A 72,089-nucleotide genomic window follows, 5' to 3' on the forward strand; every position below is an offset into this window, starting at 1 on the left:
AGATCCAGTTAGATAAGTCTCAGTTCTTGCAAAAGCATGTTAACTTCCTAGGACATGAACTTACCGACGAAGGCTTAAAACCTAATAAAGATAAAATTAAAGCGGTACTCAATTTCCCTTTACCTAAATCACAGAAGGAAATAAAAGCCTTCCTAGGTTTAGTCGGGTACTACCGAAAGTTCATACAGGACTTCGCTAGACTCACCAAACCAATGACCCTTTGTCTCAAGAAAAATAGTAGAGTCATTCACTCTCCTGAGTTCTTAGAAGCCTTCAATAAGTGCAAACAAATATTAACCAACGCACCAATATTGAAGTATCCCGATTTTGATGAGCCATTCATTCTCACTACTGATGCATCTGATGTAGCATTAGGTGCAGTGTTATCACAGGGTACAGTAGGATCAGACAAACCAGTGGCATTTGCATCCCGGACTCTATCCGATACAGAATCGCGATACTCTACAATAGAGAAGGAATTACTTGCCATAGTATGGGCAATTAAATACTTTAGGCCCTATCTCTACGGTCGTAAGTTTACAATCTACACAGACCATAGACCTCTTACGTGGCTAATGTCACTAAAAGACCCTAATTCTAAATTAACTAGATGGCGTTTAAAACTAGCGGAGTACGACTATAAAGTTGTCTATAAAAAGGGTCGCCAAAACACCAACGCAGACGCTCTTTCACGCGTAAAGATCTTCCACGGTAGTATGGATTCATTGGCGGTAAACTTTGATGATAATGATGACGACGAAATTATAAATAGAATATTTGATAATGCACGTAGGCAGGCTGAAAATCAATCAGAGACGCCCGATAATCAACCAGAGACAACACCTATGGAAAATGTACCCGAATCTCGGATAGGTACGGAGTCTGATAGTATGAGTATAGTATCAGTAGAACCAGAATTAGTATCCACAAGACATACCCAGCCTGACAACGAAAACAGAGGTATACCCATTATCTCAGATGCTATTGATAGGCAACTTAAACAGTTTCACATTAGGTCGACACCCGGATCCACATATAGAGTAGATAATAGGTCTACTAACTCAAAAGTAGTCGTAAAAGATGTCTTTATCCCAGTTAATAATACGGAGTCAGAAATAGTTAGATTTCTTAAAGAACATACCATAGCTGATCGTGTATTCCACTGTTACTTTCATAATGAAGAGTTATATCATGCATTTTCTAAAGTTTACACAACCATATTCAACGATAGAGGTCCCAAGTTATTTAAATGTACTACACGCGTTACTCTAGTAGAAAACAAATCGGAACAACAAGAATTAATCAAAAAATATCACGAGGGTAAAACGATTCACCGCGGTATTCAGGAAACATATAAGCAGTTACATAGAAATTATCACTGGCCTAATATGCTACTTACCATTCAAAGGTTTGTTAATCAATGCGACACTTGTTTAAGATCTAAATATGAACGCAACCCCTTAAAACCACCCTTATCTTTGACTGAAACACCAATGGAACATATATTTATGGATCTTTACTCAACAGGAGGTGCAACGTTCCTTACAATAATAGATAACTTCTCTAAATATGCTCAGGCAGTTCCATTAACAGCATGCAGTAGCGTTCACGTAGCGGAAGCATTGCTAAGCGTGTTCTCAGTGTTAGGTTTGCCCAATAAGATAACCACGGACTCAGACACTAAATTCGATAATGACGTTATTAAGGAGATATGCGCACTTCATAATATTAACATACATTTTACAACCCCGTACAACCCTAACTCTAACTCCCCCATCGAACGGTTACACTCTACTTTAGCTGAAATAATAAGGATACAAAGAATGACCAACAAAGATGACCCTATACAGATAATTATGAAGTACTCTATAATAGCCTATAATAACGCTATTCACTCAGCAACAGATTATACACCTCACGAATTATTATTCGGACACACAGCTTCTAGGAACCCTTTAGAATTATACTATCCTAAGGAGTTCTACCAAGATTATGTTATTAAGCATCGCGCCAACGCAGAGGCGGTTCAAGAGTGCATCGCTGCACACATGTCCAAGAACAGGAGCAAGTGATTGCCAAACGCAATCAAGAAGCAGAAGAGATAAAGTTCAAGGTAGGAGAAACTGTTTATAAGCAGGTAGCTAAGTCAGCACGCAGTGACAAGACGAAACCAGTCTTTAAAGGGCCCTACAAGATCATACATCTTCACCCAAATAATGTGGCTGAAATAATAGGTAACCATCCGAACTCTAAATCTATTAGAGTTCATTTCAAGCTGCTACGAAGACCTCATCTTGTTACAGGACCTTCATCGCAGGAGCCGTCGTGCTCGACGCAACAGCAACCGTAACCATCGACCACGTAGGTAATGATCACGGTATCCTCCTCCTTAAACAAGGTCAACTCCTTAAACAGGACAACTACTTTAGTCTCGCTTGCGTTTATAATATTAGCAATCTGCACTTAACAGCTATCCAGCTGATGTCTTTATATGCAAGCACTAAAGCAGCTGAGAATGTAGCATCTGGAGAGCTACATAAAACTTATAGGAATCAAATAGAATATAGTTTAGATATTATAGGTAAGAAAATTAAGTCCTTAACGCCCCAAGTTAGGAAGCGTCGGGGTCTTATAGATGGATTAGGTACTATAGTTAAGTCTATAACTGGAAATCTTGACCACGAAGATGCCACTAAGTTTGAAGAAGAAATAGCAAATATTAGAAACAGAGTTAGAACCGTTGAGGTTTCACAAAGAAAATCACTAGTATTGGCACATAACACAATCAATGAATTTAGTAAACAATTGACAAAATTGAATAATAACCAGAAAAACTTGGCTAGTTTGCTGCAAAATATTACCACTAACTCTAATGATTTATCGAATCATTTACATTTCCTAGATATTTACGTACAGATAGATTTTAGTTTACAGATAATAATAGATAAGTTAATGTTGTTAGAAGATGCTATGACATTTGCTCAGTTGGGCACCATGCATCCTAGTATTATAAGTTCGCAGAATTTAATTGAAGAGTTAAGAAACTTAGAAAATAGGTTTACTTTTAATCCAGTAGCTAGCATTAGTCTTAATAACATATACAAGATAGAAAAGTCGATTAAAGTTAAAGCTTACAGTACAGAACACTCAGTCAACTTTATTCTCGAAATTCCGTCAGTTATCCCAAAAACCTATGACCTTATTCATCTCTATTCTATCCCCAATAAAAATAACCTTACTATTATTCCTAAATCCAAATACCTTGCACTTGGTAACGATGAGTACGCTTACCTGGAAGAAGACTGCCAGCCATTGACCGACGACATCCAACTCTGCAAACTCCTGGACACCAGAAAAATCGAAGACACAGATGACTGCATACCAGCCCTCATCCAGCATCGCCGAGCAAATTGCACCCACGCTAAGATGAACTTAAGAAGAGGAAAAGTACAGAAGATCGGGGACAACAACTGGCTACTCGTCCTAAAAGAAGATGAAATAGTTAAAACCCAATGCAATACGAAGACAAACTACAAGAAGTTATCCGGAATCTATCTCGCCACCCTAACAGAAGACTGCCAGATGAACGTCTTGAACAAGACACTGCAATCTCACACCGACACAATCGTAATCAACGAAGTCATCCCATTACCGGAGCAGCATCAAGTCCCAGAACAACCAATACAGTTCGAACTTCATATAGAGGATATCTCCCTAGACAGCATCCATGAACTTATCAACAGAGCCGGCGACATCTCAATACCAGACAACTATAGTTGGCCAATCATAGCAGCCACGCCTAGCTGGAGCACACTCATCTTATATCTCTTATTGATCGCTGCAGCATCTTGGAAGCTGTATACCGGGAAAACTAAGAAGATCCCAGAGGACACCAAAGGCAGCGAGGACGCCGCCAGAAGCAAGAGTTGCTTCTATCTTATGGAGGGAGGAGTTAACTCATCGTAACAGTCGTTCGCGCTGAGTTAGCAGCACCGTCACCAGGCACTTTGTGCAAACATGCATTTTACCTGATACTATTGTTTTTATGAATATTATTGTTTTATTCATTGTATTAGTTCAGTTCGATTCTAGCCATCAGCCTATCTTGTATATTTTTCTATTAATTAAACTAATTGTAATAAATAAATATTTTTTTAATCAAAATCCCGACCGCCGAAACTTAACTACTGCCAGGGTTTTTTTGTCCTTAATTAATCTGTACAAAATGGCAGGAACCTGCCACAAATGGTCACCCTGGTGTAATGTAATTATATTGTTTGCGATAATTACGTAGATTAGTCGAATAGATTTTTGTAAGACTAGGGCTCAGTGAAGCTATTGTTGTAAATATAAAAAAAATACATATACCTATTAGAATCTGCCAAGGGAAGCCGATGGGAATCGTGTTGTATGGAGGCTACGCCACTGGTACCTACCTAATTACATGTTCTACTGTTTTACTGTTCTATGTACCGTCGCACTATAAACTATAATAAATTATTTTTAAATAAATATAAGAAATCTTACCTGCCAGGTTTTTTTCCTTACTGGTTTTTTCATTAAAATTGTTATAAAAAATTTGGCACAATTCATCCCAAGCATTTCTTTTTAACACTTTGTTTGAATATTCGGGCAGTAGTGAATTCCATGTAGCTGGACGATTGTTTATTTCTGTTATAAAGCGGTCGGTGTCGAAGGGTTCCATTTTAAACGAGATACACGCGCAGCACACAATAAACCATTATTGCAACTGAGGCGCGGGCGCAGTGGTGGACCCCCACCCCCTCTGCCCTACTCCGCTCCTTTGTACGCGCGTTTGTACCGCTTCAAATGCGCGTATACGCGCTTCATGCGCGCGTTTCTATTATCAATGCAAACGCAACAATTAGCGTTTACAGCGCCGAAGAAGCGCGTTCCTGAAACGCGCGTTATCAGCGCATTTAAAAAACGCCGTGTGCTATGGGCCTTAGGTGTACACATGCAAACGCGCGTTTCGGATGAAGCGCGCGTCGAACGCGCGCTTTGATATTTTCGTTCAAACGCGCGTTGGGAGGGCGTCAGCCGCGCGCTTCGAGATACATGAGCCGCCATTTTGTTGTACATTTGATCGCGCGCTTTCGTGTAGAGTGGACGCACGGGACGACGAAAATGGAGACCGAGCATCAAATGATTTCACAGACATTCTTAAATAATTAAAGTACTTAGGTCCATATTGTCTTAATTTTGGATATAATGTAACAAACGACCCATGCGTCAGTCTATCTCTCAGTATAGGGTGCACCCAATATTCTCTTTGTCTTTGTCGTCGTCTTTTATAGCGACGGTAGAGGAGCCACACACAAGCAATCTCTTCAAAGTATGTTCAAAAGTAAGTTCAAAAGTATGTTCGCCCTACTAACGCTCGTTGAACGCCGTGCTAAGCGCGGTGTGTGTACGCGACCAACGCGCGCTCAACGCAACGCCGAGCGCCCAGTATGTACTTGCCTTAAGGGTACAGAACTTTTATTAGATTTACTTTGTGATCCACAGCATTGATGAGCATCCTCCAGATTTATAAAAATGGTTAAATTTCCAATAAAACTCTTTAAAATCTGTGAAGTTACGTGCCTATAATCATTTTTAGTTTGTATTAAAACGTTTTCTTTTAAAAGTTTTCGTATAACTATTTCAGCAGGAAGGAAAAATTAAACCTCCTCTATCTCTTAAGCTAATCAACTTATGGAAGTCGTATTTTTCCAAAGATACCAAATGTGTCAAGCAATGTTCACATTTGATTTCTTTTCTGACGTACCGAATGACACATCCGGCAATATATCCGAATGTCTGGGACACGTACGATTTACTAGGCAAAATAAGCGGCATATTAGCTTAAAGATATTGATGCTAAAGTTTCATTATCAGAGTCACTCCAACTGCTTGAGTCTGTTTTAGAGTATATATCTGAAACACTGAGCTTGAAAGCTTTGCATCTTTTCAGATCCGAATAAGCAGTAGTGCCCACTAATAAGTTGTCACGATTATAGCCTTTAAAAAAGTGGAGCGACTGTATTTTATCAATTCCAGTGGTCATTTTATAATGAAATTGAGGAAATTCGAGTTTTATTTACCTAAAAGCTGCACACTCTGATAAGTTAAACTTCTTCCTATTTTTATAAATTTTTTTGTGGTCCTTTTAAATAACTTGCAAAATCGAAAAATAATTCAGAATGCATTTCTCTAACAGTGAATGGTTTCTTTTTACTACATGTAGAGACAAGTTGATACTAATCTCGCAGATACATCATCTATGGTTCGGTTCGGTTTCTATTTTCCCCTAATATGCTGCTTACAACCGTGTCTACCATAGTAAGGTGTCATAGATTCATCTATGCTGATCTTCTTCTCCATAGCATATTGCAGAAACTTCTTATTTAGCAAATTAAAAAGAGGGCGGACCTTAGCCATTTTATCATTAGGGCAAAGGTTGCTGTTATCAGCCACATGGAAGTGTCGAAGTATTTCTTCAAATCGGTTTATCTGCATAGATTTCTATAAATGTATGTGTATTTCTATAAATTAACAATCCTTCATAAATATCTCTATTTTCTTCTGTTAACTTCTTAAACGTTTTTTTGACTGTTGGATATGTCGTTCAGCCAGGCCATTACTTTAATGGTACTTTGGAGATGACAATTTATGATAAAAATACCAAGATTGTGCAAACTTTTTAAATTCTATGTGTAGTTTTAGTGTATTAAAAATTTCAACACTCTGCTCCCCTATGCAGTGTAGTAGCACAGCCACTTGGACGGACTCCTCATTTTTAACGATGCCGGCGGCCTGGCGATATATCTCGAAGACCTTCATCCACTTCTTATATGCTTCGGCGGTTAACGTAGTCAATGGCGAAGGGGGGGTTTTAATCCGAACACCGCCACACCGCCATCCGTCGACATCTTGCAATTTTCTTCTTTAAATAACTGCTTGCTGCTTTAATTTTACTGTTATTACCAGCACAGAATCCTTGTCGTTATTTTTTTTTTACTTCCGCAGCGACATGCTGTGTTATTGTGGACTTTAAATAAAACATTTATAAAGTAGCAGCCATTGTGTGTTTATTCTATCCAGAGAGAGGGAGAGTACATCTGTCAGTCACAGGTACACAACAGGTAACAGGTTTTATGCACAGATTATCTAATATATAACAACTATTTTGCCCTTCAACATTTCGTCAAACAGTTTATCGAATTCGCATTAGCTTGCTTGGGTTTTTATTCTCTTTAAAAATTCGTTGAATTTTTCATCTTCGTCTTGTTCAATTTTGAAAAATATGTGTCTTTCGAATGATACGTTTGTTCTGGGCGTGAAATATTTTCTCGAAACCTTTCTTTTATAATTTTTAGGTTATTTTTATTTTCATCGCTAAGGTTAAAGCTGTTGTAGATTTCGCCTCTGAGCCTATCACCGCCATGAATGTTGCTGCCTGGACCTGGGCTGGTTTTTTATCAAGTTGAATAGCAATAGCATACCACTCGAACTGTCGTAGCCATTTTTTTCAGATCTGAGGGCACGGCAGTGCCCCAGCCAAGACTCGAGCAAAGCGGGCACGGCCGTACCATCTTTTCTCGAAGCGTTTCGCGGCTATTTCAGCCCCCTGTATCTTCCATGTGAACAAAGCTAGGAGTTTAGGTTTTCGATGACCAAGAGTAAGTATTAGAACAAGCTCAGTCCCAAAATTACAAGAAATTTGAATAAATAGTTTACGAGTTATGAGCGATCAAAGTTACACCATTTTGTCACTGACTCACTCACTGACCGATCATCAAAAGTCTAAGGTACTTCTAGCAAACTTAGAACCTTCAAATTTGGCACCAAGATAGGTTATTAGCTACATATAAAGGGAAAATTATAAAAACCTTAAAACTTAATAAAAAAATAGGAAACAAATTTATATTTGCGGTTTTTCAAGAACATTGTGTATGAATTTTGACTGCATTGATAACTTTGTTATTTATTTATGTACAATATGTTACTATTTGTTTTATTGTTACGTAGTGTGTTATATTGTTATTATGTATTAAATATACATACATATGAATAAAAAAGCTAGGTTAAAATAAAATGAATAATGATAAAATCTTTCATATTAATGCAGTGCGATAAATACTGCATGCTCGTTCGATAGATGGCGTTGTCCTGGTCTAAATCGCGCTACGGTTTTTAGTTTAAAAAAAAACAATTTCATGTGATAGCGCCATCTCCCTCTGAAATAAATCTCTTTTATTCTAAAAGATATTCGATTAAAAAATTCGACAATTTCGAAATTGTTTAATTTATTTTAAAAAAATGTTGTTTACGTGCTAGTTTAGGTCTACATATTTAGTTTGTTATATATTTAGTTAGTTGCATGTAAGTTAATTTAATTTGTTATATACTTAGAGAAGAAGGAGACCTACAAAAAATAAATTAGATCCCACGAAAAACATTAAATGTAAAAAAAGCCAATCCTCTACGCAATTCCTCCACCGTAAAAAGTTTTGAGATCGCATAGAAGCCAAGTCCTGTTCAACTTTATTTGTAATAATAAATCAATATTTTGTGACTATATCAATAGTTTTGTTCACATTACAATAATATTGTCTTGGCCATGAGCACAAGTTAATAGTCGCTCCCTGAAATAATGTGTAAATACCATTGAGTTGATACATTCTATATGGACATGATTTTACGATTGGACTGATTGGAATTTGAGATCACCATGGACCAAACATGCGCCATAGTAAATGTGCAGTTCATGATTTTGGATGATACTGACTGTCGGTCATTTAGTAACAATTGAAAAAACTAAAAGTATTTAATTCTGTGATATTAAACTTCATGATTGACTTTCACCTCTCCAAGATATGCTGTATTATATTTGTAGTTTATTGTGCTCATGGCCAAGTCAATATTATTGTAAAGTGAACGAAACTATTGATATGGTCACAAAATATTGATTTATTATTACAAATAAAGTTGAACAGGACTTGGCTTCTATGCGATCTCAAAACTTTTTACGGTGGAGGAATTGCGTAGAGGATTGGCTTTTTTTACATTTAATGTTTTTGGTGGGATCGTGGATTTTTCGGAATCAATTTGTAGGTTAGCGGGCGGCTCTAATCGGCTGCCCCATGTCGCAAGCTATAGTCTTTTTGCCGTAAGAAGAGTTCCTTGACAGTTCTTGTTTGACAAATGTAGTGATGTGACCTAACAAAATTTAATCGTTTTTTTTGTAATATCGAATTAGTTGGCAAAGATAATGAAATCGGATTACCGATTTTAGATCCTGCAAATATTATAAATGTGAAAGTTGGTATGGGTGTGTGTGTAGATGTATGTAAATAAAACTAAGTCTGTTTAAAATAATAATTTATTTATCACTGTCAGAACTTGACTCTTGGTCTGAATTTGTGTCCATATCGGAATCGGAATCTTCTCCAACCACAATGATAAGTTGTTGGTCCGTAATTCGGTCAATCCGGATATATTTATTCCAGTCGTCTGTTATAATTTTTTGAGTTTTTTCTACTACTTTTTTCCAATTTTCTGCCGTTACATGTTGGGATGCCTCCTCCAGTAATTTAAGCATTTTGTTTGCCGTGAATGGTGGAGACATATTGTTTTTGGCTACATAACCTGCAAATAATAAAAGCATCTGATATATAGGTGGATTTTACACAAATTAATGTGTCTTCATTAGCCTAGGTAAAATGGTTAAACACCCATATTACTAAATCCCCAAGTTAACGCCGGCGGCGATCGCACACCTAATGCCTTTCTATTGTGTCTCTAATTACGATACTCGAAAGGTTAAAAAAATAAATATATCCCAAAAAATACACTTAGATTTCTAAAATAATTATGTTTTTATGTCAAAATGGAACAAATGGAACAGTAATTTTTGCGGTCTCTTTCTGTGCCATCGCTTAAATTCATTATAATCGCACTGTATTTAACGTTAATAAGAAGTACATACATACCTTTTATTTGAGCCCAAATCAATTCTATCGCTTTGTACTGACAATGATATGGCGGTAATCTTAGGACTCGATGCCCGCGTTCCTTTGCCATCTCATCAAGCTTGTAGGTGGGCGTCGGTGACTTGTGTAATTTTACCAATTGCACCAATTTCTCCTTCAACATCGACATATCGGCATCCACGTTATTTTTTTTCAACCATTCCACAAGGGTACCTTTATTATTTTGCGAGGTAGGCGGTTTATTAAGTTGCCGGGAATGGTATTTCGCATTATCCATTATTATTATGCTAGGTTCTGTTAAATTATTTAATAAATTATTTTCAAACCATTCTTCAAATTTATCGGCGTTCATTTCTTCATGGTAGTCGCCCGTTTTTTTGGATTTAAATGCTAGAAGGGCATTCGGTATAAACCCTTTTGCATTCCCAGCGTGACATATGATTAGCCTCTCGCCTTTTCCTTCCGGTACTTTTGTGGAGGAATGAGCGGTGTTGTCTGTCCACATTTTACCGACAGTCTGGTTAGCGTTCAACCAAGTCTCGTCGAGGAATACAACATTCTCCCAAATTTGGATCTGTTTCGCAGCCTCTAAAAATGTTATACGTGCAAGCACAATGTCTCCTCTCTCCATTATTATTTTTCTTTTATTTACTTTTTTCCACCCAAATCCCACTTTATGCAACACATGCCATAGTGATGTTATGCCTCCAGTAAACAGTTCAGCTTCTTTTAGCGATTTTGTTAATTTTAATAATGTACTCATTTCTCTCATAGTATCCATAAATATGATTTCGGATAGCATCTGTATCAAAACTGTCTATATCAGTTATTGAAGCTTTGCGCTTACGCTTCTTCGGAGTGGACATTTTCTTGTCTTCAGTACCAGTTTCACCAAATTTCTCCTTAGTGATACGGGTAATGGTAGCTTTTCCAATGTCCAAAGCTGCCGCAACTCGATCTATGACTCTCTCGATCGGTATTAACGGGCCCCCGTTTGTACGCTCTCGCTCGAAGTAGTCCCTCAAACGAATCACTAACTTCCGACTTTGGGAATTTAAAACAGTCTTTTTTGTTTTTTTTGGCATTGGTTTTCCAAACAACAAAAACAAAACGAAAAACTTAACAAAAACAGTAATAAAATTAATAACAAACAAACACGCAGAGCAGACGTAACGCAAATACAAACAGCATACAAGACGCACTCGTACTGACGCGACTCGTCCGCGATTACAAGATGGCCGCTCCGATTTGTGTCTACGAGTAGTGTCAATCCCTATTGGCAGAAGTTACGTTCCACGCATTAATTTTTTTGAAGATTTATACTTTGTTATTTTATTTACTTAATTTATTACCTTATATATATTTATTTACTTAAGTTATTTAAAACCACAATAATTTACTTAAGGCAATATTTTTTTTATCATATAATTTTACCCGGGTACCTCGTCACTCTAATAAAGGTGTTTTATTCGTCACTCACATAAGGGTTAATGTCCAATATCTTTTGAATCGGTGCTTTATATAATATTAAATCTAGATATCTTACAAATATGGCTGTAAAGCTATCGTATGACATAGAACTGGAATTTGGGCATTGCATGGCGTTGCTGACTTTTGTCTCCATACTAATATGGGCATGATCCTTTATATTAAAAAAAAAAAACAACTTAGAAAAATTTGGTCAGTGGTACAGTTTTGCTTATGTAAGTCGCTGTAGAACTTGTTGATGATAAATGCCGTTTGCGAACTAAGTCGTCTGCATCTATTCTGAATTTCAAAAGCAGCTAGAAAATTTCCTTCTGCAGAGGAGACGTCACTATGATCGGTGTTCGTGCTTTTAGTAGTGGTGTTGTTTCTTTTGTTAGTGGATAAATCTATCCTTAAAAAAGTCGTGGTGGCCTAGTGGGCGAAGAACCAACCTCTCGAGTATGAGGGTCTCGAGGATCAGGCAAGTACCAATGCAACTTTTCTAAGTTTGTATGTACTTTCTAAGTATATCTTAGACACCAATGACTGTGTTTCGGATGGCACGTTAAACTGTAGGTCCCGGCTGTCATTGAACATCCTTGGCAGTCGTTACGGGTAGTCAGAAGCCAGTAAGTCTGACACTAGTCTAACCAAGGGGTATCGGGTTGCCCGGGTAACTGTCGCCGGGCCTTAAGTAAGCCTTTAGTAGGTCGTTTGCAGAGCCTTCTGCTGTTGTAGAGAACCCTTCCGCAAGTCTAATGCCGTGCATGACATTGGGGAGGGGGGCGGGCGCACTCTGCCCGACGCGGCTCTGTATGCGAGCCCCCATGGGTCGTCGTTCCCTGACTCCGCAATGCCACGAAAGTATGCAACTTCGGCTTCCCTCATTGCAGTCTTGTATGAAGTCCTCACTGTACGCAGGGCTTCTAGTAGTTCTCCCTGATTGGGTTTCTTGCTCCTGCGGGCATGTTGCCAAGCTCTACGCGCATTGTAGACTGTGTGGCGTTTCTTGTCTAATTCTGGTGTCCACCATTCGTACCCGCCAGTATCCTTCTTCCCGCGTCTTCCCAAACAGGTTTCCGCGGCGTCCGCGACTATTTCGGTGTACTGCTTGCTGATTTCTTGTGCCGGCTTCCTTGTCTGGAGCCTACCCATCCTACTGTGGAGCACGTTGCGGAACCGATCATAGTCCACGCCTTTCTCGCGGAAGGATACTGACGTTGTCGTCGCTTCTGTCCTTGTCGTAGTCGTCGAAGCGGGCCCCGCGCATGTTCCCACCTCAAAGGTGATCAGCTGATGATCGCTAAGGCTGGTACCTTCATGAACTTTCCACCGTGACATTGGGACTCCTCTGTTGGTGAGGGTCAGGTCCACATTTGAGTAGCCGTTGGGTCCGTGGAATGTCGGCGGTTCGCCTTCCACATTGTGAATGACCAGTCCGCGTCCTAGGATCAATCCTTCCATTTGGCTCTTGCGATATTCGGTGTCTGGTCCTCGACCTACATATTGTCTACTTTCACAGTGCCACAGTGGAGAGTGTGCATTGCTGTCCATAGCCACGAGTATGCGTTGCCCTGCCAGTTGGTCCAATGAATCGATATGTCATGGCTGTACTGGCAGTAAACGGAGACCACGTAAATGTCTATCCTCGAAGTATGATCACTGATGTGTATGACCACCGCGCAGTTTTTGTTACTAAGGTGGTCCAAAAATGTAACCGCTATCCCAAGGTTCACCACCAATATGCCTTTTAGTCCGGCCCGCACTGAATTATATTGGTCCTAGTATCGCAATACTGCTCCTGGACCAGTGCTAGGTCTAATCCCAAGGTGCGCCCTATCACCGGCAATTCTAAAGTGGCCGCTTCAGAGCCTTGGATATTCAGCTGTCCCATTCTACGGGCATGCCGACGGACTGCCTCTCTGCGTGCATCCTAGCTGGGCACTCAGGTGCCGCTGTCTTGTGGACCTTAGCTTCAGGCCGCTTGAACCTCTTGCAGGTCGCGCAGCAGCTAGTCTCGGCCTTGCAGTCCTCCTTGCGATGCCCGGCCTCACCACACTTGCCGCACGTAGGGTCGGTGGCTCTGCAGTGCTTTTCAGGGTGCTCGTACTGCTGGCATTTCGAGCAGCAGGTGACCCTGACGAAGTCACGGACCTCGACAGCGTACCATCCTATATATACCCGTCCCAGGCTAACGAGTTTGTCGCGCAGCAGCGGCGAGCATTCTAAGACTACTATTGTAGTCTTGCCCCCCTGGCGTCCTTTTTTGAAGGCGAACTTAGCTTCCTTAAGTAGGCGATCCCTGGGCCATTTGCTGTCCTCAGCTAGGTTGACCCTATGCAGATCTTCGAGAACTGTTTCCACCTCTGGGATGCCGCTCAAATTTCGGACGGCCACAAGTGGCCTGCGTGCCTTGGGGTCAGCCGTTATCAAAGTTGCTGGAGCAGCTTCTTTTAATTTTATGGCTGCCTCTTTGGAGGTAGTCTCTACGAATACCCCTGCGTTCCCGACTCGGCGCACCGCCTGCACCTTAATGCCTTCTGGGCCTGGCTTTACCTTTTCCCGCAGTTCCTTGAGCATCTCCTCGGACGAGCTAATCTTGTCCGTGTTTGGGTAGAAAATTACCGCCGGACCCTTCTTTTCTAAAGCGACAAGTGGCCTGCCCTTTGGCATCTTTAGTACGGCCGCATCTTTGGTGCTGCCATGTCGCAGGACAGTGTCTGCGTTACTGGGCCGGCAGGAGGCATAGCCTCGTGGACTGCTGCTGGGCGCCGCACTGCACTCTCAGCGGAGGCCAGACGTACTGTCAGGTGCATGATGACCGCTTATAGCCGCTCGGTATAGGCGCCTATTGACGCGATGTCGTCTTTGTTTAACTTGCTGGACTTGCTCCAGACAGCCTCCATGATGCCTTGGGTACTGGAACTAGAGCAGTTGGTCTCATTTCAGAATTCTTTTGAAACCATTCAGATGGATAACTTACAACACCTCTTGGATCTCTATAATCTAAAGCAACTTCCCTCTTCGTTTCGATGTGAGTTGATGTAACCCTTCTACCTTCGTTTATCGTGAAAATTGGTATTAATTTTCTTTTAGGGGTGTTCTTTTATGTGTGGGCTTAAAATCTGGCCATTGTCTCTGTTGCCACGTAATGGTATATTTTGACGACCACACAATATTATAGTTTTTATAATTGGTCGTAAACGATCTCTGTTTTCTGCCTTTTAAGCCTTTCTTTGAGTAGAAATCTGGTTAGCAATATCGATCTCAGTTTTATGATAATACGCCAAAAAATTCTTCCCACTGTCACCGGCTACCGTATGGTAATTATTGCGTTGATGTTGCAGTAATAACCCGAGTTGATAAAGGCTTTCAATGGTTTTGTCACAAGGCGTCCAGGGTTCGATCTAACGAAGTTAGTAGCAGATTGAGTGATAAATAAGGCACAATATTCGCAATAGAGTCCCTGATCTCTATGTGACAGCACAAGCCAAAGGAATTTTTCAAGATGTGATTTTTGGACATATTTTCTGTACGTTATTCCGTGTTTTTGCAAAACTTGGAAAATCATAGTTAGGCGAAGGCACCCAATATTTTTCTAGTAGTGGAGCTTTGATTGCATCAGGTAATTCATGCATGTTTTTTTTTTGAAATATAGTTTCCAATATCTGAAGAAAAGTCAGAGTTCAAGGACAAGCCGCCACTAGTTATAGTTGATGATGATGATGCAGTTAAAGCTGTAGATGTATGCTGAGTAGAAGTAGAAGCAATATCTATATTATCATTTACTTGGGAGTCAATATCAATTTCACTACCAGTAGTCAATGCCCCCGCTCCAATCTCAACCCTGTTTTTTTTTAATATGTGTTAATCTTTCGTGTTGAAGCAGTATTATGACTCCGCTTAGAGCCACTTGTGGCATCACTATCACCTTTCTTCTTTACCCTCTACCTCATCTTCCTGTGAATCAAACAATGCAGGCAAAAGTCAAAACAACATGCAATGCACAAGCTTTTAGGTTAGGTAAAATTTAGGTTAGCTGTAGGCCTGTGACTTATGTAATAGGTGCCTACCTTAAAAAGCATCTATAGATATGTCATCGTATAAGCCCTTACGGCTTACTTTTAAGACGGCCCCTAAAATGGATGGCTGCACCCAGTTTAAAACACTAGTTACTCACTAGTAACACTACTATACTTATTAAGCAGAGTTGTTATTAAGTACCAAATAACGTTATGTGAAAATGCAAGAACAATGTCTAAGGTACGCAGTAGATGCCATCAACCACCCAGATATTAGGATCGATAATTTAGAGGTAAGAAGCAACTGTAACCCGGTTAACAAGCAAGCCGGACTCTATCAGTGGCTTGGACAGTGGACGTCATGCTAGAAGTTATTTAATAAACTGGTGTAGATAAAATAGATAGTTGATAACAAAAGTAAATCTTACAAACCTACTTAAAAACCTTCTAACAATACATATGTATTTCACCTGTGTATGTTTAATAGTAATATAAACATAATCAACATTACAAAATAGTGTGTAGGTATCAAAGTCATTTTAATAAAAATACTTAACTTTTCTGTAATAATTAATTAATAAAACAATATTTTAATTCAACATGTATTTTTATTCATTTGTATTTTATAAAGAACATGGATTTATTTCCAAATTCAGATTCCAAAACATTCTCCTCGCATAATGGAATGTATTTTTAGCTCACTACATCGGCAAATTTTTAATGCATCCTCGCAGAGGAAGTCCAGATCAATTGCAGCTGAAATTGATCTGGACTTCATCTTAAACGCTCCTTTATGTCCTTCCAGTGCTGCACTAGGAGCAAAAATTATATGCTGTTATATATAAAATAAATAGAACAACTATTTGCTTGATGTGGTTAAACTTTCAGTTGCAATTTCAAATGCCTTTATGATTGAATTTGAAGGATAGCCTAAAGTCATAGTATATGCCTGCTGTCAATACTAATTAGTACCTAATAAAAAACACAATGTAAAAGAGTACCTACTGTACCATGATTCAAAGCAACAATAAACACACTATATAGGTTCATAAATGATTACTTACCTTAAGTCAAACTTTGACTTAAGGTTTCTATTTTTTGTTTACGAAGGTATAGGTACTTAGTAGATCTCTTTAAGATAAAAATTATCTATTCAAAAATATTTGCTCAAATACAGAAATGACACAAAGTACTCGATAGTAAAGACCCAAGGCTAAGGTAAACTGTAATCACAAGAAAAGGACAGCTACCTACTCAAAGATTTACTTTCCGCGCTTTTCTCATTGCGAAGTCCTTGATTACATTGTCATACGATAGGAGCCGTGCTATGTCACGTTCAATCGACAAAATCGCTAGGCCAGACAATCTTTCTTGGCCCATCGTCGAGCGCAGGTACGTCTTTATTAATTTGAGCTTACTGAATGATCTCTCGCAGGAAGCTACAGTCACTGGCATCGTTAAAAATATCTTTATAGCGACTACTACACTGGGAAACATTTCCTTTAAATCCAGTTCCATTTCATTTAGATCTAATTTCTTTACACATATTGTTTGTGACATATCTTTGTCTAAGACCTTCTGCAACAATAGACAAAACGTTACTTTGTTCAAGGGCTTTCCCTCCTTATCCTGCCAGGCTTTAATAGTTTTTCGCCATTCAGACTTAAAAGGCCGAAACACACTAACATCGGCGGGCTGGAGGATGTGCGTAGTGTTTGGTGGTAAATCGTACAGAATTATTTAATTTGCGTCACAAAATTCACTTAAATCATAAGTGATATGTGATTTATGGCAGTCAACAAATAAAACGACGGGTTTTTTTTACTTTTTTTTCAAGCCATGCGTTGACACCGTTGGCAATATATTCGTAGAAAAGATCTCCTCTCATCCAGCCCGCCTACTTTACGATATTCCCAATATAATCGTCGGCAGTACACTAAGTGCAACGTCTTTAGGAGGTTTTTTAACATATGGAAAAACTACGATCGGTGCTACAAGTTCGTCAGCAGCTGTGATGACTATCATAACAGTGATAGTTTCCTTTTCACTGCCTCGTTTCACTTCATAGATGTTTTTCCAGCCTTTTGGTCCTACGACCTTACCTGCTTTCGGACAAATTTGAAAACTAGTCTTATCACCATTGAGAGAATGATGTTTGGTTCTTACTCACACATAATTGGCAATCTCCGTACATGCAATTTTTCTGGTTTAGAGCTCAAGAAATATCTCTCAGAAGTTCTTCAATTTTATTTGTTTTTAAAAGTCCAAGTTTGTAAAGCTTTGTTAATTTATAAAACATATTTGCATGGCGTGTACAGGCACACGTTTCTCTTTTATGTAATTTTGGAGGCAACACGTAAAACGGACGATGTCTAACTAAGGTTGAATATGATGCTTTGCCTCCTTCTTTTTTTAATTAATATGGAGTCAGTAAAAAAAAATAAAAAAAAAATCTTTAGTTTTGCATTCTTTCTTGGCTGCTGTAGCACGACTTATATCATCACGAATATAAAAATTGTGAATTTGTTGAATAAGTAACTTTTTTTTTATTGAAAAAGACATTTCGACGGGCCCCAAGAACAAAGTCCTATCTTCAATATTGTCTAGTTGCAGTGCGAACCAATAAAGTTACGTGAATGAATAAGTTGCAAAAAAAATAAATATTGTAGAAAATTATGGTGAAAGGTATTTGTTTATTTAATTTACTTGTTTTTGCTTGCTAATGTTTTATTTTAAATATGTATTTTATTTAAAATTTCGTTCTTATGTAAAGATGTGAGTTTGTTTTTTGGAATAAAGTAAGACTTAACCACACATGCGACTTTGTTTTATGAAATCTGTATAAAAATAAAAAGTTGTATGTGTACTTGAGATGGTGTACATTGGTATTTGTCTACAGAATAATGTCTTATGTTGGAAATGTCCAAACCTATGTTATCTCTAAATGTAGGTAGTAAGAAAGAAAACTATTTTATATTTGATATGATACGGTATTTATTACTCAAATCGAATCACAGTTTTGCTTGGAAATATGTTTTCCAGATATGTATTTAAAAATATGTTGTTTAAACTCAAATGCAAAAGAAAATTAACAAAATTCTAAACAATTCAAAATAGTAGGTACTCATAATCAATAATAAATTTTTGACATAATCTTAATCTAGATAAATGTCATTATCATTCCCCTGCCCTTATCCCAATTTCTTATTTGGGGTCGGCGCAGCATGCCTTCCTCTTCCATACTTCTCTGTCTGACATCATCTCGCTAATGACATTCTTTCTAGCCATATCGTCTTTCACACAGTCCATCCATCGCTTCTTTGGTCGTCCTCTTCCTTTATATCCATCCACATAATCTAGATAAATGTATCAAAAATTAATAACATTCAGTAGAAATCTGACAATTACCTTAATATCTAAAACTAAAACAAGTAATTAATGCCTGTAAATCACTTAAAAAAAAGAAACTAACAGCCTTCAAAAAACATCTCCAACAAACAGTTAAAAAAATACTTTGCAAAAGGTCAAAGACTCTTGTAGCAAACTAAATGTTCCTTTACGGTTAAACATTAAACCGTATTACATTATAAAACTATCACAACATATAACAAAATTGTTCTCTATTTCTGTATTTTATTCAATGCTTAGTAATCAGTGTAATCACAAAATCGGGTATCTTTATTTCACTTCTACTAATATAAGTAATCAACATCTGGATATTATTAATTTAATATAGTTTTAATCAGTCTTATTAAATTTAACCAGACTCTGTCTCTCGAATAAAAGAAAATATAAAATAAAAGTATTATTCATCACTTTCATCACTTAAGTCGTCATTTGCATTGTTAGATTTGTAGGGTAAAGATCTAAAAAATATTGCATTAGTGGCATTTATAACACCTGTTCTGCACATGCTCTCCAAATCATTTTATTTATCTTTTGTTAACTTAAGTGGTGAAGAATAAGCACGCTCTAAGACAGGCAATACAGATGAGTTTCTAGTATCGTTTCGTAAAACTAAGCATTCATAAGATTCTGCATTTAAATCATACTTGATGTACAATTTATTTGGTTCAGCTTTGTCAACGAAAACTTCTTTAACTTTAGTCCACAATATTTTTTGTTTTCTTAAATTTTTTTCCATAGTTTGTCATTTACGTGGGTCTTAAAGTTAAAGAAGTTTTCCTGTATCATATTTTTAACTAAATATGGTTCTCCTTCTGTTTTTGCCCATCGCACAAGCAGGCGCCATTCATCAGGTGTATATATCGTTTTGGAATGAGACGAACGCTCTATGACGGCGTGAACACTATCTCCCTCGTTTTGGGTATGTCCCTTCTCTAGAAAACGATGTGTAATAGAAACCTTGTATTTTTTTGCTGCAAATAAATATACAGAAAACACAAATCTATTCCGATTTTGGCCCGCACAATTATCGGACCAGAAACGAAATTCTTTTGTGCCTTCTGTACAATTATCTTTTATGAAATCTAATAAACAGCTTCCCACTTCATTAGCTCCTCGTTTAGCTACTGTTTCATCCCACATATAGCACACTGCTTTCTTTTGTCCCATATTAAAAACTGTAAAGTTAAAGGCAGATAATTTTCTTTTGTAATAAAATATACTTATTTGGCCGTGGGGACAAGTCAATACTTTCTGGAAATCAAAAACTGCTGTCACAATGGACCCTTCAGATTCTATAGCATCATGTTTGTCTTTTTGTTTCATGGTACGTGCCGTTTTCTTTGCGTCCATATGTACTTTATGGTTTTGTATTTCTTCATTTGTAGGTGTCCGATTATTTGTAAAAGCATGACAAACTTCACACTGGTCCTTTTTCGGTATATGAAAACCAAGATTAAAATTTTTATTCACTATTTCCCTATACTGGCGTACAGTCGTTGCTTTTGATCCGTATATGTTTTGATCGAACCATTCGTTATACAGTTTAAACATTCGAATTTAAAAAAATTTAATTCTTAAGACACAAAATAATTAACTTATTTTTTTTTTCTAATTTATGTATATTGTATCTTATTTATTATTATTTGTTTTTATCTTAATTGTATTTCTAATTAATTTTAATAAATTATAAATTTAATTCATAAGAAACTAAAAATATAAGTTTGTTTGTTCTAATTTATGCATAGGTACTGTGTTTAATTTTTTGTATTGTTTTGATTTCATTGTATGTTCTAACTTGATTTAATTTGTAAATTTGTTCTTGACCTTGATTAACAATAATTTGTCTAATGTGTTTTAATTATCTCGTATTTTCTTTGTATGTTCTGCTTGTTCGTATATGGTTTGAAAAATTTTTGTTTGGTTTCTATGTGACTTGATTTTTATATTATGTTATATTCAACTAAATTGTCTACGCATGATGTGGATTCCTATAAGTGAGGAAACACATTGCATGGTTGTTTGTATTTTTTTGTTGTATGAAGTTGTGTATTTCTTGTTGGAATTCCTAATAAAATAAATAAATAAATAAATTCGGCTTATGCTGAGACTACCATCTAGATATAATTTGGTCGAGTCCTTTCTAATAAAGTGGGACTCAATGGGAACAAATGAATTTACATGATCACACACACTCTTTATCATGTCATTATTAATTATGGATTTGTGATGGTCGTGTTTGCCTCGGAGGTCTTCCTCAAAATGTGCCACACCATCATATTTTTTAAATATGGTTTTGATTATACTTTCACTAACAGCTAGTGTTTTCAAGAACATAGTCTTGCAGACGTTTATAATAGTCGCATCGGCATTTAAAGATTTAATTGGCAAGAAATACTTGAGTGTAAACTGACGGTTGTTAGGAGTACTGCGATTTAAACATCTATATTTAGGAGCTTTTTTACATATTTTGCAACAAATCCCCATTGTTTTTCGGCACTCCCAAGTTTCCAAAACCTATTGAAGCAATCTAGTCTTTGGTCTTCAGAAATTTTTTCAGCACATTTAAACCGACAACTGCAAGGTTTTCCTATAACTTTATCCTCAACGAATTTGCCTCTTTTTGACACATAGCTTTTACCGAGATTTTTTAAATATTTTCGTTTTACGTCAGACCAAATGTCCTTATTAACTAATCGTTTTCTTGATCTTCTCTTTTTTTGTTGTGATGATGTCAAAGTCGAAACACTAGTACTTACAGATTGAACAGAATCTGTAGTAATAGACGTCAGTGCTTGACAACAACTGATTTATTCATATAAAAACTCATTACACAACAACTCCCCTTTTAAGAACATACTTGACAACAACTGATTTATTCATATAAAAACTCATTACACAACAACTCCCCTTTTAAGAACATAACACACATACACTTCCCCCCTTAAAATAACATAAATCTTAAAATAACATAAATCTTAAAATTCTCAGGGAACAAAAACCTAACACAATTAATTGAAAGAAAATTAAAATGAAACAAGACTCTAAAATAAAGATTCAATACTAGTAAATAGTTTAGCTTTTGCCCTAGTCAATGGACCAGGCGGGATTCCGCTCGAGGTTACTGAAGGACCTGCTGCATCTTTCTCATTAGGTTGAATACCTCTTTCCTGATCAGAGGAAGCAGGTGCCACATCGATTGCCACCGGGATTGGCTCACATTTTATCAAATGTCGTCGGTTGCGCCTTACTTTATTGCCACAGCTTGTCTCAACAAAATAAGAACGAGGAAATCCCGCTTGCCCTATAACTTTACATCTTGTTCTTTTATTTTTCCCATTTAAACAAATAGCTTCGTCTCCACATTTTAGTTCCGGAAGAACTTTAGTGTTTCTATCGAACCACCTTTTAGAAATAATTTGCTTCTGCAACATTGTTTCATGTTCCTCAACTACTTTTGGTTTTAACATATTAACACTAACTGGTAACTTACATCTTAACTGACGGCTCATTAGTAACTGTGATGGGGAACTAAGACCATCTCTTGGAGTATTCCTATAATTAAGTAAGGCCAGCTGAAAGTCACTGTTATCTCTTAAACATTTAATCAGCATTGACTTGACAGTCTGAACTGCGCGCTCACTTTTCCCATTTGATTGGGGATAGTTAGGAGATGATGTTATGTGAGTAAACCCCACTCCCGTGCAAATCGTCTAAACTCGCGACTGCAGTACTGTGTGCCATTATCTGTGACAAGTAGTTCAGGAATGCCATGCCTCGCAAATATTTGCTTAATTTCTTTTATAATGCTTGCCGACGTTATATTCGGTAACTCACAAACTTCCACATAGCTAGAATAATAATCCACAATCAAAAGAAAATACTTTCTCTTCCATTCAAAAATATCAGATGCAACTTTATTCCACGGAATCGATGGAATCTCCACAGGTAATAATGGTTCCTTGGCAGGCGAATTTAAACATTCCTGGCATATAGAACAACGTTTAACAAATAACTCAATGTCACGAGAAATGTTTGGCCAAAATATTGCTTGGCGCGCTCGGCGCTTACAGCGGTCTATACCCTGGTGGCCCTCATGAACGACCCGTAACATTTCACCCCGTAAAGAAGAAGGTATTAAAATTATATCGTTTTTAAACACCACACCATCAACTTCATACAATTCATCTTTCATAGACCAAAAGGGCTTAACAACATCCTCTACTTTACATTTGTGCTCCGGCCAACCCGAGTTAATGCACTTGATAAGCTCGCTTATTTCTCTATCATCGCGAGATGCCTTTTTTATTTCACATAGTTTATTGCATGAAATAGGAATGTTATTAACAATCATCGCTACCTGATACATTATATTTTTACTCATTATATTATCCTCATACCATACCTCCACGTCAGTGCTTGACAACAACTGATTTATTCATATAAAAACTCATTACACAACAGAATCTATCCAAGAACTATGGTCCGGACAAAAATGATCATCACACTTCCTGTGTACATTTATTGGAGAGGGCATTGGTGTAGCTAGTGTGATATGTGAAGTAGAAGGAGTGGCAACAGCTGGTTCTTCAAATTCTTCTAGGTATAACGCTGGTGAATTATTAAAACTAGAGGTTACCTCTATATTCAATGGAGTAAGTATTTCTTCTGGATACGAATCTTGTGAAAAAAGTACAGGTGCTGGTGTTGCCACTTGATGACAGGTATTAGAAATTGTATTTTCAGTAGTTTCATGCTGCTTTTCAGATACTGTTGTATTGGTGTTAGAGGGTGAAACTACTTGCTGACATGTGGTATGAATATGATTTTCGGTAGCTTCAAGTTGTAGTTCTGGTACATCTGTATGGTTAGTCTCATCAAATACGGCATGATATACTTCTGCCATTTCGACGATAATGTTTTGGGCATCGGACGGTAGCGGGGAGCTAGTATTGCTGTCACGTTCAATTGCAGATTCTGTAATAAAGTCAAATAAAAAACAATATAGCTACTGAATTTTAATTCCTTATTTGAGTACTCGCCTATCACTAGTAAAAATATCACCGTTTTCCACCCCGAAGGGAAGAAAACGATTATTTCAGGTCTTGCCGAGGCTTGACCTTTCGGAGATTACCTACCTTACCTAGAGTACACACATGCTTGCTACTTACGTCCATTCATGATAGTGTGAGTTGCGGGCGGGCACAGCGACGACCGCGCGGGGAGAGAGGCGGCGGCAGGCGCGCGATTGTAACTCGAACGCGCTCTCGTCAGTACCTATCTCCGAAAGCCGGCAAGAGCTTGCTCAGGTCAAGCCTCGGCAAGACCTGAAATAATCGTTTTCTTCCCTTCGGGGTGGAAAACGGTGATATTTCAGTTCTGTGCCTTCGGCTTGACCTTTCGGAGACGTGTCTATTATCTGCCGGTGCTATTAAGCGTACTGTGATAAAGGTGAGAAATAAAACCTTAGGTTCTCATCTTCAAAATCAAGCTGTTTTATTAAAATTAGAATCAATGGCTGTTTGTTATACAAGTAAGTACAAAATCAGTTCAAGTCTTGTACGATCACAGCAAACGTATCTTTTAACGATAAAATGCTATTAATACAGTTTTATAACTAATTCTTCTTTATCAAACATAAAATCTTTATTCTTCATCATAGTTGAACAATTTAGCAAATATAAACAGACTCTTAAACCTTATCATTTTAAACATAACAGGGTCCTGACCCTTTCTTATATCTAATAAATAAACATTAGGTAAAGATTGAGATCTTTAATGAGATCAAATGTTCAGTCTTACACTGCATTAAAGGAATTATTAAGAACATTAACATTTCTACCTCGAGGCTGCTCTACTGATTTACAGTAGTGTTTGAAAAAATTTGTCGAGCCTCTCCAGTTCCCTCGTTTCAAGATATCATCCAGCGGTACGTTGTTCTGGAAGTCATTAGAAGCTACAGCTGATCGAACCGAGCCTGGGCTGCAGTCTATGCCAATATCCTTAAAGGGTGCCTTCAACCAGCCCGCAATAACGGTTCTGGAAGCTGCTTTAACCTTCCCTCGCGTTGTAATAAACAAATTATTTAAGCCCTCTCGTGCCCTCCTTCTACTGTTAGTCACGTCTATTAAGCAATTTATCCATTTTACTAAACTCAAATCCATGTCGCCTGAGCATGTTAGATGCCATCCGGATTGACGGTTCCTGTCATTATCTGTTTTTGAGCCATATCTTGGCCAAAACGTTATTGAGGAATCTGATCTCTCACAATGCTGGTCGTCTATCATAAGGAGGGTGAGGTCATGTATACGTCGACCTGAAGCTAGCAATAGAAGAAGCGCCACGTGACGAGATACTTGAAAAATACTTTCCTTATCAGGTATATTCGATTTTAGCCACTGAAATAAGTCTTGAATGTTCCAGATCTGAGTCTTTGGTACTGCTGACATACATTTTTGAATTTTTATGGCTTTGAGCATTGCAGCCACTACAGGATGATTTCCTAGTTGTTTTTCTTGAGTAGGGTCGGCAAAAGTAAGGATTACAGACTTGTGAACCATAATTGTTGATGGGGCTAATTTCCGTACTCGTGAAAGGGAACCCAGGTAAGCAGCAACATCAAGAGGTCGAGGACTATTAGGTTTTCTCCCATTTTGTCTACACCACGAGACCCATTGCTTCCATGCGGACTCGTAGGTACGCCAAGTCGAATCGCGCCATGCTGATTGTATCAGGTTAACGTCAGCTTGGTCTAAACCAGCTACTAAATCCGCCCACCCCGTATCTTCCAGACCTCCAAATAGAGATTTTCTACCTTCGGCGGAGGAAGGTTCGTGGATAAGTCGATTAGGTTCTCTATTAAGTTCGGTATCAGGTACGGGGCACCCAGGGCTCTGTGTTTGAGGTCGCTTCTCCAAAACACTGTCTCCCATCGAGGTACCACGATCAGAAATGTTCCGGAGGACTTGTTCAGATGTTGGAGTACCCGAGGTACAAGTGGTGGAGGGGGGAAAATCCACGCCAGTTCGTAGTTCCAAGTTCGGCTGAACGCATTCACGAAGAGAGCTTGTGTGTCCTTTGCATCTATCGAGACATAGACCGGTACTACTTTCGATTGGTCTGAGGCGAAGAGATCTATCTGAGGAACTCCCCATTTTCGAAATATCTTCTGTGTGATCTCGCTTTTGATGTGCCAATCGGGTAGGGCTTTTCCTCTGGATAAGCAGTCGGCGATTGAATTGTAGCGGCCGGGCAGGTAAAACGAGTGAATGGTTGCATTTAAACTCTGAGCTAAGACCAAGATTTCTTTTGTCATTTCTAGCAGTGCGATAGACTTGGTTCCACCCTGGTTTCGCAAATACGACACCACTGTCCTGTTGTTTGACTGAACCATTATTGATTGACCTAGAACTACCTCTTGGAACTCCTGCAAAGCTACTAAGACTGTGTAAAGTTCCTTTCTGTTGATATGCCATTTTAATTGCTCTTCTGTCCACAGACCTGAAAGGAGGTGGTCGCTCATCTGAATGCCCCAGCCGTCGTTGGAGGCATCTGTGCTCACAAACATCGTCGGTTCCGGTACAAAGATCCTTCCGGGATTTCTGATATTTTGAGCCCACCAACGAGCTTCCTGAATAGCCTGTGAACTCACTGCCACCCTCTTCCCGGGCCGGTCTTGTGACAGTTTTCTTGCCGCTCTTTGCATATGCCTGGTGTAAAGTCTTCCTAGAGGGGTCACAAGTGATGCGAACCCTAGCCTTCCGATCAATGCCGTGCCGGATTCCCATGACCACTGCTTTGTTTCTAAGACTTGATTGAGATCTCTTGAGATCCGGTCGATCTTGTCTTTTGGAAGCGTCTTTTGGTTTGTCGATACATTCCAAATAATTCCCAGAAATTTTATTTCCTGTGTGGCCCTTAGCACGGATTTTTCTAGATTGACACACCAACCCATGCTCTGTAAAATTTCTACTGCATAACGCATGTGCCTCTCCAGCGTGTTTGGGTTTTGGTGTGCAAATAGGAAGTCGTCCAAGTAGACTAGAACGCGAAGACCCTTTTCTCTCAGAAAACTTGCTACCCACTTGCTGACACTGGAAAAGGCTATTGGTGCAGTGGACAGGCCGAAAGGTAAAGATGTCATTTGATAAACCCGATTCGCGTAAGCGAACGCAAGGAATCTTCGATGACTCTTTTTCACTGGGATATGAAAATAGGCTTGGCTGATATCTAGCTTTCCGAGATAATCTCCTTCTTGCATAAAATTTGGAACTTGACTTTGATTTATCAGACGAAATTTCGGGGGTTTGAGAAATTGGTTCAAGCGTCGTAAATCGAAGATTTGCCGTAGCTTTCCGTTTCTCTTGGGTATTAGAAATATTCTTGATAGGAACCCGTTCGCAACCTCGCAATTCTCTACCACACCTGACTTGAGCAATATCTCTATCTCCTTGGACATAGCAGGGGACAGGTTTGTGGAAAACCTTCCTAAATTTTCGCGCAATGGAATCGAAGGTGGTTTTGCTGCAAAGGGTATTGTATAGCCTGTAATAATTTTTAAAATCTTCTTTGGAGCTCCTAACTCCTGCCACCGAGCTTGAAATTTCTCCAACTGTCCCCCGTGAAAATTGTCAGTACTTACGACCTCTTTGTAATTTCTTATCCTTTCCGTGTCGATCGGGATGCTTATTTGGTGCCTTAGAGTTTCCGCTTCGGCGGTAGTTTGCACTGCGAGTAGACGTGGTGGTGGTCGCTGCTGAAGAGTGACCGCGACCAGTCGGTTGTTTGCTTTTGGAAGCATGCGAAGATGCTTTGCGAAATGAGTTCTTCCGAAACGAATGAATAGTTTCTTTTTTATTTAAATTAGATGAGGCAAAAATTCCCGATGTGCCACCGTTGTCTTTAATAAACGCGCTAAATAGTTTTTCATCAAACAGGTGGGTTGGCGAAGGAGGTATGTTGTTGAGGGCGCTGGTGAGGACGTCATTTTTAGGCCTGAGTGCTTAGTGCGAGTTTTCGTGAATTTTTTTACGGACTCACATGAGAGCGCGTATACTAAGATTTGTATGGAACAAAAACAGCTCCACCTAGTGTCAAAAATTGGAACCTGATTTTGTTCCATACAAACAGTGTTGCCAACAGTTGTAGAAGCTTACCACCAGAGTCAACTTTTAAAACCACCAGAAAACCACTAACAAAAATGTATCCCACACTTAAAATCACCACCAAATTCACCACTAAAAAAATATTGTTTATATTTTATTGAAACCTAAAACAATTTAATCATCCAAAGATGTAACTCGGCAACGATAGAAAATTAAAACAGACAAAGCATTACATCTGTTTAGCAATTCATCCGACCCGATCCGAATCCTTCACAAATTATAATCGGCGTAGTAGTTTCACAAATTGTTTAGTTACGCATTTGACCAATGAATGAGTACTTAATATAATTATATAGTAGTCGTTCACCTCTTTGTTTTGTAGATGCTTTTTTGACATTCCGTGAGACTTCAAATCTCCATAGTAACTCCTTAAAGTTGTACCACAAAACTTACATTTCGCTACTTGACCCGCAGTACTTTCAACATTTCGCCACTAAATAGGGGACTTAAACCACCAGTATTAGTGGAAAATCCACTAAGTTGGCAACACTGCCTACAAATCTTAGAGTGAGTTGCACCACAGGCGTAGTTAATGCTATAGTTAAGATTAATTTTAGCAGTAACTATAACGATGACCACAGAACTTTACAAATGTTTGTTGCACCATGATTTTTTTGTTAACAGTTAACGCTAATGGGGTTGACAGTATAAAAAGATAAATTATCCCTAAAAACTGACGGGGAAAATTATTTGTTATGACAACACTGTGAGCCTTATGTCAAATTTATTTTCACGAATCTCGTTTCGTGAGGTTAGGTTTGTGTTATTATAATTGTTGTGTTTTTGTTGTGTCCGTCTGTTTGCCGAATCAAGCACGGATATTGTAATAGTAATAATGGATGACTTCAAGACAAAGTGAGTTTAATTTTATGTTAAATTTATTATACCTGATAAAAAGTGCGCCACTACATTAGTACATTATAACTTTTAGCCTATGCAAGTTAAATCAAGCGTGTTTTACTTAGGTCCTATATAAAATAATATCTCAGTCCACACTTTTTATTCATACAACATTGTTTAGAAAATGTTTTATTTAATTGTTCATACAATAAATAAAAAAAAACTATGTGAAATAACATAATTAAACATCCATATGAAAAATTCATGGTATATTCCTTACTGCCTATTGTTATTTACCACATTGAATAAAGTATTTGTTATTTTTACAGGGAAAGAAGTGTCAATTTTACTAAGGAAGAGATTAGTCGATTGCAGATACTTGTAGACAAATATAAAATGTACTTATGTGTAAAAACTGATGGGAGTAGTACAAAACAAAAGACCATGCATGGCACTGCATCGCAAAGGAATTTAATGCTGTTGGTCAAGTACCTAGAAACATGAAGCAGCTAAAATATAAATTTGAAAATATGAAAAGATCTGCAAAGAAGGTAATTCTACCTACTTTCCGCTGCTTGGAAGTGAACTAATCTCACCTTCTAAAAACATGAATCAATTTATGTCTAATGTTATAACAAAGAAATTATATTTTGCAGGTAGCAAGTAGAGAACGTCAGGAAATGAGACGCACAGGTGGAGGAAATCCTCCCTCACTTCCTCCAGATTCAGAAGATGCTACTGATTGGTTAAGATCCATTATGTCTGGATCTATTGATGGAAATGAGGCTATATATGATGATGACATTATTTCCCCAAATTCCATTGTTACAGTGAGTAAATTATTGCAGATTATAAATAAGGTGTAAAGGAGATACTATAAAATATATTCTTTTTTTTTTTTCAGATTCCCATAATTCACAAAGATAAGGATTTTGATGAAATTCCTCCTATACAAAAAGTAATGAGGGTTTGAATTGTTAAAGATAATTTGATTATTTTTAGACCCTGTTATCTACATATCATCACAAATATTTAGTGATTGTGATAAAACTTATAAGTACTAAGCTTGTAGGTTTAAAAATTTAAAAAATAAATAAATTGCACTATTTATTCAAAACTATTTGCCACCAATCTGCTGTTTAGATTTAGTAATAAATTGAAAAGATTAATAATAAAAGCAATGTTTTTACAGAAAGTGAAACTAGACACAAATACTGATAGTGAAATTCAACATGACATGCCCAATATACTCAAGGTATTTATGTATTCCAAATTATTTAATATGTATTTGGATTAGATGCATTAATTAATTATATTAACTTGTTTGCAGGATGTTGTAGTCAACACAATTATTACAGATCAAGACAAAAGTTTTGATAATGTTGAAAATATTGTCCCAGATGAAGTTTTTGATGCTAGTGCCCCACATTCATCACTAAAGAGACCAGTAGCACCACAACTAAGTCGTAAGTATTTTTAAATGACAATCTATAGCCAAACTTTGTACTTACATACATAGATAAATATATAACAAAAACACCAGAGTTCACCACAAGTGTTTTTCCTTGGTGGTGATCGAACCCACACCATCTAGTACATCAGCAGGGTTACCACCGACTGCGCTAATAGGCCATTTAATTATTGAGTGTGTAGCCTAATATTTTATTTCAATTTTAGGTATCATAAAGAAAAAACAAGGGAAGAGTGAAAATATCATAAAACAAGCACTAAGGGAAAAGAAACTGACAGTTTTAGATGGCCTTCATGAGTTGGAGATGGAAAAGATAAAGTTATCTATTAGTCACCAAAATGAATTACACAGCCAGTTACTGAGGCACAATGAAGAAAAACATAAGCTTGAAGTGGATAAACTTAAACTTGAAATAGATATTTTAAGGGAGAAAAAAATAAATTTTTAAGATACATTTTACTTTTGTATAGGAGAAATTTCATCAAAATCCTTATCTTTCTGAATTATGGGAATCTGAAAATGCCATGCACTTTTTGTTTTCTACTGAGAAAAAAAATAAAAATGCATTTTTATTTTTGAAGTTTTTTTATTTATTCATTTAAAACATAGTCTATCTTAATGTAATCTATCAAAATAAGTATTTATTAGCATATTCCTATTATGCTCGTCATGCTGGCTAACATATGCAGAGGTCAGGTCATTGTCATCAGAATCTGATGATTCATTATCAGAGTCGTAACATGTTGGCATCGGGTCTCTCAATTTCTTGCAAATATTATATAGGACAGCCATTGCCACTATAGCACATTGGGCTCTTGCTGTATTTGTTCTGAGTTTCCATGACACTGCAGGAAACCTTTTTTTCCAACAACCAAAACTGCGTTCTACAATATTTCTAGTACGAATATGACTTTCATTGTACAGTTTTTCAGCTTCTGTAACAGGATTACGTAGAGGTGTTAGCAAATATGGTTTATTGGCATAACCTTTGTCTCCTAGTAACCAAAAACCATCAAATTCTCCATCTTCTAGGCGTCCCTTAATGACACTGCTGTTGAAAATATGGCTGTCGTGACAGCTTCCAGGCCATCTAGCAACTATATTTGTAATGTACATCTCAGCATTTGTGATTACTTGCACATTAAGAGAAAATACCTGTTTTCTATTTCTATATGTTTCTGCATCTGCACCACCTGGCGATTTGATTGGTATATGTGTGCAGTCTATAGTTCCTATTACTTTAGGAAATGCACATATTTCATAAAATTTTTTGGCCTCAGTTTCCATTTCCTCAATATTTTTAGGCATTGCAATCCAGTCTGTTCTTAGTCCGGCTATAGCTCTGCTCACTCGATGAATTATTCGACAAACAGTAGATTTGTGAACACCTGCAGCATCCCCAATGCAGCGTTGAAAAGAACCACATGCGTAAAATTCCAATGCCATTATTATTTGCTGCTCTGGAGTAACTGCAAAGTTTCTGAAAAGAAAAACAATATTGTTTATGTAGTTATACCTTAGTCATACATAGGACGGCTCAAATATTCCCACTATAGTTTTAAAGCCTTTATTAAACAGGCACTTACTTCATGGTTCTGGTTTGGAGCAATGGTGCTAAATGAGAAGCCAGGGCTCGTGCTAAACCTTTGGAAATCCGAAATCTATCCAAGAACTCCTGCTCATTCCATTTTAGGAATCGATTAACACGTGGTTGATACACTTTTTTCTTTCGAGAATTAGGTAAATCATTATAATTTTCGTCGTCAGAAGAACTAGATTCCCATAAAATATCACGTACTAAAGACATTTTTAATTTTTTTATACTTAAATATGATAAAACAACAGAAAACAACGGACTAGGTTATTATTTTGACAAGATTTTGACATTTGTTAACTTAGCAATAACGATAACCGGCCAAAATTGACTGGTTACGGTTATCGTTAAATATGACGTCATTTTAACCATTGTTAAAATGGTGCAATCCATTATTGACTTAACCAGAGATTTGACCGTTGGTTCGAGTTTTGTTATCGTTAAAGTAAGTTGGTGCAACTCACTCTTAGTATACGCGCTCTCATGTGAGTCCGTAAAAAAATTCACGAAAACTCGCACTAAGCACTCTGAAAGTTTTTCTACGAACCTCAATGGTTTCAGCCCTATTAGCGCAAACATATTGTAGCAGTTGATCTGACACTAATTTGAACTTAGAGTCCTCTGCCTCCACCAACCGTCTCAAGTCCGTGCTGATGTCTGGGCATTTTTTTATTATGGCATTGAGCCCGTCTGCTAGCGCCTTGCGCTGGAGCAACAATCCGTGTGTGATTGTGCCTAGAATTCCTTCTTGCCTCGTCACCCACGGAGAGAGCCGCGAGGCTAAAGTACCCAGTTCTGTATTTACTTAAGGCGGGCTAAATGGCGAAGCGGCGTGTAAGTGCTTCTCTACGTCCTTGTATCTGATGCGATTCCAGCTATCAGTGCCCAGTCTTTGACATTCAATGCCTTCCTTTTTGGCTTGCGACGACGGCTCCGGAACAAGAGGATCTGCTTCTTTAGTCGTGGGTCGAAACTCAAGCTCCTTTTCGTTTCGCTCGTCTTGCTCGTTTGGATATGGGCCCCAGGTAGGGGCTTTCCACGATGGGGCGTCCGAGGCGTCCGAACTTACTTCTTCCTCGCCATCGGAAAAATCGTTTTCCTTGTCAGAATCAGAGTCCGAATCTTTGTCTCTGCCTCTGCTTTGAGTGACCATCTCCAGGAGCATTTCCATTTTCTGCTCTAATGCACAAAACCTTTCTTCCTGAAGTGACGTCCCAGTAGAGAACGGCGGAGACTCAAGCCTAGGTCGACGTGTCGCGGGCTCTTTGACCCGAGACGTCGACCTCCTCTTTCGACTGGTCTCTTCTGTCTCCGAAAGACAGCCTGAGAGTATTTTATCTGTCTCCGCTCTTGTGTGGAGAAGAGGCATAAGCGCAGCAACCGACTGTTTCACGTATTCCGTGCGCGCCGCAGATCCGCGGATGCGGTTGGAGATGGCAGGAGGTCCTATAATAAGGGCACGTGTAAATGCCCAGTCTAGTATCTTGTGCCGAATTTCCCTATACCTTTTTTCGGACAGGTGATCCGCCTCCGGTATAAAGGCACGAACTAACCCTACGGTAGGCAAAGCAACTACGAGTTTGTTTAGTATATTTGGGTCGACTTTCTCCCCAAAGACTTCCTCTTTCGTTGCCGTGGTCACCTCCCAGTTCGTCCAACCATCGGGGAGATGCTCTTGAGCCAAAACTTTCACCCGTTCCAAGATCACGTTCTCTTCCTCCGCTTCGGCATGCTCGTCCAAAAGTTCACCCAGAGTCACCACTCCTCCAAGCTGGGTCATCTGAAGCAAAGTGAAAAAGTTCACTGAGTGCTCACAAGTTGGGGAGCGGTTCAAGGCGCGGGGCGCGCCGCTCAAATATCGAGCCGCGCCATCCAAATGTTGGGCGGCGTCGCCTAGATTAAGGGCCGCGCGGCTCGAACCTTGAGCCGCGCCGGTCAAATATCGAGCCGCACCGCTCAAATGGTGAGCCGCGCGCCGCTCAAATAGTGAGCCGCGCCGCTCAAATGGTGAGCCGCGCCGCTCAAATGGTGAGCCGCGCCGACCAAAAGTTGAGCCGCGCCGCCCAAGTTTTGGGCCGCAATGTTTATGTAAACAAAACATGCAACTCGCAGCGACCCGTAGGTACGATAGTGGCTGGCTTGCCAACGTATCGCTTATATCGGTCGCAGTTTGTGGATGGTATGTCCGACAAACATTTTATTGGCTCTAATAAAATTGCAGATGCAAAATTAAGCACTTAGACCTCAGCATTCTTGTTCACAGTTGGCCCGCACCTAAAACACACAATTCACACAAAACAAAATAATGAATAACTTACCGTTATATATATTTTCTTACACAAACGTTACAACAACGTTACACCACAATATAACGGTTACACTTTCATAATATAAAAAGTACTCTGTGGTTACACTGTAGCAATACGTGCGCACGCTAGAATAAAGATAGCGTACTGACGAGAGCGCGTTCGAGTTACAATCGCGCGCCTGCCGCCGCCTCTCTCCCCGCGCGGTCGTCGCTGTGCCCGCCCGCAGCTCACACTATCATGAATGGACGTAAGTAGCAAGCATGTGTGTACTCTAGGTAAGGTAGGTAATCTCCGAAAGGTCAAGCCGAAGGCACAGAACTGAAATAAATCATTTTAATTAAAAGAAGAGTATTAAATGGTGTATGTTTGATTAGAAAAAAGTCTCATGTAAAAGTTTTTACAAAGAACAAAATCTCGTTATCACATAAGACTACATTTTTATGGTAAGTTTCCGTAGAACAACATCCTATCTGCACATACGTTTGAAAATTTTAGAAGAACTTTGGCTGAACAACATCGTATGTGAAAATAATGTCGTAAAAATAAATATAACAAAATTAAATGTTATTGTGTAGTTTTTCTTAATAATGAAATTATTACAACAAATTATACATAAAAAAAACTTTTTAGATTATTAACGTAGAACAACATACTTTTATCACACACGACGGTAATTCCAATAATTTTCGATTTTTTCTTAAAACATTTAGCTTTGTATACAAATTCACTCAGCCAACTTTAAAATACGTGTAACTTGAAAAATAAAACAATTACTTACCAAGATTATTCCTTTCTTCATTGTTATTTCTGTTCGTAGTAGGATCAGAACAATTATTTTCATTCATTTGTAGCGCTAAATTCAAAATTCTTTTCTTTCTTGACAATGCAGACATCGCAAAAAATACTCTGTGACACTGTATTTACACCTTATAGCATTAATTTGACTCACAATTAAAAACTTGTTTGAATCTCCAAAATCGACCGCCACTGAGGAGTACAAGATCGTGACTGACGCTACATCGCGATGCGCGTAGTGCTTACCGCGGCGAACAAGCTCTTACATGTCGATGCGTGTTTGTTCGTAGAACTATTTCTCAGATAAGGCAATGTTCGATTCGTTATTTCATAAAGTAAAAACACTATTTAAAAAATAATTACACTACCATATAGCTACTATGATACTTAATACATTTGATCAAAAAACTAAAAATCGACTTATATTTACATAAGTTTTTGTTCTTGGGACCCGTCAATTTTAGTGCGAATTCTTCCTTTTACTCCGATAGCTAGTCCTATTTTTGTGGCCTTACGATACTTCTTAGTCACAGAATTTGGAAGTTAAAACAAATTAGCATATACAATTAAGTCAAAACAAAAAAAAATATACCAATGATACCACTACCACTATCACTTTCTGATGCAGATGTTTCAGTAACGGGTAAAGACTGATGACATTGTTGCCTGAACCAGATGTTTCAACAACTGGTAATGATACCTCTAAACGAATTTCTGATGTAGATGTTTCAGTAATGGGTAAAGATGGCTGTTCACCGTTAGATGATTTTTAACGCATTGCTTTTATTTTTGGTCGATTCTTCGTTCTAGATATTCGTTCTTGTTTGCTTTCGTTGCGTTGACGGGAATTTTTCAGCATGTTTTAGAAGAATTTGTGCCAGTCTAATAAGGTGTATGAACTGTCTGACTCATGAATAATACTAAATACTTTTAAAGCAAATCTTTTGTTTAGAAGTTCGTGATCCTCCAGACCTAGCTTTGGAGTAAAAAGTACTAAACATTGAATCGACCAGTACATACGCGTTATTTACATCTCTACCTTTACCTTTCCTTTATTGAGAATTTTATTTAGGAAATTAAAATGAAACAAGGTAAATAATACAAAATCTTTTTTTTATCGTTTTGTACAGTATGTAAGTGCTAATTTTTGGACTACATCATTTTGTTCTAAATCAGTTCTGGACCCTGTTAATAATTTAATTGTATTTTTGCACCAGTTATATACAAATAAATTGAGCACAAGTTGCTCAATTTTTAAAATTACTTCATTTTTATGTTTCTCGCATTTTATAAAGCTATAGTCAATAACTATTTATAATATAGTTTCGGTGTATTGTCGATAATCGCTTTTTTTTTCTTAATATCCTTATGACCACATCTTGAATGTTAGAAAAACACTTTATTAATGGAAGTGATGGATATGTGAGGCAATTTTTATTATGAGAATATTCCCTTTCCTGAATTGAACTATTAATTGTGTCTCTATTATATAATGATTCTTTGCACAAACTGCACTTTATTTTTAACTTGCGTAGCACATATCCAGTAACATAATCAATTTGTGATCTTATTTTTGGATACCACCACCTGCCGGTAGTCAGACATGCTTTGATCTGAGATCGAACGAGAATGTGATACTCTTCTCCTATCTCGCCCGAGACATCCTTTGATTCGGGTCAAAATACCGCCACCGAACCGAGAACAGGCGAGAGCGAGAACGAGACGAGCAATGGATCACATTCACGCTGCTCGGGTGTTCTCGGCGTGAGTGTGGATAAGGCTTACGTGTGATGTAGTTATTGAAAATTATACCTAAAAGAAGCAAGGGAAGCTTATGAATCGGAAGGGTATTGTAAGATTCGCAATCATTTTTTAAAGGGAATAAATAATTAAATACGCAGAGTTGTATTTATTTTTATTCAAATTCAGTCATAATTTGATCCATACTCGTTAACTATTCTAGGAAGAAATTTCTCAAAATAAACATTAACAAGACATACACAAATTTCCAAAATATGATTTTCATCAAATAAAACTGTTCTTACAGCTAAATCCTTTCCTATTTCAGAGTAAACTAAATAGTCACATTCTGTAATACCTGACAATAACATACCTACTTGCATTTGAGTATAATGCTGAGTATTTTTTTCAAATTTTGATTTTTATCTAATATTGAAATTGCATTCATTTCAATAAGTTCATCTGCAGTTAAACGAGATCCTTCCTTCAATGTCTTGATCTCAATATTTCTAAGAAAATTTCCATCTTTATCCATGGCAGTATCGTCCAGACTCGCAGAAAGCCATGGTAATTCTGGTCGAACCAGCAATCCAGACTCTAAAATCGTGCAGTTATATGATGTATTCTGACGAAGTTAACAGACTGTACATTAGGGTGTCCCAAGACATAAGGGGGATTTTTTTTTCTCGAATTCAAATACGCATACCCTCTAATTTTTTTCGGTTTGACCTCATTATCTCCTATACTAAATATTATATCGATCAGACAGTGGTAACCCGTGCCGACTTAATGCCAAAGTTTTCACATGAAAATTTATACTGACTTACTATGGAGAAATTTAGATCTTAATTATTATTACTAAAAATAAACCTTGAATACATCCAAATAATGTTTTATCTTCTCATATACATTGAAAAATAATATCATTGTTAAAATTTTCATTTTAAAGTAGTTTTTTTTTACAGTCAGGATAAATTTTCCGATGTTCTAGGACTGTACCTAACAATAAATGTTTTTGTTCCTCATCTACTGTGATTAATCAATAAAAGTCTTGCATGAACTTCACCGATCTTTCGGCCACATCGTTCACTAACTCTCAGTGCTGAAACTTTGGCTTCTTGATACGAAGCATTATGATTTGACTAGAAGGTAGGACACATTCATGTAGAAAACTGTCATTATGTTTTAAGGCGATCGATCAAAGTACTCGCTTTTTGCTGAAATGAAGTTAGAGGTGATTTTGTCATACAACGTACCGTAAAGATCTTCTTTTGAAAAAAAAAATTAACCAAAGACAAAATAACCCCTGAAAAACGATACATCCAATCGTTTTTCAAGAGTTATTTTCTCTTTGCTCCTCTGAGGCACGTGCTTTCTGTAACTCGCGCTAACTGTTAGGCCAGCTGCTCTCCTGGCTGTCATTTGACATCTTGGACAGTCGTTTCGGGTAGTCAGAAGCCAATAAGTCTGACACTAGTCTTATCAAAGGGGTGGGTTGCTGGGTAACTTGGTTGAGAAGTCAGATAGGCAGTCGCTCCTTGTAAAACTCTAATACTCAGCTGAATCCGGCAAGACTGGAAGCCGACCCCAACATAGTTGGGAAAAGGCTCGGGACATGATGATTTATTCTTATTAATCAAAATCAAATAAATTACATATCTAAGTTGCTGAAAAATTCGTGATAGCGTTGCTTAAAAACGTCTTGTGTCTTTTGTCCCTCCAAACTTGATACAAGGTAACGAGTTTCGTCACACAATTAGGCAAAGATTTAGTTGGAATACGCGCCTTTTCCCAGTAGATAATGCATTCGCGAATAGTAAGATTTACGTTTTCATTCACAATTAAATTAATTTCCCGAATATCACAACATAGTATACAACAAAGTCGCTTTTTCTGTCCCCGTCTCCCGTTGTAAGCGTACCTAATTCTTCAAAACTACGCAACCGATTTTCATGCGGTTTTCTCTAATAGATAGAGTGATTAAAGAGGAAGGTTTACATGTATAATAACATACATTAAATAGTAGAGAAATACTGTTATTCCGTGCGAAGCCGGAGCGGGTCGCTAGTTGTACAATGAAACTGCCAGAACAGTCCATTAGACGGAAGTTTTGAGCCCGTCATTTGATGTTTTAGGTCCTCTAATTAAAAATATACCCTTTTTATAACTGCTTAAGTCTAGTGACATGTTGGCTGTTTGAAAATACTGATTCGATCACTAAATAACAAGAAATCACAATCACATCGACGAGTTAGATCGCGTTAGTCTTAGAGAGCAAGTATGACATACATACAAACGTAAGTCGGCACGGGTTACTGTGGTCCTACCACCATAAAATTTTATTTATAATAGTTTTGGACCAAAAGGAAAAAAATAGGAGGGTATGCGTTAAAAAAAAATGACTTTGATTTTTTTGGGACACCCTACTGTACATATGCTTTTTAAGAAGCATTCTGAATGAAGTTCAAACCGCTGTGAAAAGTTTTGAAGGTGAAAAATCCAACCCGCTTTATTTGCTCAACGAACTGATGGCGCTTTTTAGATCCATTTGTAACAGAGTAATTTTGCCTAATGCGGCAGTTACCGATAAATACTAACTTACAATCAATTTAGACCGCCATTGGGGTATCTATTTGCATCTTACCTCAGCCGCATCTCGTTACCCAGTTCGACGATAGATTATGTGAGGAAACGTTGCATAAACTTCAATGTTAAATTGGCTAAAGAGTTACAAGCAAGGGTTCCATCAAATGACTTGATACTGGAGAAAATGACACTCTTGAGCGTTGAAAGTACGCTGCGCCAAGGCAAAGGCAATAGTTCACTGGCTGAATTAGCTCTGGAATTAGGGTACGACGATAACCAAATCGATAAAATTCTGCAACAATGGCAGAATATTAATTTTATCATATACTGATGTTGTGGTTAAATTCTGGGAAGAGGTAAAAAAATATAAGGATGCTTCGGGAACAAACACATTTGAGGTTTCATGCCGAGCGGCTATGCCGCCGGCAATACAAGCGGCACAAAATCGTTTTTTTGGTTGGTTGGTCGTGCTTGGCTTTTTTTGCTTGGCGTTGGCTTCTTTGTGCGGCAAAGCTTCTTTGTGGCTTTGTATGGCCGCCGCCCAAGCCGCCGAGCACCCGGCGGCCCTGCCGCCGGCATTGTGTGTCCTTAAGACTTTGAAATCATGGTGACAGAAAGCATTGAAAAAGCAAAGAATAAATTGTTATGAATACGTAAATCTACACTACTAAATCGTCATTGTCAACAAAATGGCTAAACAAGCAAAGGTGGAAGATATTATGATACCTATGTTTTGATGGTGCAAACTATTCAAGTTGGAAATTAAGGTTGTTAACATTGTTGGAATACAAAGAATGCAGTGAGGCCGCCGAAGGGAAAAAGAAGGATCTAAAAGCAAGAACTATTATAATGACTAAAATCTCAGATAAACAACTGGAGTATATTACTGAATGCAAAACAGCATATGAAATGATACAAAAGTTCGATAAAATGTAATTAACTCAGTCAACAGCTATGCAAATAATATGTAGAGGACAAATAAGATTAAATAATTACAACACAGTGGAAGAACGTTTTGTTGATTTTGAGAAAACGATAAATAAGTTCAAAAATGCCGGAGGAAAAATAGATGAACCTGAAAAGTTACTCGTCCACCAAGCTGCAGTTATATTGGAGATGTTCTTGACGTGATTCCAGGACAACAAAGAACAGTTGATTATGTATGTTCAAAAATAAAATATAAAAATATGGCCGCTAGTGACTCAGACAAGAAAAACAATGTGAGTACATTCGCTCCCAAATCTTTAACTCTTTTTTCTATGTGGAAAGACTGGTCATCTCAAGAAGGACTGCTGGCATGGTCAGAAATATAATAAGGGCAACCAAGAATTCGAGTTCAACAAAAACAACAGAGGTGGAGCATACAGAGGTCATAGCCGAGGAAGAGGTCAATACGATTTCAGAGGTCATAGCCGTGGCACAGGTCAAAATCACCGTCCGTCCGACCGTCAAGGTCAATCCAGTGGTGAATCAACAAACAACTGCTCACGGAGTCGTGGATGGCTACAATATGTAATCCGGAAACAAGTCAGAGGAGACTCTAATTCAACGAAACGAAACTTCGATATCGAACGAAATTCAAACGAAGTGTCGTTAGTGACCCTACTCTATTTCATTTTCGGATGCGCATACGACATTTTTCGTGAACGACTGGAATCTATAATATTGTGTGGGGCTTTTATGATGTCGACTAAACTAAGTTACGGTTTTTAGTTTAACTTGAATTTATTAAACTTTTCAGCTTTACTTATTCATGTAACATTATAAATGTGATTCATAACATTTCTTGTAATATTCATGCAAACAATTTAAACTTTTAGATATATTCTTCACAATTATCTTGTTCACAGTTTGCCCCTCTACCAACTGCCGAGCTTAATTTCGTCAATATGTTGGATTTTAAAGCAGCTGTGAAATGATGACACGTCGGGTTATTGTTTGTCGGACAGTGTTTTCGTATCATTCCAAAACGATTTTCCAAACAATCTTGATTCAACTGCCGAAGATTTAAGTATTTGAACCCTTTCGACTCAATATATTTCCAAATATCTTTCAAGGATGACATCGAAGTAACGTATCCCTGGACGCATCTTACGTTTTTCAGTCTCAGAAAGATATCAGATTTTAAAATAAACATTGTACTCATTTTTTTTTTTGTAATTTCTCCACAATTCAACGTGGTTAGTTTTCTTGGAGACATTTTCTCTTCTGTTCCTGGTTATGTCTTTTCTGGAGGAGGGACCATTGGTACAATGGAAAAGTCGATCAAGGCTTTCTATAATTTGTGCAGTCTCTAAGATTTCTTTGGCTTTGACACTATCTTCGTACTTTTCAGCCATAAGTTTTAGGATGGCAGCAACAGTATTACTTAGAACTTGCAGCCAGCCTGACCTTCATTTTACTTTTAAATGTAGGATTCACGTGTAGGGCTATCAATTTTTTAAAATGTAAAGTAGTTTGATTTTTTTCTGCCGCATCTAGCAAGTGAGACCACTTTCCCTTTTTCCGTTAATTACAATTTCTCCCCCATTATGGAAATTATTTCTTTAAATAAATGTGGAATATCAAACATTCTATATACCTTCATACCATTTTATAATAAATAATTGGATGTACTTGGGATGCCACACCAATTCTTAAGTAAATTTAAACTGCCAATATTTGTGGGCCCTTGGTACTGTATACTGTGGTCATCACGGTAATTCCAACATGAGTAACAGCCTTAATTACATCTTTAATAAGAACAGCCAGGCATTGGGTTGACACTGTACCTTTCACAAAGTAATATGCTAATGGTTGCTTCATTTTTTTGTGTAGACCTTGAAGCATGAATACCAAAGCGTGATCAGCTATTTCTGAGGATCTGCGCTGGTTTTCACCTAAGTCTACAAATCCATTAACTTTGTCTGTCCTTGAATTGAAGATAAGCCGCCTTTTTAAAGCCATCTCATCAAAAAGCAAAGCACATAACCTGTCTTTTTCATTCAATTTTGCAACTTTCTTTTTAAGATGATCCATGATAGTTGGACTGATACCTGGTGCTAACTCGATGCTTTGAAGAAGAGTAAGGTTCTTACGCTTGATAATACCATTAAATGTTGAAGATGTCTGTATGTGCGAGGTGACTTCTTATATATAGCAATATACAATGCTTTTTCTAAAGGAGTCCATCGTTTTCCTCCAGGTTTTCTGTCATGGTTGCGTATATATGCTTTTATCAGAGTTTTAAGTTCTAATGACTTGATACGTGGCATTATAATTCCTTCTCTTAAAACATTTATTTCGCGCTTGTACGAATTTATCTTTTTTATCAGCTTTCTTTTTCGAGGTGTCACTTCTAAATCTGCAATTGAAAGAATAATGATTTAAAATAAATACAAATCACCTCACGTACAATGTTCTATAGTTTTGTTCCTCTTAATTTTAAGTCAATCCAACAACTTAATCGAATAAACATACAAACATTGCAAGTTCGCTCGTAAAAAAGCAAAAAAAAAAACAGATATGGATAAGTGCGCTGTACGAGCTTAAAATATTGCCGCCACATATCTTTTTTGTACGAAAATGCAAAGAATTAGGTATAGATACCTGCGCTTGATCGTTTTTTTCTTTTAGGTGAAAGCACTATCTCATTTTTTTGTGCAATAATCATGGTCAGACAACTTCTTTCAAACTCACTTTTTGGCATAACACACCCGACGTTCAGCCGCTGCCAACGAACCAACAAGGGATCCCATCGGTCTTTAAACGACTTCATAACTGCAATATTTGATGGTTGTGAAATATGACTAGTGTGCGGCGGCAATTTCAAAATTGTTATATTTTCTTTGCGAGCCTCTTCAATAATATTTAGCCCTACGTGTGTCCGTCGTATATAAGAAGCACCGGGCGTTGGTCTTGGACAGCAGTTTTTTTTTTAAATCTTCAAATACTCCCGTCTCCATCCAACCATTTTTAGATGCGGCATAAGATGTCCCTGGATATGCTTGGGAAGAAGTCCATGTATCCCATACTTAATTCCATCATAATAATTAGCTAACAAAAAATCTGAAAATTTTGGTGGTATGATGATTTCGCTGAAATTTTTAAATGTTGTCTTTTTTACTTCTAAAGATCTATTTCGGATATCGTACAAACAGTGTTGAATGCTACTTAAAGCAGGAATTTCAGCAATTAAATCGATTTCCGTATTCTGGATGCTTCCGCAAGCCTCTTGATATAATTTAGGTATGGGTTCACTACTTGTCTATACAGTTTCTTTCAGCTTTTCGATTTCGATAGTCACTATATTTTTTGTTGGTTGTGGTGTACATGAATGATATTTTTGAATATGTAATAATATACATGAATATTAACATTTTTCATTTATTAAATGAAAAATTTACAACATTTATTAATTCTTCAAATGAATCACCATTTTTCTTTTCTACTTCTCTTCTCCATTAAAATTCATAGAGCAAATCACCAATATTTGAACGATTATTAAAATTGTCTTTACTAAAAAACCGTTTTAAGACGCGCCACTGTGTTTTCACATCCGCTGCATATGTGTCCCATCCTCAGCAACAAAGGGGTTATCTGGATGACTGTGATTCATCTTGTGGTGAATGTATCCATGGTCACCCAGACAGTCATAGGCCCGCCAATCAGTATGAATTATTGTGCCCTCAGCAACATGTTTCTGTATGAGTGGCACCAGAATTTCTGTGGAGCGAAGATTGTCTGGGCAGACTTCCAGGCGTAGATCTTCACTCCCATCCTGGATCATTCCTAAGATCCAGTGGCCTTCAATTCGACGACCTGTAAGTTAAAAAAAACAGATTTAGTATGGTTGCATAATTATGCCATGAACAGAATACAATGTCATTGTAATTTGTGTAGTCATACCTTTATTATATTTCCGTTTTCCAAATTCATTTTCGTCAATTTGTACAATTTTGCCCAGACCTCCAATCTTCCCGGCAAGTGCTTTTTTATTTTTTTGGTAGCTAACAACTGCCTCTCTGCAGTGGTTAAACCAGTCATTTATCGTTGCGCTAGAGAGGCAGTGTTCTCCTTCTGTGTAGTCTTCTTTTTTAGTGCGATCATAGCTGAATTTGTTTGCATAGGCATACATAAGGTAAAATACCTGTGGCATTGTTATTTTAATATTGTCAAACCAAGTACATTTGCCTCGGCTTACTTCAGATTTGGATCGGCATGGCCCTCTATTACATACAAAAGAGCCCACCGTTTTATTTGTTGAGTATTCAATTGTCATAGTTTTTTTGTGATAGTTACACATTCTTTATTTTTTTATCATGCCTCTTTCCTCGGCAAATGCCACAGCTTGCTCACGAGTGCCTAGCCTTTGATAGACTTTGACTAAGTTCCACATTGCACGCATTTCCGCCACAACTAACCCTCGCATGAAAGGTGGTTCGTCCTCTGAACTGTCCGAACAACTTGTAGATGGCCTCGGTTCGTCCTCTGGCATGTAAAGGCTCGTGGATGGCCGAGGTTCGTCGTCAACCACGGAACGACTCGTGGATGGCCGAGCTTCGTCCTCGATCATTGAACGGGTCGTCGGTTGCTGATCTTCGCCCTCAGCCGCAGAACGGACGGAAACTCCGCCATGGTACCGCAATAGTCAGTCGATGAGGCAGAAAAATCGATGTCCAGTGTACGAGCGTAGGTCAGTCGCAAGCAATCAATCAAAGTCCAGAGTATAAGCCAAAGTCGTCGAAAAAATCCACAAAAACACCACGAAGCACAGAGAGAACATTCACGCAACTCAATGAGAAACGGAATGTCAGCTAAGACAAATGACACATAACGCAAATACCAGAGACATTTTATCACAGATAATATACTAAAACACATTTGGATGTCGATCGCCCATTTTAACGTTCCGTTTCACCGAATAACGTTGACATTACGCGTTTTATCTGATTTGAGGTTAGAAACATTTTTTGTAAATTTCTCGAAAAATATTCATTACCTTGTAACAAGAGGGGTAGCATTATAATCGGGGACCCACCCTCTACCAGATTTAACCACTTTTAGCGCCGTCCGCCTGCCAAACGATACTAAAGCCAACCCATGTCAGCTGTGGAATCTTCCGCTTTAGCAAACGAAAGATTTATTTGATGACATTCGTTCCTTATCAAAAGATTACTCAGCCGAACCAGGGGCCTTATTCGCTAACTCCACTGACAGCTCGCAGTTATCATCATTTGGTAAAGTGTACATCGGTAAACTATCAAACCGCTATTTTCTTATTTGCTAACGCCAGTTACCAACTGCGATGACGTCATGAGCACCGACAGCGTTTGATGTCCACCGTAGATCATTTTGACAGCTGTTTCTGTATCGATAAACGTTAAATTGCGATTTCGTAAGCCCACTGGGCAATGAGTGGACATCAAATTGATAGCCACTGACGTTTTTTCAAATACACTACAAATAGCAGTGTTTTATGCCCGATTTTGGTGATCATCACTGGGATGTCTATACTCTATTGTTGCATCAGACATATAAGATTTCTCTAATTTTGCGAATACGATAGAAATATAAACCCTGAGTCGTTCCTTTTTTAATAGTGTTATTTTTAATTGCATTATTTTAATTTGTTTTATCTTTTTTGTGTTACAGAATGTCGCGTGCATTTTTGCTGGCATTTGCGGACGAAGAGAGAAAACGAAGTTTGTCCAGAATCCAGAAACGTCGACTGCGGGATTGCAACAATTCTCTGGATTTACCGGAGAAGGAATTCATGGCAAATTTCCGTGTCAACAAATCAGGGTGTCAGCAAGTTTTGGCAGAGTTACGTCCATTTCTGCAACGTGCTCAACGAAACACTGCTGTTGCAATTGAGCTAAAAGTATGAATTTATAACGTAAAAAGTTAAATAAATACCAATCCTACTTATAAATATGAAAGTTTGTGAGAATGTAAGTATGGATGTATGTTTGTTACTCAATCACGCAAAAACGGTTGGACAGATTTGGTTGAAATTTGGTAAGTATGTAGAAAGCCGCGAGTGGAAGCTAGTATTACGTAAATTAATAATGTTATTCATAAACACTGAAATGATGATGGAGTAATATTAATAATTATGATGATAAACTTTGTACCTAACATCAAATTTTGTTATGTGTAGATATTGGCAGTCCTAAACTTTTATGCAAATGGATCATACCAACGAAGCTCCTCATTCATTTGCAACATGTCTCAACCTACATTTAGTAGGTGCCTACATGAGGTAACCGATGCTCTCAATGTACGGGACGTGCTACTCAAGTACATAAAGTTTCCTTCCACTCAACAAGAACGGGAATCCACCATGAAAGTGTATGTTAGCTATATATTATTTTAATCATATAATTGATTTCTACCTTATATGTAATAAATATGAAATAATGTATTTTTCAGGTTTATGGAAAAATTTGGATTCCCAGGAGTTATTGGGTGCATTGATGGAACCCATGTTGCTATAATAAGGCCCACTGACCATGAAGAAGCTTTTTTTAATAGAAAACATTATCATTCATTAAATGTTTTGCTGGTGAGAATTAAACACATTTTTTAATGTTCTATCACAATTTTTTTTCTTACTGTATAATCAATCAATACTTTTTAACATATATCGTCGTCTTAGAATGAAAACCTCGGAAATGCATTTTTTTTTTTCAATATTTTTTTATTGCATTTCTTGGAAGATAATCGTAAAAAATATCGAATAGGTACTAATCCTTATCCTGAAAATGTATTTTTTGCACTTACGAGGTTTTCACTCTAAGGCGTCGATATGTATAAAAGATCAATGATAAAAGATCCATGTCAAGTTGTTTGGTTTTGGCACTTGCGCTGATGGCTGACTGTACAGTATGTTATGCCTATCTATTGCAGATTTGTGATGCGAATTTGCAAATACTGCATGTTGATGCATCCTATGGAGGTGCATCACATGATTCATTTGTGTGGAACCAATGCTGCATTAAATCTCACCTAGAAGGATTGGAAAGATCTGGGGAGCATTGTTGGCTATTAGGTATATAAATATTGGATTGTATTTGTCAAGTATTTTCAAATAAAACAGGTATTTTACTTATATTACTGAAATTTCAGGTGATTCTGGATATGCACAACGCCCTTGGATGATGACACCTATATTAGAGGCTGCTGTCGGTTCACCAGAGGAACATTACACCACACTGCATTGCAAAGTTCGCAATACCGTTGAGCGTTGCATAGGTGTATTAAAGAATCGTTGGCGCTGTTTATTAGCACATAGGGTTCTTCACTATGACCCAGTGACTGTGGCTAAAATTGTGAATGCATGTGTTGTACTACACAATATAGCAAACATACACAATGTTCCTCTGCCGGAGCCTGAGAGTGAAGAGTCTGACTATTTTTTTGTGTGTTGTAAATATCTATGTATATAACAAAGAAACAAATAAAACTAGTTAAGTCTTATAAACGCTATTTATTCTTAGAATAAAAGGTACAACATTATTTAAAATTTCACTTAATAATAATTATTCTAATTAAAATCTTTTTTAATATAAAAACTAATTAACAATCACAACGTAGGGTGTAGACATCCACTTACAAGGGGTCCTATGGGCATGGGTAAAACCGCTGACGTTTTTAAACATTGGACCCAAAAGATAGAGGGGGGGGGGCGCGGAGGATACATTGTTTTCAACATTCGGAACGACAACTAGACCAACGCAGTAGGTAATCATTCCCTGTTTGTTTGCCGGCGGTAGTCGTCCCGAATGTCTCTTAAAACCCCAAGTATCCCCTCCACTGCTTCTGTGAGTCGGGTCTCCACCTCTATTCTCCTCAATTCCAGGTCATAGGCCCAACGAGGTATTGACTCCTCTCTGCGAACTGAAAAAATAATATTTGTGACTATTTTTCTTTTTGGCTTACATGCATATATCGGGTGCGTCGTTCATAATCACATTAAATGAAATGCGTTAATATACTGGTTAATATATGTCGATTAACACAAAGATAAAAGAAAAATACGTAAAAATAAAAAAAATATTTTTTCAAACAAAGTAAATGGAATAAAAATGTGCAAAAATTAGAACACCATATATAAGTCAATCATTACAAACAATTGAAATTCTCCCTTGAAACCTGACAGCTGTCAACTGATCAAAACATACGATACTCCTAAATTTATCTCTGCTTTACACATGATGTTGTAAATTATAAAAACGAAAAATGACTCCTGTGGTTAAACCACTGAATGGATTAGGTTATTTTTTTTACAATTCGCCATAGAATATCATAAAGTATATGCGATATGATTTAATGTGATTGTGAACGACACACCTGATATAATAGTAGTATAGTAGTAGTAAAATTATCAAAATTTTTGTTATTGAAATAAAATTATTAACCATTCGCTCGTCGTGGTCGTTGACGCTGGCTTGGGGTTGAACATTGTGGACCATCTCTCTCAGAATTCCCTAGAAAAATATAGTTGTTACAATGATTTAACTACAGGATAATACACCTTACAATACAAACCTAATTACTACTTGTTTATCGCTAGGCCTAGTAAAAATAAAAAGCTGTTTTTTATTTATTAATTAAGAAGTACTTACTAATAGCAGCCTCACTAGATAGTGTGGGCTCCACAGCCCCTGCAGCAGGCATCTGCTCCACAGCCTCTGCAGCAGGCGTCTGCTCCACAGCCTCTGCAGCAGGCGTCTGCTCCACAGCCTCTGCAGCAGGCGTCTGCTCCACAGCCTCTGCAGCAGGCGTCTGCTCCACAGCCTCTGCAGCAGGCGTCTGCTCCACAGCTTCTGCAGCAGGCGTCTGCTCCACAGCCTCTGCAGCAGGCGTCTGCTCCACAGCCTCTGCAGCAGGCGTCTGCTCCACAGCCTCTGCAGCAGGCGTCTGCTCCACAGCCTCTGCAGCAGGCGTCTGCTCCACAGCCTCTGCAGCAGGCGTCTGCTCCACAGCTTCTGCAGCAGGCGTCTGCTCCACAGCCTCTGCAGCAGGCGTCTGCTCCACAGCCTCTGCAGCAGGCGTCTGCTCCACAGCCTCTGCAGCAGGCGTCTGCTCCACAGCCTCTGCAGCAGGCGTCTGCTCCACAGCCTCTGCAGCAGGCGTCTGCTCCACAGCCTCTGCAGCAGGCGTCTGCTCCACAGCCTCTGCAGCAGGCATCTGCTCCACAGGCTGTGTCTCCTCTAGAAGGCTGTCGTCAAGCCATTCAACCTCCATTATCTGCTCATCATAAGTAGAGGTTGAGGGCTTAGGAGGCACCGGAGGCTGTGAGGTGTGTACAGCCACAGCTCCAGACATTGATGGCTGGGAAGTTGGTGGGTCACCAAGTGACAATATCTGAAGAAATAATTTTCTTTTCAATATGCGTAAAGAAACCACATAACATCCTGACAAATAAAGTAGTAGTTTCAATGAAGCGGATGACAATAAAACTTAAATTATATTTATATGAAATTAAACTAACATCAATGGGCAAGCGCACACCAGGCAATCCCTCAACCACAACAGGGCCTAATAAAGCCAGCACCTTTTCCTCTATATATTTAAGAGGGACCAGCCTGTTAGGGCCTCCACCAGTCGCAGATGTGCTCCTCCGCATGTCTGCAGCTTTTCCTTTAGTTTTTGCTTTGAACTCTATCCAATACTTGACAAAAAAAACAGTTACTGGTTAGTTACACATGCAAACAATGTTATATTCATTCAGTGACAAAAACTTAGAAAAAGCAAAATAAAAAAAAGTTATCAATGAGTTACTATTAAGTTTTACAGATGCAAAGTAAGTATCCAAAATTAAAAGCAAGTGAATATTATGAGATATAGTCGTGCCACCATACAAACATGCTAAAGTGCTGTTTTTTAAATAAAGAAGTAAACGTACTCGGCGCCATTGGTCCGGCGTTTTAGTGGCTCCGCTGCCGACACAGTTAAGTGCCACCGAAATTGACCGCCATGCTTCTCGAGTGTCCCGCACTCCCTGAGGACCTGGCGGAAAGCGGCCCAACGCTATGTCGCGATGGGAATGCGCAAACTCTAGAAGCAGCTCCATTTGCCTCAGTGACACTTTCCTGCGTCCTGGCATTTTAAACCTAAATAATAATAAAATGGTGTATCAATTATTGCTTTGCATGCAAAACAGGAATTTAAGTTGTTTAATTCACAATAACTACAATACTCACAATGTTCTCAGTTAAAATATTGTTCAACCACACGGAACTTTAGACACCAAGTCCACACACAATAGAAAGCAAATACTGAATTTTACCGAGACAGATTGTTTTTAAATGTATAACACGCTGAAAATAAAGAGTTCTCTCAAACGTAGTAATGTAATGCTAATAAGGTATTTCCACCTTAGCAGTATAATAGTCGATAAAAACTAGAGTTGTCAAGAGTACCCCTGATAGTCACCATAGTTTTTACGTTAAGCACCGTGAAAAGATATCCACTGATGTCCACTTCATGCGATACTAAATACCGATGTTTTGGAATTGTCAGTTGACATCAAAGTTCGGTTGACAACTGAGGCCAGTTGACAGCTGAAAATCCGAAAGTTAGCGAATAAGGGGGCAGTTACATTTGGAGCAGACGATCTGTGTGGTTATCACATATCCACAACAAATTGTCACATTTTGACAACATCATCGTAACAGCTTGCTGAGAAATATGTCTTTAAAGTCCGCGCTACATCCTCCCCCTCCAAGTCAGCGGAAACTTGTGGAGCTGGCTTGGCAACCGACTTTTTAGGTCTACCCCTACTCCTAACTTGAGCTAGATCGGATTCACCTACGTAAGGTGACAGGAGGCTAGCATGGCACTTGCCGCGAGGTTTATTGTTCTTGTCCACGATTTCGTACGTGGTTGGTGAAACTATTTTCCCTATACGAAACGGGCCTTCGCGACGCGGTGCGAACTTACTAGTACAGTCTTTTTCGGCCTGACTAAGGCGATGGCTATCCACGAGGACGAGGTCACCCTCACGATAATCGGATCCGGGTCGACGGCTTTTATCCGCAGCTTCCTTACGGATGTCCTGCTGTCGCTCGATTCGCCACTTCACTTCTTGTGAGATACGGCGTAATTTGAGGCACATAATTCTCTTGGTCTACGATCGTCCTTAAGTCGTGGGCTACGTCCACTGGAGACCTAAACTGGCGTGCGAATGTCAGAAAGGCAGCTGTATGACCAGTACCCTGATTAGGTGCTGTATTCAACGCGAACCGAACAGCTGGCAATGCCTCAGGCCAACGTCGATGTTCTGGATCTACTAGGATAGCCAGCATCTCCTGTCATCAGCGGATAGGTCGAAATTGGCTGCACTGCTAGAAAAGAACAGCGATGTCTTCAGTGTAGGGGGAGGGCCGACGCCCTTTGCCCTACACAGGATCGATACAGGTAACGCCGCGCCTATTTCTACACCGCCTTATCGTATGAATCCGGCCTATGACTATGAGGTCTGTGACTATGAGGTATGAGGATGTGACTATGAGGAGGACATCATCCGCAAAGGCCTGCATGTGGCATCCCGCTGGCAGCTGCATGTCTAGGAGGTCGTCCAAGATCATGTTCCACAAAACAGGGCCACACGCAGACCCCTGTATGCACCCTTAGTTAGTACCTTGCGCGCTCGCACTCCTGCGTGATCCAACGTGACCACTCGGTCTCTGACGTAGTCCTTGATGAGCCCGTAGATGTTGTTGGGCACATCAAGGTTGGCCAGACGTTGAAAGAGTGCGGGCCACCAAGCGCTGTCAAACGCCGCCCTGATGTCTAAAGAGACAGCGATAACTATATAGTTTTTTCTGTTCTTTTGCGTGACGGATGAAATTCAACGCGGAGTGAACGGCTGAAGTCGTGTTCTTCTGTTGCCGAAAGCCAAACTGGTTCTTATTTAATTTGTTCTCCGACTCCTCTTTATTGACAACTCTTTTGATGAATAATTTCTCCAGTAGCTTCCCGAAGACTGGCAGCAGGCCTATGGGTCGAAAAGATTTGAGGTCTGTATGGTCGTCTTTGCCCGGTTTGGGAATGATTTTTACATAGGCCCCCTTCCACGCTCCGGGAAAGTACCGGAGACAAAGACACCTATTAAGAATATCCCTTATGAGACGGGGTTATATTTTTGTGAAGTGTAAGCAAGTATCTGATGTTAGGTTGTATTGCCCCTCCGCGCCCCTAGCCGCGCAGCTTTTGTGGCGCGCGCGGAGAGACGATAGATAAAGTCCGCGCTACATCTTTTATGAAGAATCGGTTTAACTTGAACTTCAAAGTATGATGTAACACTGTCGACTAATTTGCACAAATTTAATGTGGGATATGTAACCTCCCCACTCAGAGACATTAATTTAATGGTTACTTAAGCCATTCCTTAATGAAGGATTTGTATGACATTCTGTCACTAAGGAGTAACTTAAGGTAATCATGAAATGTCTCTGAGTGGGGAGGTAAGACTCTTTATATCTTGCCACCACTCACGAAGTTTTATGTAGCTTTACATTGATGACTCACATCGTTCTGGGTCTTTTATTTTTAAGCTTTGCTCACAATTCTTGCATTGCCACCGCAGTTTTTTTAGCACCATTAGGTACACAGTTGAGATAGGTATACAGTCGGCTGCTTTTCAAACGATTCGAACAAGTTGTTTTCCATGTAAAAAAGTTCCGCATCATCGTCTGGAAATTCGAAATCTTCAGGCAGGACAGTATCATCAACTTCGGGTAAGTGTAAAACGAAAATTTCAGCCTGTTGCTCTAAAATTATTTCATGAGACTGGTTTTCAAATTGCACGGTTTTTGAATTTTCAATTGCTCTCAAAAAATCTTCGAAATCAATAATTTCTTCACAGTTTGCCCCTCTACCAACTGGTGAGCTTAATTTCGTCAATATGTTGGATTTTAAAGCAGCTCTGAAATGATGACACGTCCAGTGCCGGTTTTAGCTCTTCGAGTGCCCTGGGCGAGATTTTTACGGAGCCCTCCAACTGCAATACAAACCCATACGAAAATACCGGCCAAGTGCGAGTCGGACTCGCGCTTGTATGTAATTCTAGTTTTCAGTATTTGTTGTTATAGCGGCAACAAAAATACATCATCTGTGAAAATTTCAGCTCTCTAACTATCACGGTTCATGAGATACAGCCTGGTGACAGACGGACGGACGGACAGAGGAGCGAAAACAATAGGGTCCCGTTTTAACCTTTGGGCACGGAACCCTAAAAAGGGATAGCATATAATGAAACAACTATTTATTAAACGAAATAATGATTGATTACAAAACTTATACGATAAAATAAAAAACTAATAAAATTTAACTTTTCTGGCCTTTCAGAGAACTCAAAATATATACTTTCCTTAATAGATCCTTATAAAAATAAGGATCTCAAAGTCTACACCGTGACATTTTAGTCGTCTTACAACGGCAGCCCACTTCATGTATCCATTGTCTAGAACACGTTCATTACAAAAATATATATATTTATGACATTTGAATAATTCAAAAATAAAAATAAATTCATTATTATCACGCATGACATAGATTATAAAAACACCCTGTAGTGAGCGCGGCCCGAGTCTTGTATCAATGGAGCGGCGCGGCGCGGCGCGGCGCGGCGTCTTTATCAAAGTTCATTCACCCTAGCGCAAAATAAGTTTCTTACTATTGCAATCTTAATGTTCTCATTATGTAGCAGTTTGTAAACTTGCACTCTTACTTAATTTGTAACACTTAATTCCAATTCTTCCTTCATACGTTTACGGGCTTAGGACCGTCTCGTAATCAAACCAAAACAAAGTGATGTAAGTTGACAATGACGTACCTATTATCAGGCCTCTGTCACTCTCTGTACTTGCGCGCGATAAATGCCTACCGCTCGCTGGGTTACCGGTAGCCCCACGCGGCTCAGGGCGCACAACAGTCACACGCGCCGCGCGCGCTCCAATATTATTATTTTTATTTCGTGCGGGTTGATCACTCCTCGGTTCCGTAACATTATTAGATTGTTAGGCGCAGCGTACAATCTTCTTGCTTCCCTTAAATTGTCACCAGCTATTGCGTACACGCGTACCATTTGTAGGTACTCGATATTCGAGTAGCGACGGTTCCTATCACTCATCATGCAAGACGTATACCCTATTCACTCGTAGCGATCGCGAACAACACTTGATTACCGGTAGTGCGCGCACACTTCCACAACTTGCGGTGTTCGGACGGCAACTGAGCCACAGAATGACCTTTAAAACCTATTTTTAAGTAAAAGGCGGCATTTATCAAAGTCCACGTGGACTCTTTGAAAAGTGCCGTCGTCGTCTTTGGCGGTGCCGTCGTGCCGCTCGTGGAATGAATCTCATTGGATGACAGTCCACGTGGACTGTGCTAGATTGGCTTACGATATTTTGTCTCGTAAAAAATGGAGATGGAACGATCACTCGACTCGAGCGCTGGGAAGGTACTACTTTCTACCGTTTGATACGTAAACATTATTAACAGGATGTTTCCTATTTCTAATGTATTATTTATTTTTCTTTGCACCTATTATCTTAATTAATGCTATAAAATTAATAATCATGTCTAGTGGTATTTTATGTCGGATACATTCAGTGGACCACCTTTGTAAGACGACTAAAAAGTCGCGGTGTATATTTTCAGCAATTTCGTTCTCAATTGACAAAGTTGCTAAGTTTGGCAATCGAGATTGGGATATTGTTGATCGAAGGAAGGTTTTTATCAGCTTCATCTTCGAAAAACTCCGCTCCCCACTAGCAACCGTTACAGGTATTGTCAATAATATTCGTAATGCTATCCATACATTTGGATACAGTTCTTTTAAGTTGTTATCTTTGATAAAATTTAAAACACAAATAGGAGTAACACTCTCATCAGGCAAAAAGGATATAAGACTTGTAAGTTCATCACACAACATGCAACCATCTATGTCTGATGTAGAGTCTACAGTTAATTTTAACTGTAGATCACTACGTAGCTTGACAAGCTCGGGTTTTTCAGGAATCTGTTTGATGTTGTACAACTGTTCGAATCTTTCATTGACAGAAAGTAAGGCAGTGTCCAAAAGACAGTTGAAAAATTCAACCTCAATTTTTTTCTGGGGATGTAATTGGGTCATCCCTTGCAATTTCACCAGCTTGACGCTTAACACGTCGAATTCTTGTTTAGCTCGAAACACAGGCTTAATTTCTAGTTCTGCGGCCAACTCCTTCGCAATTAAAATTGCACTTTTAAAGCCTGTATTTCTGTAGTCTTCCAAGAAATTGCAGCACGTTTTCAACATTTCTGTACATTTGCTAATATCCATGTCTTTTGACAGAAGAGATTTACTGACGATATTTATTGGGAAAAGTATGTCGTACCAAACAACTAATGAAACAATAAAGCTGAAATCTTTAAGCTGTTCGGGTAAAGTTGTAGCCTCCTGAGACACTTGAACGTCAGTTTTTTGAGTTTCAATAGCTAATGCGTTAATAACGGACTGCTTTAACACTGCTTATTCTTGCTTCCCAACGTGTGTCACTGAGCTTTTTTATAGTATATACTAAATTGTAGCTTACGTCAAAATCCTCAACATTTTGTTCAGCATAATCTATCATGGGAATCTTGTCCTTAAACTTCCTGTGAAAAAATAGCTCTCCGGTGATTTTCCAGTCACACTATGTGGGGTGCTATTGTACATCGTCAAGTACTCTACCAGTGCTTCTCTCCAGCTTTTTCTTTCCACTTGACATATTTTGAGACGCCCCCGTTCTGTTCTTTTATTTCCCCGTTCTGTTGTGGCCAGTCAGGTATTGAATTGAACAGTTTTATATCATTTTCAAGACAGTAAGTCTTGAACTCTGCACTAATGAATTGCTTTCCGTTATCAGAAGAAATGGAAATAGGATGTTCTAGACGGCTAAAAATCTCTTTTAGTAAGCGGATCATTTCCTTGCTGCTTATGTCTCGACAAGTTCTAATTTCCTTGTACCTGGAGTAGTAATCAATTACCACCAATAGGTGATCGCCACTTGGTAATGGACCTAAAAGATCTATGGCGATATCAACCCAGGATTGAGTAGGTAATTCTCTCCTTTTGAGTGGGTGCGGAGGGTTTGGTGCCGATACTAGCGTACACCCTTTACAGGATCGTACTATCTTTCCACGTCCTTATCATATTTGGGCCACCACACTTTCGCTCTAAGCCTCAACTTCATTGCGACTATTCCAGGATGGCCCTCGTGGGCAGCGTCCAAACAATTTAAATTACTTATTCTTCTGTGTTTTCTTCTTTATTAGGATCTTCTTCGTCAAGATCGGGGTCGATATTTTCTGTATCATTATCCGTTTTTGTATTTTTATTAAATTCATGAAATACTGGATCTATTAGAGGATTGGATCTATTGATTATCCAGCAAATCTTTTTTCTTCTCTCGACTTACTGGCAATTGCTCTCTGGACACTGGTTTTAACTGTATGTTATCAATAATGTATTTGCCTCTTTTCTTGAAGTTTATTGCTTTAAATGGAGTGTCACTGTCAAGGTTTGTCTTGAAGTATATTTCTCCAATGGGTTTTCTAGATTGCAACCACTTCACGGGTTGCCATAGGAATTTGCTTCCAGAGACGTCTTTCTTTTTAATTGTGAAGTTAAATTATATGAGTATTTTAACTATTCTCAATGTAAATAAACGTATCAATTCACGCTTTGTTACTATAAACAATATAATTTCCATTTTAAAGAGTTAGTCAGAGTAATAATTTGATTTTGTTTGAATATTTCAAGTTGAGTTTTTAATACTGGTAGGCACAAGGTCACAGAAGCGTTTAAACTAAATAAAAATGAATCTCGTGTTGTCAACGTATTCACGCGTGGTACGGAAATAATCGCGCGGTTGATTGCGTGACGGATTTGTTCGTTTTGGGGTGTTCTTCCCGTGAATCCGATTACCCCTTATATTTTTGTGTGGTGGTGGTTAATTTTAGCTTCGCGTAGGTTCGAACCTTGTTCTATTGTTGGCCACTGCGGCCATGGATGGAGACGAGCGCTTGGAGCCCCCTGATAATGGGGGTGGTGAGTACGAATGTGTGATGGAGCCTGAAGGTTCTCAGGCTTCTGCAGCTTCACAAACATTTTCTCAGAAAAAGACTGCTGTTAATGTGAATACCGAGCCAGTGTCCAAGCGTACCATTACTGATCCAGAGACTGGTCTTGGATCAGTATTAAATATTTACAAACACCCATCTCTCGAGAGTGTAAAGCGTAAATACAACGTCGAAGACTCTGGCCCTTTTATTATCAAATCAAATCATCTTTATTATCAGGCATCAAAGGCCCATAGATAAAAATAACCTTAAAGACTAACATACATATTATATTATACAAACATTGTTAGTATATAAAAAAACTTAAATCTATGTCAGTAACACTTCACTACGCACTATGTCACTCCGTGCGGTTCTGTGGCACTTGTCCGCGGAAGCGACGGAACACCACGCCCTGTGGCCAGAAGTTCTCGTCCAACACGAGGTGCAGGAAACACGTCGGCACTCGCACCACGAACGCCTTGAAGTTGGCGTTATGGCGCGACTCCAGCAGCTGCACTCTCGGGGCGTACCTCAGCTTCTGGCGCACGTACTCCGCGATGTCCCCGAGATGTACACCGGGGTGTTCGGCTTAGCAGCACATATTATTATGTTTGGCTTCACAGGAGCCTTGCCACAGCGATTCTTGTTGGCTCGCTGACGGCGCTTCCTCCTTTGCACCGTAACGAACCCCTCATCGTCAGCCCGATTCGGTCGCTTTACGGGCACGGGCACGGGTCAGCGGACACCTCGTCCATCACGTCCAGCTTCTGCTGCAGGAAAGCCAGCAGCTCATTCGCCACAAGTTGTTCACTCATAGCGATTAAAAAACGACTAGCAACGGCTTACGCCGCGCTAAATTCTAATTTGTAATAAACAAATATACGCGTCAGCAGCACGACTGCATCGATTTGCAGCTAGTACGAGACTTTATTGTGCATGTGTCCCATATTGCTGACTCCCCGAATTCTGGTGTGAGCCTAAAACCCATAAGATTAGGACCGAAGATTCTGGTGAAAGATGGTGTTCAAAATGTCAAAAAAGATGGTATCAAAGCAGTAGGTCGTAATAGGTTGTCGATAGAGTTTAGCTCAGCTAGCTAAGGCGGCTAATGAGTTTCTAGACCACGAAATATTAGTCAACCACAAACTTAAAGCCGAAATTTCCTCTTACAATCCTCTTACATGTGAGTGGACAATGGAAGAATTTGTGAGTGCCACGGAATATAAAGATGGATATGGTAAGATAGTGAAAGCTAGGCGACTAAATAGAAAGGTTAACTAAATGCATATACCTGCTCCGTTCCGTCGTGGGTAAAAAAGATGATGGCTCACCTTCTTGGCTACCCACACAGTCTGTTGTACTAAAATTTGAGGGTCAATCCCTTCCCAAGAAAATTTTCGAATTTTATACCTCTTTGGTAGTGGAGATATACCAGCTTCCGACCATTTAGTGCAGGAAATTTCTTAGGTTTGGCCAAGTACAAAATGGTTGCCGATCAAATGCCAGATGCTACAAATGTGGACAATATCATTGTGATGTTGGGCTTGCCAACCTTCCGACAGGCAGGGCACTTAGGTGTTGATGAGGGTAGACGTGTTAATAAAACAACAGAACTACATATTTAGGTATAGTCAAGGCAACCAATACCTACTAAGAAGTGCACCCCTTTATTGAGTATACTACGCTATTTATACAAAGGAAAAGCTACGTGCTTATCTTAACTAATTATTATCTTATTAAATATCTTATTCTGTACGAGGCATTCCTATCGTCTACTTATCTTAACATTATCAATACTAACTAATCACTACGTGATCATAGACCACACCACATCACCCTTCCAAAGGAAAAAAAAATAAATGCATACTTTTTTTTTAATCCAGTTCTGGTGACATCTTCTATATAACCAGAATACCACGCCAATGATCATAAGCGCAAAACAAGTGGCTATAAAAAACAGCACCGTGTTGGTCGTTGCTAATTGTTCCTTCGCCACCGTCGCGACATTTGATCCTCCTGCTGCCGTCTGGGCTACTATTACTTCTTCTTTGGACGTCGTGCTTCCCATGGCGTTTCGATATTGTCCAACCGCTCTCGCAGGGTCTCGCAGGGTCTGCTCGAATCACAAGATCCGCTCGAATGGCAGGGTCCGTTCGAATGGCAGGGTCCGTTCGAATGGCAGGGTCGCCATGTGATGTTGGGCTTGCCAACCTTCCGACAGGCAGGGTCCTTAGGTGTTGATGAGGGTAGACGTGTTAATAAAACAACAGAACTACATATTTAGGTATAGTCAAGGCAACCAATACCTACTAAGAAGTGCACCCCTTTATTGAGTATACTACGCTATTTATACAAAGGAAAAGCTACGTGCTTATCTTAACTAATTATTATCTTATTAAATATCTTATTCTGTACGAGGCATTCCTATCGTCTACTTATCTTAACATTATCAATACTAACTAATCACTACGTGATCATAGACCACACCACATCATTCAGGAAACAAGCTCCACATATGGCAACTATAAACCCTAATAGAAACCCTTCACAATTTCCTGGACGAACATAGAGATTTAGCTCGCGGGAGATTGAGAGGTAGTGACAGGAATGCCCACGCAGAGGCTGCGGGAAGAATTGTGTAACATTCTTAATTCGATGAGTTGCACTAAAACTGTTCAACAGTGGCAAAAGGTAGGTGTTGTAAGGTAACACCTACCTAAGGTACTACCTAGTGTTTTCACCATAACAAACATATAATAATATAGTTACATAAATAACTCATGCTTTTATATTTTGCAGGTATAGTTTGATCGCAAACATCTCGCAAAGAAAGCTGCTGCAGATTCTCGGAGGTTGGCTTCAGCGAGTGGAGGTGGTCCATTGACGGCACCCCAACTGTCTTAATGGCAGTTGAAAATACTGTCAATAACGGGAATTGGGTTTGGTGATCGCCAAACAGGTGCCAGAGTGCCAGCCTTTATGGTCTTTGAATTATTAGTGAATCACAATTTTAATTACATCCTTAACTTTTTTTTGGATCAATTACTTTAAAGGAAGTTAATGTCATCAAATCTAATCCGCTTGTGTTTCATTTGTTAATTAAAATTTATTTATTTTCAGATCAATGAACCAATTCCATCAACCTCCAGTCAAACAAGTCATCCTGTGAGAATTCCACAGCCTTTTGATGTGGACAATCAAGAGGAATTTATAGAGTATGTTGAACCCAGCCAGAAAGATAGGCAGCTCTCTCAACCTGAGAGTCCAGGAGTAACAGTTGCCTATGTACCACCGTAGTACATAGGCAACTGTACCACCTAACTTTGCTAGGAGTCTCTGCGAAAAACTAGAAATCGAACTTAAAACAAGAAGAATTCGCAGGAAAAAACGCATGCATGGTGATAAAACTTCTGAAGATGCAGCTTTGTCTCACGAACAGAAAATCCGTCGAGAGGGGTTCGCATCATTTGACAAGATTATTCAAGAAATGATGACTCGTTTCAAACAACTTCAAGAAATATCGGACAAGTTCGGGTTTTTAATGCCAGCGAAACTCTTGAACAGCCAGTTCGATTGTGATCTTTCTCACATACTTGAAGACATCGACAAGGACGAGTTTCAGATGGAACGGAAGCGTCTCCAGCAGTTTGTTTCCTATTCTAAATCAGAGGAAAATATAATACCTTTGTAAATTAAAATAAAAAAAAATAAAAAGAAGTGAAAAAGGACCACTGGAGCTCCTCCAGTTCATCCAAAAATTGAATCTTGGAATTTCGGTTCCAAATATAGTTATATTAATTAGTATATATTTGACTTTGGCGATAAGTGTTGCAAGTTGTGAAAGAAGTTTTTCGAAGTTGAAGCTAATTAAAAATTACCTAAGATCTACAATGAGCTCAGCTAGACTATCAAACTTGGCTATATTGTCGATCGAGCAAGAATTAGCTGCTAACATAGATTATGACAAAGTTATTTCTGACTTCGCTGCTCATAAGGCCCGTAGAATCCGCTTATGATTTTTTGTTGGATCACTTACAACAGCTGTAAAAAAGGGTTAGTGAACAGGCCTACAGTTGGTATTTACTGATTTAATTTTAATTAAGCACCTATAGAATGGGGGCGGCAAAATGGGTCTCCGCCCCAGGCGCCAAGATGGCACGCTACGCCACTGGTACCACCACCCGACTTTCACACCTTGTAAGTATTTTATTGTGGTTTATTGAGTAATGATATTATAAAAAAAATATACACAATATAGATAGATAACATTTTTTGAGTGTATTTATATAAAATACACTTCATAACTTATGAAATACTCTTTACACTCATCTACGTTATCTATCTATATTGTGTGCAATTTTTCTTTATACACATATTTTTTTTGTGTGTATTTATATAAAATACTATGTATTCATAAGTTGTAGCGCGGAGAGTCGAGAGTGACCGATGAACCGCGAAGCACGACGCATGCGCTCTGTTGTTGTACGGACGCCCGCGTCGCTCGCGTGTCGCTAGTTAATGTCCCTAATATTAAATAATATACGTGCGTCGTGTGTGCGCATTATACATTTATTTACCACCAAAACCGTCTTTCAATCAATCTCGGAACGAAGCCCAACTATACTATAAGTTAATCTCTATTCAATAGAGATTATAAGAGAGAGAGTATAAGTTATTATTACAAGTACATTTTTATAGTTTTTTAAAGTATTGTTTAACCACTGAGAATAATATTTTCAGTATAATTGTTATAGTTAAAATGGCACCAAGTCTATGAAATATGAAAGGTAATTTATGAATTAATAGTAGGCAAGTAAAGATAAAAAAATACAAAGCATAGTTTTCAGTAGAACGTAATTTATACTGGTAGAAAAGTATTATAGCAACAAACAGTGATGTTTATTTTTCGAAGACTTTAGTATCTCATTCGGTCGTTTCGTAATTTTTATTCAGAGAAAAGTAGTCGGAAAGTCAGTATTTTAGTCAGTAGCTTTAGTATTTTGAGTATGGGCAATTCTTATTTTTTTTGTCGGAGCTTTTATTACTAGCCTTTTAAAAATATTTGCATTAAAGCGGTCAAGTGTTGAGTTGAGAACTTTTGTTGTTACTTAACCCATTCAAGTCTTAGGAATATTTTGTTTACACTGTTGTTCTGAGCTATTGACTTAATTGGAATGTTGTTTTCCGCCTCGCGACGTACACGTTCTACAAGGAGACGATCTGCCAGCACGAAGGTAAGAAGCAGATTATATCAGTATGAAGAGGAGCGTGCACAGAAAGGGATGGTGAAAAACGCAGAGCTTGCAGGCATCAGGGGAGAATTGGCAGGCATCAGTGCTACCCTCTTGCAACTGCATAACACAGTAAAGGAATATGTAGATAGGAATTAAGATTTTGTTAGTGTTTTGTTACAGTCAACACTCTGGTACAGTCGACACTCGTTAATTAAAACCTGTGATAATTAGAACCTCTCTATAAGTCAAAATCACGAGTACCCCACAAAATCTCTTCATATTTCGAACTAAATCAATACATTTTTATGCAATTGGTAATTCGAACAAAATATCATTGCTATATAACAAAGCGACGACTCGTTAATTCGAATTCCTAATCGTCCAACACTCGACAATTCAAAGTTGCAGAAAGAAAGAGACGGGAAGATTTTAAGAACCTACATTTTGTGACAAGCTTAAAGTACCGTAAAATGCTAAAAAGGCAGGCAAAGTAGATGGCCATTCCACTACTTTGCCTAGGAAAAAATGTCACAGTTACATTCAATATTTTAAAATAAAACGATTTCGTACCCATACATTAGTAGATTATTTCAGCCATGTCCTAAGATCCAAAAAGTTTTTCTTTTTTTAGAAGGTAGGCAAAGTTTGGTAAGCTTACGAGGGGAATCTTTCAGGGCTCTCATCATAGGAAATAAAACAAGAAATTAAAAAAGAAACTAAAATCATCAATCAATTTATAAGAAAATAGAAGAAATTATAGTTGATAAGTGTTTTAAAGTGATTAAGTGCCTACCTTTAACGATGGCTGGAATGTTTTTGCTTAAATCTTTATTAGAAGAAGCTCATGCTTTAGGTAATCTAGAAAAGCGTCGACAATCTGCCAGAATTCGAAGTTTATCTTTATTAACTCGCGATGATGACTATGTGAGCATATATGCTAATTGACCAACTGGAGTCTGATTTACTGCCCCTGATAAAGCCTACAAAACGTCGAGGCAAAGGACTTACAACTCGTGTAAAAGTAAGTATTGATACAGTTTATAGCTGGAAAATTGTAATCAAGCACACCATAATAAGAAAAACACTTGGTTCTAAATAAGGAGTATTCCCTTTATGTGGTTTCCCCGCCAGCTGATATGTTTTCATGTTAGTCTTAAAGACTCTGTACTACAGTGAAATTTTGGTATTCCTTTAAGCATGAAAGTAACCAAATTGGTCTTAATTTTGTTTTCACTAAATCCAGATACAGTAGGTATTATATTTTTTATTGATTTACTGTTTCACAGATACTATATACTTTGTCATTCTTGGCTAGTGGCAGCTATCAGAAGACTATTAAAGAGGGCATCAGAACATATTTATCGTAACCATCAGCATCTCGTTGCATAAATGAAGTAGTGGAAGCTCTCAACAATCCGGCCGTAGTAAAAAAATATATAAGGTTTCCTCAAAATAAACAAGAAATAATCTATAAGAAATGATATATTTACCTTTGCACCAAAAATGCTGTTGATCAGTGTTATAATAAGGTATAATAGTCTTTATAATTTATTTCTTTTTCAGATAACAGATGCAGACTTAAATATTTTACATGTGGATCCCACATATGGTGGAGCTACTCACGATAGCTTTATTTTTAATTATAGTGCTATCAAAGACCACTTAGAGACTTAAACTGAGAAAAGATTTCGAGATAATTTACCTGGTCCAGATTTTTTGAAAAGTTTTTTACAAAGAAACAAAAACAAAATTTTCATTACGAATTAGCCAAAACATAAAAAGATGCCAAGCGTCCGTTTCACCGCAAATTATAGAAGAATATTTTATTGAGAAATCCTTAGGAGTATGAGTAACGTTGTTAACTATGACGAAGCTTTATCAGACGATCCCAGAAGAAGAAAAGTTTTGTTTTTGAGGCGCAAAATACCCGGAGAAAGTCTTAAATCATAGTAAAGCGTCTGCATCAATTATGAGGGCAGCTGATGGAACTTTACTACCTTGTTATGTCGTCTACAAAGCTAAAAATTTATACGAAATCTTGGGTCCAAAATGGGCCGAAAGGTTGCACGTATAACTGTACTACTTCTGGGTGGTTCGACAGTATCACGTTCGAGGACTGGGTCCGTACTGTGGCGTTGCCATATTTCAATAACAAAGATGGAAAAAAAATACTCATCGGAGATAATCTTTCATCCCATTTGTCTCTAGACTTGATAAACCTCTTGAATGCCGCTAATTAGAGAACGTCGCTCGCCTAAAACGGTAGCTGAATTAAATGAATATTTAAAAAATCTGGAAAGTTCACTTCATAATGTATCAACGTCATATTTGCTGAACTACGATAAAACCAATCTGAGCGATGACCTCGACTGCAGCAAAGCAATTTTCAAAAATGGAACAAAGCATCCTGAAGTTGTACTTAACTCCAGCAAAAGTTCCGCCTTAATTATGTTTGCCGGTACAGCGGACGGAAAATGTTTACCGCCTTAAGTGGTCTACAAATCAGAGCACCTATGGAGTTTGCGCAATTGGGCTGCGACAAGTTCAGATGGTGATGTTTGTTGTGGAAAATCCACAGAACCTTCTGATGATAGTCGTGCGAGGTGCGAGAGTCGTGAAATCTTTATTGGCTAAACTGCCTGTAGTTCCTAAAGAGCCTATCGTATATTTCGATATTTTTTTTACCAATCATCAATTTTTGCTCGATTTGGGTAGACTAGGTTTTAGAGGTACTGGAACCGTTCGAGAAAATCGGACGAAGAAAATGTCCCCTGATCACAGTAAAAAATATGAAGAATAAGCCTAGGGCGGAATATGATTATAGTTTTGATACAAAGAATGAGATAACTATGGTACGTTGGTAGGACAATAATGTCGTTACAATGGGAACAAATTTTGATGACATAGACTCTATGTCAGCTCTATGTCACACTCACGTGTCACTGTCAGTCGCATTCCGGCAGTTGAGCGGTGCGGCGGTGTATGCGTGTTGTAATGTTGGTGAGCCGTAAACTAATCCAAGAAGCAGGACAATACAGTTCACATGGACCCTGTCGGGCACAGCAAAATAAGTGAGTTAGGAGAGAGGGAGCTCTTTTTGGCTATGTTACTTAATTGTTATGAGTACAAAGAGAGCAAACTGCTTCTAACGATAATACCTATTTAAACCCAATTTCGTTTGGCAGGTTTTTAAGGAGGAATTCTTTTAAAGGCATAATTAACGGTAGTTTAAAAAAAATTGGTCGCAATCGTCTGGTCGTATCTTTTACTACATACCTAGACGCCAACTCTTTTATTACCAATAGCTTATTAGAAAAAGAACATTTCAAAGCTTTCATTCCAACTTTCTCGGTGACCCGCATGGGCGTCGTTAGAGGCGTTCCCATGGAGTGGTCCGATGATGATGTCCTCTAAAATATTTCAGTCCCAATTGGTTGTGGAAAGATTTTAAAATTGAGGAGAATTAAACGCAAGTCTGTTGTAGATGGCAAACCTGAATTTAAAAATACTGAAACAGTTATATTTACTTTTGAAGGTCAAGTTTTACCAAAGCGGGTTTATATGTGCTATACTTCACTAACTGTTGATCTATACATTTATTTACCACTCTACAATCCAATGCTATAATCATTGTAGATATGGGCATGTTAAAATTCAGTGAAGGTCTACTCCTAGATGTTACAAATGTGGTCTAGGTCACTCAGGGAATGGGTGCACCATCCCTGAGGACAATCTGCATTGTTGTCTCTGCAAAGTCTTCCATGAGGCCACTAGTAAGAAATGTTTAAGAGTATGAGAGGCAGAAAAACATAAAGGAGTCTATGGCCAATTCCTGCATATCATATGCTGAAGTCTCAAAACTTCATCCTCAATTTCTGGGAAATAAACTGAAAACAAAAATACAAAATAAACTATTACCGTCCTACCACAAAAACTTTTTAACGTCAGTTTAAGACTTGTCTAAAAAACCAAATAAAATAAGATTAAAATGCAAGGTGCCAAAACAAAAAATTTAAAGAAAAGATGACAAATGTTTACTTGCGTCATTTATGAAAAAGGCGGGAAAACCATTGAAGTGGAAAGGCGCGCTTTTTAATTTTGAAACAAATTAAAATTTTAGGTTTTTTTTTTTTACTATATCTGTAAATAATTGTGTATATGTATACAGTGTAAATAAATAGTTTTAGAATATTAAGTGTAAGTATGGGGAAGAAGAGGCGGCGGAAGAATAATTTGATAGATGTCCCTCCAGATGTGAATCGGCCTGAGTCCACAGATTCAGACTCTGAACTTTCAGTGGTGGCGGCATGCTCCAACATGAAAGTCGAGGAGCCTAAGGACAAATATGCCATTTATAAGATTAAAGGCTACGCACGGAAGTATCCGGAAGATTGTAAGAAGGCAGAGTTGGTTGTCTTCTTAACACATTTTGACGAAGGCAAGACATTCACCGACAAAGATCGCTGCCAAGGGCATACGGGAGCATGATGTGTCTGGGGTGATGCACTTGCGTAGAATTACGTGCAATGCTAATTATAAAATTCAATATAGGCAGCTGTGAAAACTTTTTGGACAATCTGAACCAAAACCCAGACCTATTAAAAAAATGTCACTCATGTGAAAAATATGATTTTAAAAATAAATGTTAATTCGGTAGTGGTGTTGTTTGTTTCTAATTAAAGTACACCATTAACAATTCCAACAAATCCTAATTCTTATTGTGGATAGGGGTGGCCGCCTTAGTTTTTGTTATTTCATTACAAGTAATAAGCAGATCATAGTGTTCCGTCCACCCACTGCGTTGCACTTAATACTTTAAAAAGCTTTCTTATTGTTATGTTACAAAAAGCATTGTTTTGTTTCTAGAAAAATAAATAAGGAGAATTGTAGTGGCTTGAGAAACAGCTGGCTGGTGCCGTAGCCCTAGCTAGAGTTTTTTTTGTTAATCGTCCCCACTAATTGTAGTAAAACAACTCCACTATAGGAGTGGAGTTCTGAAAAAATTAATGTAAGTAAGATTTAATTTTTTTTTCTTCGCCGCTCCCCGTCACTCAATCACTGCCATTGCCATGCCATTTACGGGGTGGCCAGGTGCCAAAAAAAAACTCAATTTGTACGAAGTTATAGAAATATGAATCTAAAACTTTAATTTTATTATAGCTGGTTGCGGGGTAATTTTCATATCAATAATATGTTATATTGGTAATATCACTGGTGTTTGCAATCCTATTCCCTTCCTTTCCCGCCCATACCTCAACGCATTCGTTTTAGCGAGAGGCGACACTAGCGCCCTTTTTCTTTTTTTTTTTCCGACGTCAAAAATCATCAAATGACCCCTCCCGCTGTGGGTTAGCAGCGGTGAGGGAGTGACAGACTCTTACTGACTAAAAACCGTCGTGTTCCGTCATAGGCCTTTTATGTACCAGGGCCGCGGTATCTCTTTCGAACAACCCGCAGCGACACTAGCGCCCTTGAGTCGTGTGTGCAACATAACAAACAAATCAATGGCTGACAACGCGCGCGAGAGCTCACGTCTCTCTCCGATACAAAAATCGATATTGAGTGGAAAACTGGTGTGATTTGTGTTGAACTTTATTTGTGGCAGTGCTCCTCGTACAAGAAATCGTATATTTCCCGTACTTATTTCGTTGAATTTCGCTAACCCCGCAAATATAGTTCACGTTCACACGTACTCCGGTGCCTAGGTACCTACTTACTTAGTTGATAGATATCCTCTTTCCAGTCGCTTTTCAATACGTATTTCATTTAGTTTTTAGTAGGCCGCTAAAATGGCACTGGTAGAAAGGTGATAGAATATTCGCTCGCATGCAAACTATTGCCGACAAAATTAAAAACATTGATTCGCAAGAGTTCACTAGAGAATCCATCCTGTGTGACCTTGAAACAGGAGATTCTTTGCGTACAGATTTCGAAAGTGTGTTGGACGACATTGCCGCCCTCGAGCTTAAACTAAATTCTGATTATGTTGTCAATTATCAAGCACTTTCATCTTTCGAAGACCTTTAGAAAAAAATCCCAATAAAAATCTTTGTAGGCTTTGCGTCTGATACCACAAACAGTATGGTGGGAGAACACAATTCAGTGTTAAGCCATTTGAAGAAACGCGTACCACACATTGCATGTGTGAAGTGCAGCTGCCACATGATACATCTCGTGGCTTCCAAGACATGTCTCAAGCTGCCAAGATTCGTTGAAGACTTTCTTAGAAATGTCGGTGAGCACTTTAACCGCAGCACACTCCGACAAGAAAAACTAAAAGAGTTGCAGTTATTTTTCAATGTGGACGTCCATAAAATATTGAGCCCATCGGTCACAGGATGGTTATCAATAGAGGCTTGTGTAAACAGAGAATATTTTAGACTTGAATTTTTAGAAGACCCTAGCAAAATCACGGAAGATATAACTAGGGTACTCGACAATAAATTAACAAAAATTTACTTAGAGTTTATGTCATTCACATTGGAATAATTTAATGACTTTAACAGATTGTTTCAAACAGAAAAATCATTGCTCCACCGACTAAAACCCGAGACACATAAACTTATAAAAACCATAGCAAGCAATTACATGATCTGAATGCAAAACAACCGATGCATATAAAATAGAATACGCCAACCCAAAATTTTTTGTGCCCCTTGAAAAAATAAACTCTTTTGCAAAAAAAACGGGCACCTATGCGAAATCTTAGTTTTAAGGACTTTACGTGTATTTCAAAGGGTTTTAATGATTGTAGTATGTTTTTAGCATCAAAAGGGTTTGTCGAGCATGCGTGAGAGTGTATTCTAAATTTGAATTTTGTACAATTGCTAAGAAATTGGTTAAACCTTGTTTTGGACTAATTGCTAGCAGAAAGTTCGTCGGTGTTTTGAAAAGTTTTCGAAGTGATTTTCAGGAAAATGTTAATGCAGTTTTAATTAATGATTAATGTACTTTTTTGTTAGATCAAAACATTTTTGAAAAACTATGCGTATTTGGTAAAATTTTCACCTGCTCTAAATGGGCTGTACTGATGATTGATGGCAATGTTAAGAGTTTTGGTATTTTAGTGTAAAGCATTTTATTGTTTAGATAGTGTACCCAGGTGTTTTAAAATATCGTTTTTTCACAATTAAACGCTATTTAGAAGAGTATCAGTACTTTGAGCTGCGACAAAACCAATTCAAAGTAAGCAGTACCGATCACAACTCGTCGCCTATCAGATTTTGACATTTTAAAAGTCTTGAAATTCTACAAAATACAGAAAATAGCGCATAGACTGTAAGCACGAGGTCTTTAGGTCTCGTAATCAATGATTTTTAAACAACCTCGTCTCTTGGGAAACTCCGTAGACCTCTGAAGATCTATGAGTCTGCGCGTTCAAATAGCGTGTTTTCATCCCCCGGACATTTTGTTAAATAAACTTGCCTACAATGAGATTTTCTGGCATCTACAGCACTTTCCTGCTTAAATCATAACAATAATTGGCTATCTGCTCATTTCTTAAGAAACATACGGTTGGCCAATAATTTTGAATTCTTGACTCCCTTTCAGCTAAATCGCCGTTTAGTAACCCGATACCTATGGAGTTATCGAGAACTTCAACGCGGCAATAATTTGACTTTTTAAATAACTTTAACCCTCCTCATTATTTCTTATATGGTTAATTTTAACATTTATCACAAAATTTGGTATTTCTTAAATGTCAAAGTCCGATAGGAGACGGGTTGTGGTCGGCACTGCTTACTTTAAATTGGTTTTGTCGCAGCCATAGGTACTGATACTCTTCTAAATAGCGTTTATTTATGAAAAAGCGATATTTTAAAACACGTGGGTACAATATCTAAACAATAGAATTCTTTACACTAAAATACCGAAACTCTTAACACTGCCATTAATCATCAGTACAGCCCATTTAGAGCAGGTGAAAATTTTATCAAATACGCATAGTTTTTCAAAAATGTTTTGATCTAACAAAAAAGTACATTAATCATTAATTAAAACTGCATTATCATTTTCCTGAAAATCACTTCGAAAACTTTTCAAAACACCGACGAACTTTCTGCTAGCAATTAGTCCAAAACAAGGTTTAACCAATTTCTTAGCAATTGTACAAAATTCAAATTTAGAATACACTCTCACGCATGCTCGATAAACCCTTTTGATGCTAGAAACATACTACAATCATTAAAACCCTTTGAAATACACGTAAAGTCCTTAAAACTAAGATTTCGCATAGGTGCCCGTTTTTTTTGCAAAAGAGTGTATATTTAGGTATAGCTGCACAGTCGTCCATTGATGAACTTTCAAAAGAAATACCAGAACCAAAAACGGCAATAACGGATTTCAAGAGAACTTGTCTCAATTTTTATATTGGAAATAAAACAGATAGTCCAACGTTTCCATTTTTCTGACCCGTTATACGGTATTTTAAATGTGATTGAACCAAGCGTTGCTCAAAAATTGGAAGTAAAGGATTTGTCAATTGTTTTGAAGAGATTCCCAAGTGTTTAATAGGATGTAAATGAAATGGAGCTTCAAAAAGAATGAAAAAAAAACATGCTTCTCTGGACAAATTTTAAAGCTAAAGAATATAGCCGGTACTAAAATGTTCCCAAAAAAAAAGATTGTAGTGCTCTTGCTTGTTTAGCCTTTTTCCAATGCTAGCGTGGAAAGAATTTTCAGCCAGCTTAAATTAATAAAATGCGTAAACCGGAATAGACTGAGCACTGAAACTATTTCTTCTTTGATGGCAACAAAAGCCAACACATAAAACGCCATAAAATTTGAGCCTTTTCAAAGAATGATGCATGCAAAAGTAGCATATAGGTGGCTGGTGAAGGTATTACCTGTTATTAAACTAATTTACACAATATTTAATATCAAAAAGTTATAAGCAACATTTTTTTATTTCTGCAATACTACAAATCAAGACCAGTATCTGAAAATGACAATGTTACAGCTGCTGAATTAGCTTTATCATTTCATACAGTTAAACATAATTTATCATATAATAGCATGGATTGCTCCGTTAAACTTGATAAAATAATATCATGTTGACTCCAAAACTGCTACTAACATCAAATTAGCTAGGACTAAAATAGAAGCTCTGGTAATGGAGGTTCTTGGACCTTATGCTCTTGAATGTGTAGTTAATGATTTAAAAGATTTAATGAAAGAGTTAATGGTTTAATGGAAAATTTAAAATCATAATTACTGCTAAGACAAAAAGACAAGTAGGTACTTATTTTGGCTATACCTGATTTATTTAATCTGATAAACAAGAATTTTCATTGTGTATAGACAAATGTTTAATTTATTTACAAAAATGGTTTGATTTTAGTTGTGATAACTGGCTATATTCACTAAATACAATATCTTTAAAA

The 72,089-nt window shown here is 38.2% G+C and overlaps 5 protein-coding genes across 6 annotated transcripts; 2 read left to right on the forward strand and 3 right to left on the reverse strand.

Moving 5' to 3' along the window:
* Positions 1 to 9,388: 9,388 nt before the first annotated feature.
* LOC135118792 (uncharacterized) lies at positions 9,389 to 10,629 on the reverse strand. Its single transcript, XM_064041666.1, has 2 exons — positions 9,999 to 10,629; positions 9,389 to 9,654 (listed from the first exon to the last, which is right to left on the reverse strand). Exons 1-2 carry the CDS (start codon positions 10,627 to 10,629, stop codon positions 9,389 to 9,391), a joined length of 897 nt encoding a protein of 298 aa, XP_063897736.1.
* An 18,709-nt stretch (positions 10,630 to 29,338) lies between these two features.
* LOC135118749 (uncharacterized) lies at positions 29,339 to 31,896 on the forward strand. The gene is made up of 6 exons (XM_064041534.1): positions 29,339 to 29,447; positions 29,553 to 29,726; positions 29,801 to 29,854; positions 30,089 to 30,151; positions 30,227 to 30,362; positions 30,574 to 31,896. The coding sequence occupies exons 1-6, from the start codon at positions 29,397 to 29,399 to the stop codon at positions 30,813 to 30,815; spliced, it is 720 nt and encodes a 239-aa protein (XP_063897604.1). The 5' UTR covers positions 29,339 to 29,396; the 3' UTR covers positions 30,816 to 31,896.
* An 870-nt stretch (positions 31,897 to 32,766) lies between these two features.
* On the reverse strand, positions 32,767 to 34,340 carry LOC135118747 (uncharacterized). Its single transcript, XM_064041533.1, has 2 exons — positions 34,280 to 34,340; positions 32,767 to 33,741 (listed from the first exon to the last, which is right to left on the reverse strand). The coding sequence occupies exon 2, from the start codon at positions 33,739 to 33,741 to the stop codon at positions 32,767 to 32,769; it is 975 nt and encodes a 324-aa protein (XP_063897603.1). The 5' UTR covers positions 34,280 to 34,340.
* An 11,459-nt stretch (positions 34,341 to 45,799) lies between these two features.
* Positions 45,800 to 47,835, forward strand: LOC135118771 (putative nuclease HARBI1). 2 transcript variants are annotated; one of them, XM_064041629.1, is made up of 6 exons: positions 45,800 to 45,861; positions 46,025 to 46,253; positions 46,533 to 46,723; positions 46,805 to 46,937; positions 47,282 to 47,423; positions 47,501 to 47,835. In XM_064041629.1, the coding sequence occupies exons 2-6, from the start codon at positions 46,026 to 46,028 to the stop codon at positions 47,818 to 47,820; spliced, it is 1,014 nt and encodes a 337-aa protein (XP_063897699.1). In that variant the 5' UTR covers positions 45,800 to 45,861; position 46,025; the 3' UTR covers positions 47,821 to 47,835. The 2 variants fall into 2 exon arrangements, with proteins under 2 accessions (XP_063897699.1, XP_063897698.1); XM_064041628.1 differs by lacking the exon at positions 45,800 to 45,861 and having other exon boundaries at positions 45,975 to 46,253.
* A 284-nt stretch (positions 47,836 to 48,119) lies between these two features.
* LOC135118793 (cytochrome c1-like) lies at positions 48,120 to 53,716 on the reverse strand. Its single transcript, XM_064041667.1, has 4 exons — positions 50,283 to 53,716; positions 49,277 to 49,741; positions 49,000 to 49,105; positions 48,120 to 48,271 (listed from the first exon to the last, which is right to left on the reverse strand). The coding sequence occupies exons 1-4, from the start codon at positions 50,481 to 50,483 to the stop codon at positions 48,120 to 48,122; spliced, it is 924 nt and encodes a 307-aa protein (XP_063897737.1). The 5' UTR covers positions 50,484 to 53,716.
* Positions 53,717 to 72,089: the final 18,373 nt, after the last annotated feature.

Source organism: Helicoverpa armigera, chromosome 25 (genome assembly GCF_030705265.1).
Source record: "Helicoverpa armigera isolate CAAS_96S chromosome 25, ASM3070526v1, whole genome shotgun sequence".
In the NCBI taxonomy this organism is placed as follows: domain Eukaryota; kingdom Metazoa; phylum Arthropoda; class Insecta; order Lepidoptera; family Noctuidae; genus Helicoverpa; species Helicoverpa armigera.

Coding starts and splice junctions, on each gene's coding strand:
- LOC135118793 (XM_064041667.1), bottom strand. CDS start 50,483: ATGCCAGGACGCAGGAAAGTGTCACTGAGGCAAATGGAGCTGCTTCTA. Junction 49,742..50,282: donor CGCCGGACCAATGGCGCCGA/GTACGTTTACTT, acceptor TTATTTCTTCAG/ATATTGTCACTTGGTGACCC. Junction 49,106..49,276: donor AGACGCCTGCTGCAGAGGCT/GTGGAGCAGACG, acceptor GCTGTGGAGCAG/ACGCCTGCTGCAGAGGCTGT.
- LOC135118792 (XM_064041666.1), bottom strand. CDS start 10,629: ATGGAGAGAGGAGACATTGTGCTTGCACGTATAACATTTTTAGAGGCT. Junction 9,655..9,998: donor GATTTGGGCTCAAATAAAAG/GTATGTATGTAC, acceptor TATTATTTGCAG/GTTATGTAGCCAAAAACAAT.
- LOC135118749 (XM_064041534.1), top strand. CDS start 29,397: ATGAAGCAGCTAAAATATAAATTTGAAAATATGAAAAGATCTGCAAAG. Junction 29,855..30,088: donor AAATTCCTCCTATACAAAAA/GTAATGAGGGTT, acceptor ATGTTTTTACAG/AAAGTGAAACTAGACACAAA. Junction 30,152..30,226: donor ACATGCCCAATATACTCAAG/GTATTTATGTAT, acceptor ACTTGTTTGCAG/GATGTTGTAGTCAACACAAT.
- LOC135118747 (XM_064041533.1), bottom strand. CDS start 33,741: ATGACCCAGCTTGGAGGAGTGGTGACTCTGGGTGAACTTTTGGACGAG.
- LOC135118771 (XM_064041629.1), top strand. CDS start 46,026: ATGTCGCGTGCATTTTTGCTGGCATTTGCGGACGAAGAGAGAAAACGA. Junction 46,254..46,532: donor CTGTTGCAATTGAGCTAAAA/GTATGAATTTAT, acceptor TGTTATGTGTAG/ATATTGGCAGTCCTAAACTT. Junction 46,938..47,281: donor ATTCATTAAATGTTTTGCTG/GTGAGAATTAAA, acceptor TATCTATTGCAG/ATTTGTGATGCGAATTTGCA.